The 72089-nt window shown below is 36.6% G+C and overlaps 1 long non-coding RNA gene across 1 annotated transcript; it reads left to right on the top strand.

Moving 5' to 3' along the window:
- Positions 1-16428: 16428 nt before the first annotated feature.
- LOC131278376 (uncharacterized) lies at positions 16429-36661 on the top strand. Its single transcript, XR_009185693.2, has 2 exons — positions 16429-16486; positions 36476-36661. It is a non-coding gene; the product is annotated as an uncharacterized lncRNA (long non-coding RNA).
- Positions 36662-72089: the final 35428 nt, after the last annotated feature.

Below are 72089 nucleotides of genomic sequence, written 5' to 3'. Positions count from 1 at the left end.
AAGCTATGAGTAGTCACTTGAGGGCTATAATGTAGAACAGACCATCTAATACAATATTTTGGATCAATTTGAGCATCTGTTTTCAGGTAGAAATAGAACATACAAGACTGGGACAAAGCTGAACCTATTAATATAATTGCTATAATAAAGGAGGGTACACTTTCTATGGGTGAGTTTCCTCCAATTCTCATGCCTAAACTCTTGCATCTTGGGTACTCATGTTCAAGTATTTTTCCTATACTCAGCTTGGAAAAATGCTCACTAATAAGGGACCAACTGGCAGAATTATGAGCAGCTTATATGGTAAGCTATTAGGCCTAGTATATTATTAAATACATTCTAGATGACAATTTTTATAGACTTGTGAACAGTTTCAATATTTTCATTGCACATTTTGGAGTAGAAAAATTACAAGATTTGACTATTTGTTAACTTCATTTGTGGATAGAATTGAACAAATTTTATTTCTATTTTTAATATGAGTGAAACATAAAACTGCCAAAAAGATAGTTCTCTATGGAACTTTCAAGTGGAAGTTAGACATCTGAAATAGTAATCTGTGTACAATTATAAACAGGTTAAAGTGTTTGGGATACTGGTATTATAGGTAATATAATATGGTGCCACTGACTGTGACACAACCATCATAGTGGCCAATTGTTCCACAGGCCACAAGGTCAGTATCAATTGTGTCATCAATATGGGCTTAATTCCATAGTGGAAAAGGATACTTAGGTAGACCCTATTGACCAGTAATAACTACTTACCTGGTACCACCTGTAATAAATAGAAACTGACTTTGATGATCACCTACTCTAAATATGGACTTATAGGGAAGAGCTAACTTAGCAAAGTTTTTTATCTTGCTTTAATCAATCACATTGTACCATTACCAAATATGAAGGGAATAACATTATGTCCAATCACACCAGGGATTGGGTAAAAAATTCACATAAATCAGAGATTTTATCCAGTATCACATCTTACCAGTAATTTCATTGTTACATCAATAATGAGCCACAGACAAATCAGGAGGAGGTCTACAACCACTATCTCTGTTCTACTGGTCTTTTCTTGACATGGCAGGGTACACTTGGGCCTATATTAACAAATGAGGTTTCTGAGCCATTATGTGGTTACAGTACTTTATAGAATGGGACTTTTTCAGTCATGAAACAGCTCTACTTTATGCTTAGTTATATAACATATTTTGCAGTGAGCCCTTCCTCATAAAGCTGTAGATTATAGTTTTGTTTGCCATAATAAATTATATACAATGAAGTGTATACTGATAAATAACACACCATAGATGAGTGTGTGCCACTAACAAATACCATGAATTTGTCAAAGGTCTGACATTAGCTGCAATGAAATTTAACTAAGTGACTTTCTTTCTTAGGTGTGTACCATAGGGGAGAAGAGTGAGTGTATTTCAATTCTTCTTCTTAATCAGTAAGGGATTTTTGACAGGGATTTTATCTTAAAAATTATGGAAGGCTTTAAACAGTCTTTGGAAGGTTGTTTTCTTCACATTTTATGCTGAAGCTTGAAGTCTATAGGACAGGCATTCAGGAAGGGAAGGTGGATGTACAACAGTGAAGAGCAAGAGCAAGGTTGAAACCAGAGCAGAAGTTCAAGTCCACAGTGGTGGACTGAACCCCATGTCAGTTCTTGCTGCCTCTGACTTTGATGGATGTGTGTCCTGCAGAAGCCAGACACCTTTGCCATGAGTTAAACAAATACATGTGGCCAAGTATTTAGAGGTTGTGGAAGTAGGTGGAGCAGTTGTAGACCTGGCCTCTCTCACATGCCAATAAGGTGAACCAGCAAATAAGTGACAATATGTGTGAGCCAAAAAAATGACAGCTTGATCACTTCCGTTTTTCCAGTCTCCCATAAGAGTATCTTCTATGGCAAATTTTAACCAGAAACATACAGAAAAGGACAATAATAGGAAATATATTCAACTTAGCCAGGTTGCCACTTTTCAAAACTGCCATAGACTATCCTTTGTCAACTTGGCGTCCTAACAGCAAATTAAAACATACTCAATTTCCTAAAAAAAAGATAATAAAATCATGCTTCCATCCATACAATACAATCATCTTTCATACAACTGAATATATATGCTAGACCCTTTTGTGTTTTTTGGTGATATTTATTCATCTAACAGACTCACACTCTCCCTTTGATATCCTCTAACCCAAATACTGAGATATAATGTTAAATACTATTAATGCACCTATGTTATATGGAAGGAAATTAGAGAAAAGAAGAAAACAAAAATAACTGGTTAATATTTATACAAATATTTATATCAAAATAAGGAAAGAATACATATAACTATTACAGTCCTTATTTTTGGAACTGGTTGGTATTTATGACTATGTTCTTCCACTACCCATTCCATTTACCCTTCACTCTCAGCAAGTACCTTAGCTAGTCATGGTTTCTTGCCTGGTGAGAAGATTCAAACTTTCAATCTTGAATGGTCTGGGCCATTCTGGGCCATTCTGGGCCAAATAACTGTCCTGTCTATAAGGGTTGAAGTTTTGCAAGTACTAAGAGATATCCTAAAGTATCTCCTTCATTCCAAACATACTTCTGCTTATTCACATGGTGTAGTAGCAGCTCAATTGCCCCCTTCAAAGTCAGGATCAGCAATCCCAGGCAGTACTGTAACTCCCTTCTTTGCCTGTTGATTGAGAGGCATGAGGAGCCCCAAATGGTTGGATAGTAGTCTTAAATTCTAGTTCAGTGAACTCAGTATCCTGTCCTCTAATGGAAGCAATTCTCCCTTTAGAACTAAGTAAGACCTGAAGACTAGCAAAACCTAAAATATTAGGGACAAAATACAAAACTGTTACTAATGGATAACTAACAATAATATTGGGAAAGTTAGTCCCATTTCCATTCCTTGATTCTCAGACTGATGATTCCTACCTGGGTGGGGATGGTGGGGGTGGGGATAAACAGTATATATTCAATGCTGATTATTCCACATTCTAGAGGATGTTCCTTCACCTCTACAAGATGTTGCCTTCTACCTGGAAATGTAATAGAGTCTTCCAAAGGCCACCTAAAATGCTATCAAACCTACTGCTTCAGGAAAATAGGGAATGGTAAGACCAGTGAATCCCAAGATTATAGGCCCAACATTGAACTTCATTACTGTGAAATTAGTTCATTGGTCATATTGTTGTTGTGTAGACTATCATAATGGTGGATAAGGCACTCTGTAAGCCAATAAATAGTAGATTTGGCAAACACATTGTAGCCAGGGAAGGTAAATAATATCCAGAAGAACTACTATTCTAGTAAGAAAAAGTTTTGTCCTTTCCATAATGGAAGCAGTTTATTTTAAATCAACTTGCCATCAGGTACTTGGTTATTAATCTGAGTAATGGTGCCATGGTTAGGAACTCAGTGTTAGTCTCTGTTGTTAGCAAATTTGGTACTCAGCAGTGGCTAAAATCAGACCAGGCTTTTTGAGTAGAAGTCCAGTTCACTGAGGCCATGCATAACCTCTATTCTTGTCATGATGTCCATTTTGTTCATGAGTCTATTGGTCAGTGATGTGAGTAGCTGGGATTGAAACAAGATAATCATTATCCATAGAATAAGTCATCCTAACCATCAGGTTAATATCTTCCTCTGCTGAGGTTATTCTGGTGGTGACTATTCAAGTGGGATTCAAATGTTCATGCTCTATGCCCTACTTGTGTAGAGAGATCTATTTATCTCTTCCTTAAACTTCCTTGTTACTGATTTTCCAATCATATTCCCTCTCTTCCTGATCATCCAGTCAAGTCATTAGCCACAGTGCATAATTCCATGGGGACTCATATTTCTTTCAATATCTCTATCTCAGAAACCAGAGTCATTGCTTAAAGTCCTTTTGAGGAGATTTCCCTTCACTACTGTCCTTATCGGACATCTTGTAATGGAGCTGTAGTGCTGCAGATGTCCATTTGATGGTGTCTGCAAAACTGTCTTATTTTCTTAACACAATGAGTTAACTTAAACCTGAAACAATGAGAATTTATTGACTCATGATTTTGAACCTAGGAGAAGTCCAAAATTGAGGCATCAACAAGACAATGCTTTCTCCCCAAAGACAGTGCAATGCTAGGGCTGGCTGACAGTGATCCTTGAGTTCTTGACCTTTCTGTCACATGGAAATGCACATGATGATGTTGTTTTGGTCATCCAAAGGGGTGCTGATGCAAAATACCAGAAATTTGCAGGATTTTATAAAGAGTATTTATTTGGGGGTAGAACATTACAGTTACCAGCCCATTAAGCATAAGTTATGTCCCTCACCAAAAATCTGTTGCCATATGTTAGAGCAAGATGGTTGCTGACATCTGCATGGGTTCAGGCTTGCTGGGTTTCTCTCTTCCCAGGGTTCATTTCTCTCTGGACTCAGCTGCTCTACTGTCTCTGCAAGGCAGACTGTAGACTATCAGGCAAATGGCTCTTCTCCCTTCCCTCCGCCTCTAACCATATGTTGGAGCAAGATGTCTGCCGATGTCTGCATGGTTTCAGGCTTGCTGGGTTCCTCTCTTCCCAGGGCTCATTTCTCTTTGGTCTCAGCTGCTCTAGTGCCTCCACACAGACTGCTCTAAACTTTCAGCCAAATAGCTTGTCTCTCTTCCCTGGGCAGCTGTCTGTAATGGAGCCTTCTCTCCTTCCTCACATATCTGCTACTCTGTGTGTTTACTTCCTGGCACCCCAATATAAAAAACTCCAAACTTCCTTCTCTGTAGTGAGGGTTCTCTGTGACTGCCTGCCCACCAAGGGAGTGGGGACTCAACATCCTACTGATGGGGCCCAATCAAATCCTCAATAATTATTTAATCAAGTAAAAGTGAAAGAAACCTCTGAATCTAATATGATCTAATGTGCCCAGGGGTACAGACCAGTTTATAAACATAATCCCATATCTATTTTTGGAATTCATAAATATTGCACTGCCACAGATGTCCTCTCTTTTCTTTCTAGGATTCTATTGACTTCGGGTTTTGTTCCTCCACAGGGTTTTTTCTTTTTCAAGTTTCCAGTAATAGGATTAGGGTCAAACCTCATTCAGTTGACCCATACCTTGTCTTATTTACAATGGGTTTACATCACAGGAATGAATTAAGATTAAGAACATATTATGTTTTTGTCCCCCCTTGGATACATAATCAACCTACTTTACTGCACATTGTATATAACTATCTGTAAACCAAGTAAAGTTGTTACAAGTTGGTTTTTAGGAGTTTCACACGAAGTGACAGGAGAGAGTTGAGAAAGATAAGGTAATATATATAATAGCAATGAGCCCATGGGTATTTATTTGAGCCACTTCCACATGCAACTTATTTGTATCGTCAAGACTTGCTCAAGCCTGACCTTGTATATACTACTCCCATTTGATGAAGTGCTTCTGTATATAGCTAACTTTGTGACTTGTGCACAGATAACATTGAGTTCACAATGGGTGCTCAGGTCACCTGGCAACTTTATGGCCCTTGGTCAAGTGTTCAGTGTCTACTCCATAGACGGAATTCATGGCTCTGGAATCAAACGATGTAAATGGAGCTGATTACTCTTACTGTTTCCCCTAATGATTCATTAGCAACAGTATATTTCCTTTCCTGTGATTTTAGTTTCTGCTGGTCTAAAAGTCATAATTCCAAAGACTTAAGTGTCTTGCTTAGATTTGAATTGAAGCCTGAATGATTTCCAATCCAATGCTATTCTCTCTGTCATCAAGGTGTTCCCAAATCATCTGAGAGAATGAAGACTTAGAAGGAGAATCTGCCTTTATCTCTGATAAGGTATATTTCTTATTAAGAAGAATGGAGGGAACAATAAGGATGGCTTTGTTTTATATCCGCCTAACACATGAACTGCTCCAGAGCTATTAGAACTATAAGAATATGCCTAAATCTATTCTTGGTTTTCTAGTGCCAAAATATCAATGGCTTTCAGAATCAATAAACTTTAGCTACAGACTAAACTAAGAAGAAAAAACACTAACCATGGAATCTGGTGATGGTGATTTTAACTTCTCCAGTCCCAATGATTCTATTTATCTTGTCTTGGGTCTTGGGTGGCATCTAGACATCAGTATATTCTAGAGTTAGCAAGGTGGCTCAAGTATTTAATCTAGCTAATAAATGTTAAGAATCACTGGATGAATTGAAGACTAGAGTTCGTCTAGAAATTAATTGAATGGTAGAGAAAACATTGTTAGATGTCATGGGCCCAGCATCTAGATCAAGAGACATAATTCTCTCCACAATGGACCACCACCATTACCATGCTCCCCTCTTATATATACCTTACAACCTGAATGATTTATTTTGTTCCCTCCCCCAACTCTTATTTTCCATGCTCCTGGCAGTGAATGATATCCTAAATTCAGATTTCTAATTCCTTGCCCTTCATATTGCACTTCATATCACTCGAGATTCAAATCTCCATATTCTGAACATGACTGCTGCAAATAACAGTTTGCTTCTAGTGTAGCTCACCTAAAAATGGGCCCTTCAAGTGACAGACTTGAGTACTTTGACATATGTCCTATGTACTAGCCACATTTCTGTGACTGCACAATAGGTCCAGTAGCTCTCTTCATATATAGTAGCAACTAAACTGATTAAATATTTACTAATAATTTAATACTGAAAAACAGGTTAATTCCACAAATCAAGTTACTGACAGGTTGGTAGCCTAAAGTCTTTTCACAACATTATTCATTTCCTATAGTATTAGTGTCAGTAAAATAAATAGCTGTCTTAGATAATAAAGTCAACATAAAAGAAATCCTTTCTTTCTAAAGATTTATGTTTACTACTTTACTACTTCCCCATTTTTAAAATATTTTCCTATTTGAAATTAGTAAAATGACAAAAAAGTATTTTCTTGAACTTCAGATAAATGGTTAGTATCAAATTCCAAGAATCTTGATGAGAGTTTTAATTCTTTAACAATGAGACTCCTTTATTTAAGCAGCATGCATTCATAGATGGTAACATGATCAGAAATGTTGTTTTAGAGAGAAGAAAATTATGATCTTAGCAAGAATATTGCCTGTAGCAGTTTGATATTGTTTATGAATTCCAAAAATAGGTATTTTAATTTGTTTGCATTTAAACTCCTTGTACTACTTTTTCCTTTAGATGGCTATTGTTTTTGTTTTGATTCTGATATTCGACGAGATATTCAAGTAACCCAGGGATGCAGAGCAATATTATCCTGGCCCTTTGGCAAATTTGACTTCAATGCTACACATTTTGCCTTTGTTTCCCAGGAAATTTATTGAAAAATGCATGTTAAATTTGCTTTATGTCTTTTTTACACTTTCAATTGCTGTCAGGCATGCTTCATGTTTCAGAAGAGACTTCCCTCTAAGAGGACAAACAGCTAGTGTTGCCTAGCTACATACTTTACCATTATGTTTTAGATTACTCTCTTAGAATATAAGTAGACTAATCTGTCTAAATTTTTTAAAAAGGTATATCAGATTTCACTTTGCTCCTGATCTTTTCATAAACAATCAGATAATCTCTTATCTCACTTTGCAAAAATAAAAGAAATAAATGGATTTTTTCTTTGCACTGATATCTCCAGGTTTATCTGTTATTCTATTGCTGTATTGATCCTGTGATAGTTCTGGAACATTAACTGCCCCACTGAGGGATATTTTGTGTTTACAGATTCTCCTTAGTGATTAAATTTATCTAATTTTGGATTGGTTTAAATGTAAACTATTTCTCTTAGCAATAAAATGACTTTTAGGATGCTCTTTGCTTTTAAACTTTTATGTTTATGTGGAACTCCTCTCCACATTTTTAATGACAGAATAAAAATATATTAAATCAGGAAATATGAAGACTGGGAAAGCTAGATGTAGAGGAAAACTGAATTCATTAGCTATTTTTAAATATACTTTTCAATGCATGTTGTGTTAAAAGTCACCTCATTCTGTAACTACATACAGCTAACTGTCAAAAAAATTCTTCTTTGAATAATCTTCTGCTACCTTACTCCAAACTCTAAACATGCAGAGCTAAATCTATCACCCTGGAAAAACAGCTACTTTTTAGGTATGTATGATATATGCATGTGTGTATGTATTTTTTTTCAGACTTAGAGAGTTATTTTTGACTCATGCTTTCTTTAATCTTCAATAATCAGTCAATCGCCCTAATCATAAATCTTTTGTATTCCTTCACACTTTCTAAAATCTGTTTCTTCCTTTCCAAACTCAATTAGTCCTTGCCTTAATGACCTTATACCTAATTGAATACAGCACATTCTCATGTAATCACCAATTAAATTCACGGAACAGAATTCTGATAAATTCAATTTTTAGAAATCTTCACTACTGCCCCAAAACTATAGGATGAAGTTTAACCTGGAAAGGAAGACCCCTATTTCTCATTTTACTGCAGTTCTACTATTTCACAGTAGAAAGACACAACTCTTACCAGTACTATCTCTTCAATGTCTTTCAATCTGTTCTTCCCATATTCAAATTGTTATTTGATCCTTTTCTCCAACTATTTAAAAAATTTTAATGATTTTAATAAATTTTTATCAAAATAAAACATTAAAAAAGTTTTAAAGTCCAAAGAACATAACATGTGACAATTTACAGCTTTTTGTGAATCCCGGAAAAGAGCATGTTCTTGGAACTAATCCATTCCCCTGGGCGTGGGTCCCTTTGGCTGGAGTACTTAGTCAGATGTAACCCAGCATGGGTCTCAGCCCTCTTGCTACATTGCCTTTTATTTACGTTTTTCTAAAAAATATTTTTATTGATAATCTTTGGTGTGATGAATTGAATTGTATTGAATTAAATTGCCCGGTTTGGGCATGTTCTTGTTCTTGGACTGCACTCTGGTGAGTTTGGACCAATTATATAAGGTATCTTAAGGATGTTACCTTAGTTAAGGGATGGTCCAAGTGAATCGTGTTGGGCTTTAATCTGGATTACTGAAGTCCTGTGTAATCAGAGTGAAAGACCAGGAGAGAAGACACAGGGAGCAGCCAGAAGATGGAATTCAGCATAACTCAGAAGAGAAAGGAGAAGATGTTACCATGTACATTGTCATATAATGGAAATCCCAAGGACCAGGAATTGTTGGCATCCCCAGAATGCCAGTCTTCAGAGAGAATCACTTGCTGATGACTTGATTTGGAACTTTGCCTACCTCAAAACTGTGAGCCAATAAATTCTTGTTGTTTAAGCCAACCCACTGTAAGGTACATGTTTCAGCAGCTAAAACTGAAACACTTGGCAAAATACTTTAGACATTATCTTTGGATTTCTGAATGAAGAAGTAAACTGTGACCAGGCATCCATTTTTCATTTTTATTTTTCCTGGAGTTAATGATTTTCTTAAGTTTCATTTGACTCTTTTAGGCATCCATTTTTAACTTTTGAAAAAATTCTCTCAAAATCTGCTACCTGCCTATCTAAAATATTTTCCTAATACTCCATCTTATCAATTCCATTTCTAGAAGACTTAAATGGTTTTTCTTAAATCTGAGTATTCTGAATTATTCCATGATTTGTTTTGGTATATGTTTACTCCCTCCTCCCCCCATTGACTGCTCTAAGATTCAGTCGACTATATAGAGCCTTGTGTTATTCAGTTCTATGAAATATTCTTTTATTTTTAATAATTCCTCTTCCTCTGCCCTTAATTTTCCTTACTTTTTGCTTTATTCTGCTACTTAGTGAGATGCTGTACATCCTAAGTTATAATTTAAATGTATCATCTTTGTTTTCAATTTAAAAGAAAAACCTTTCTATTTTAGAAGATTCCCTTGATTTCTAAATAATTATGAATTGTTCCCTAAATTCTAAAATTTTCAAGAATTATTTTTTATCATCATTGTGATCTGTTAGTTACATTTTTATTATTTTGATTGTTTCAAATATATAATCTCTCTCTATATATATCTTGACAACCTGCATTATTTCCTCTGAGTTATTGTTTTTGTTTTGATCTCTCTTTTGTGTTTGAGACATATAAAAGAATTGTTTGGTGATTCTTGAATATCCATTCAAATTTACTAATTCAACAAACATTTAGTGGTTTTCTACTATGTGTGAAGCATGTCTCTTCTATATAGTAGAGGATCTCTCCTTCATAATGAAAACTGTAGTGTGTGGAGCTACCATTTGCTGACCCTGACCTCCCTCCGGAAACTGGCCATGATGGGCTCTTAGCCCCTTCTCTTTTGAACCCTTTGTGCTGTGGAAGTAATAAAATAGTCATTTGTTGAAAGTTTCTGCTGTGCCTAGGCCTGTATTCCCCAAGCATAACATATACCAACTTGCTCACCTGTATCTCTGCCATGATCAATCATTGTCTTGGAGATACTGCAAGAAGTCTATGCTCTTTACAGTCAGTGATCTGGGCAGCATAGTCTCATGGCTGTCCCAGTCCACTCTTCCTTCAGGCAGATTCACTTTTCTGCATGCTTTTGATAAGTATCTCCTCCATGGTTTCAATATATTACTCTTCTTGAGGATAAACTTGAAAGAGGGAAGGTTAGGGAGACAAAATATGGTCCCTGTCACTGTAGTTGATCTTATGCCTGTAAATTATATTCATTCCCTCCTCTACCACTAAATGTCTTTCATGCTCAGCTAAAGCCTTGGTATGTCTAGTTGGTTTATCTTCAAGCTTGAGGTGTCTAAACTTTTGGTATCCATAGCCTTCTCAATCTGAGGTTGCAGTATATGTCAGTTTGCAATTATAATTGGGCAAAGGTGTTTCAAGAGTCACAAAATTGAATCACATTTGTTCTACACATATTCTTTCCCATCCTTCTTGTGTAAAAGCAACTGTTCTGAAGCAGGCTAGATAGGGAATCAATAGACAGATCTGGAACCTGGCAAAAAGTCCACGTGGACAACAATACCCCCAAGATGACTGCTGGAAGACCCTCATGAGATTCTCCCATTTGGAACAAGATTTCCTCTGGAAACCAGGAGAAGCCTGAATATTCTCCAGAGACAGTATCGTTGGGCCCTCCTGGGGGATTGAAGGGTGGAGTAATCAATCAAAACAGCAAACAGCTAGAACTCGTCCCCTGCCGTCAGCAAAGGGGAAGAATAATTAATAGTTTAAACAGCAAGCAGGAAGGCCTTTTGCTCTCTTGCCTTCACCCTGCCTAGTGTCCGTTAATGCCTTCTTCTGGCTCCTTCCTCTCTGCCTAGCTCAATATGCAAGTAAACCCGTGGATTTATAATCTATAATGGAAAATTGTATTCCATAAATCACCTCTATTTATCATTCTTCAGTCCCTTCCTCTGTACTTGGTACCTATGATCTATTATTTCCTCCCATTTCTATTCCCTCTCTACCTTAATGAATTACTGGCCTAACTAACCTGAAGTATTCTTAAAATTCATTTCTTGTAGCATAGTCAAGAACCTAGACAAAATCCAGTAACACTGCCTCCTCTGGGTGATTAGGGTCAATTATGTCCTACCAAATGATGTCTTTCCTGCTGGTTCCTGGGTATAATAAATTCAAAATGCCCTAGTGGCAGCCTATTTTTTACATCAATAGAATCTTTGCTATGTGTCCTGGCAAGAATGCACCAACTTTAGGCAAAAGACCTCTAACCACAGAGCCCAAAATGGTCAGGATAAAAAGCACAAATTCCCCAGTGGATCACTGGTAGTGAAGATAAGAATAGCTATACTACTCTTGCTTTCATCCCTTGGGACAAGATATCATATGGAGGTTTCTGATTTAATACACTTTGAATGATAGTTCCCCATCCTTTCATCCTTTCATATTGTTGCCATTGAACTAGTGCTTCAGCTGGACCCTTAGAAAGTGGTTCTAGCGTTCTGTGAGGCCAGGTGTCCCTCATTTATTTTGTATGTGTTACAACCAGTAGTTTCCATGCTCATGGATCCACTACCACACCTCTTACATTGTGAAGTGAATGCCCTGGTAGGAATGTTATGTTATGTTATGTTATGTTATGTTATGTTATGTTATGTTATGTTATGTTATGTTATGTTATGTTATGTTATGTTATGTTCCCTGGTAGGAATGTTATGTTATGTTATGTTATGTTATGTTATGTTATGTTATGTTATGTTATGTTATGTTATGTTATGTTATGTTATGTTCCCTGGTAGGAATGTTATGTTATGTTATGTTATGTTATGTTCCCTGGTAGGAATGTTATGTTATGTTATGTTAATTCCATGCCTGTGGATCAGGCATTCCATAAAATCTTGTACTGATTGGATGACATTCTGTGGACAGGCAAGGGAAACCTGTACTGGAATAGGTATTTATTACTTTGAATATGAAATTTTGTCTTTCTGAGATGGAAAGAGCTTAATGCAGTTGAATAATTGTGACATATGCACAATGCAATATTGGTTTCTGTTGCTGACATACTGAACATTAATAGACAGGAGTAGCTAGATATGTTTTGGTTAAGAGGGAGTCCATACTGTTGGGCTTATAATAGTTATCTACCACCATGGTTCTCCATTTGTGTGTCCATCATGCCAGTTTTGGGTAGAATAAATAGGCTAGCTTATGTCAACTAATCCATGTGAATTGCTCAATGACTCTTCAATAGTGCATGTTTTCTGGTGGACATTAACATATGGTATGAAATTCTTCACTTTTTGTGACCACCTCATAGGTCCATTCAAATAATTCCACCATAGGTCTTCTTGTCTGCAACTATCTAGTCATTTCCCTTCAAAATCTCTAAACATGATCCTGTATTTATTCTCATCTCAGCCATTTCTCCTTCAACCAAAGTGGATGACTACATGTAAACCTGCAACTCTGCCAGTTGGGAAGATTTTCTCTCACCACTGTGCTTCAGGGATACTGTTGAATGTGGCTGTGATGCAGCTACTGTCCATTTTTGCCTTGCAGCCATAGACCAAACCACCTCTTCTGTAGACCAAATTTTGTCTTTTTCCTACTCTTCAACTGTTCTTATGGAAAGCAACATATGTCCTCTATGTGAATAAGATGAAGGATTTTCAGAGTGTGGTGGCCACAGTCATTAACCAATTATCCTCCTTACAGTCAAATTTCTGATAGTTACCAAAAGTAACATATTGTCACAAAAAGCTATGATAAATATGTTAGAGCTTCTCCCTGAGAAATGGATATAATGGGATATTTAGAAAATTGATAAAAGATCAATGGAAATCCCAGAACTGAAAAAGATAATGTCTAAAAGAGTTCACTGAATGATATTTATAGCTTATTGAATATAATAGAAAAAAGAATCAGTGCTCTTGAAGACATGCCAAAAGATTTCACCAAATTGAAGCATCAAGAGGAAAAAATTTCAAAAGAATTATGACTAGCCTCCATCACTTGTGTGTGAATGTCAAGAAATCTAACATACATGTATTTGGAGGCCCAGAAAGACAGGTGAGAGAATGGGGCCAAAAAATAATTTTGAAAGATATTGGCAAAATATTTTCCAAATTGTATCAAAATTACAACCTATAAAATTAGGAAGCTCAGCCAAACACAGACAGGATAAACAGGGAGAAAACTGTACATAGGCATATCATAGTCAAGTTGTTAAATTCTGAATATAAAGAAACAAATCTGAAAAAATAGCCAGAAAAAGAACACATTGCATAGAGGGTGACAATAATATAAGAATGACAACTGACTTCTCACCATATAAAGTGGAGATCAGAAAAGAGTGAGGGAAGGGGATGTGGCTCAGCTGATAGAGCATCCACGTACCATATAGGAGGTCCAGGGTTCAAACCCAGGGCCTCCTGACCCATGTGGTAAGCTGGCCCACACATAGTGCTGCCGCATGCAAGGAGTGCCATGCCATGCAGGGGTGGCCCCCACGTAGGGAAGCCCCATGTGCAAGGAGTGCACCCTGCAAGAAGAGCCGCCCCACACAGAAAAAATGCAGCCAACCTAGGAGTGGCGCCACACACACGGAGAGCTGATGCATCAAGATGACACAACAAAAAGAGACACAGATTTCCAGTGCTGCGGAGAATGCAAGTGGATATGGAAGAACACACAGCGAATGGACACAAGAGAGCAGACAAGGGAGGAGGGGGAGGGGAGAGAAATAAATAAAATAAATCTTAAAAAAAGGAAACAATGACATGATATCTTTAAAATGTCTAATGGAAACAACAACCTGTCAACTTAGAATTGTATATGGACTGAAAAGATATTTGAAAAATGAAGGTGGAATTAAAAACATTCCTAGTTAAACAAAAGCCGTGAGATTTTTTTTGCTGGCAGAAGTGTTTTTGTCTGAAGGAAAATGACACCAGAAGAAAGCTTAGATTTGCAGTAAATCAGAAAGAGCCTTGGAGAAGGTAAATATATAGGTAAAAATGAAACACTATTTTTCATTCTTTTCTTAAATTATTGAAAAACCAATTGATTTCTTAAAGAAAAATAGTAGAAATCCTTTATGGAGTTTATAATATAAGTAGAAGGAAAATAAATAACAATAACAAAAAGATTTAAATATAATTATAAATTTGTAGTTTCCTACATTGTATATGAAGTAGTATAATGTTAATTAGAAGTAGAACATGTCATGTTAAAGACGCATATTGAAATCCCTAGAGAAATTATTAAATTAATAAAACAATTTAAAATGCCAGTACAAGAGATAAAATGGAATGCTAAAATATTCAATTATCCCAAAAGGAGATGGGAAAAGATTAACAAAGAAATGAAAATAGAGGGTACAAATAGAAAACATATAGCAAGAAGGTAAAAGATCAAGTAATCTTATCAAAAGACGGATACTGGCAGAATGGTTTAAGAAAAGAAAGATACATCCATATGTTGTTTACAAAAGACACTTTATAAATTAAGACATAGACAGGTTGTTGATACTCCATGTATAAAATATACTAGATAGGTACCAACCATCATAAATCTTGTATAGTCTATTAATATCATTTACAGTAGAGTTCAAAGAAGCAGCATTGCCAGAAATAAAGGGAATAATTTCATAATGATGAAAAAGTCAATTAATGAAGATATAAATTCCTAAATGTGTACATATCTAATAACAGACATGTATGAATAGTTGGAGATTGTAGCATTCCTTTTCAAATGATTGATAAAACACCAGTAAAACTATATCAGTGAGAATCTAGAAAATTGATACAACCAAATGCATTTTGGAATCTAGAATTATTTGAAATTTTTAGAAGAACTATTTAGTACACATAATATTCAGGTCCACCATCCCCTAGCCATAATTACCTAAAAAGCTCTAAAAACCATTATTATTATTTTTTTTTTTTTTTGGTAAATTCAGAGCCATCAAAAAAGTTGAAAACTGCCCTGAAAGTAACAGAGAGAAATAGAAGAGGAGGCAGCTATCAATATCAATAGGGCAGGATGTGAGAAGACTGCATTTAAAATAAAAATGAAGTTAAAGACTTTGAAGGATTTCCTGATACCAATGAGAAGATTGAATAAAACCTTAAGAGTTCACCAAGTGTGCATCAATGAAAATGCAATGAAGTTAGATAAAGCAAACATTTGAAGAAATACTGAACATAAACAATGATGTACCAGTTGTGTATTACTACAAGGGAAAATTATGAGATGGGAAGATTACTGAAATAGTTCTTAATAAACTGAAATTAAAATATATATATATATTGCTGAAATAGTTTTTAAATAAGCAGGAGGGTAATTGTGGGGATATAATGCTGGTATTGTAAAAAAATTCTCTAGATGATATACTGAAACTATGTGATCAGTTACTTGCTGGTCATGAACAACGTGCAAGAGATAAGAGTACAACCAGGTTAATGGCTCAGAGGACAGTGAAAGAAAGCTTTAAAAGGCTATGTCATATTTCATCTCTGGAGAATTCTTTCTTGTCCATGTCCTCAGATTCCAATCCAGTCAGATGATAATAAGACTATTGTATGCTATTCTCCAAGATCCTTAAACAATGAGATGTAATCATCACTAATTGCTTATATAGGTCTAGCATTTTAGCATAGCTTGAATTTATAGATGCTTGAAGTTTTGTTGTTTTCATTAGAAAAAAAGCAATACAAATTATTTACAAACTATAGTTACCCCACTATTTAATTTATTAATTTATTACTATATTAAAAAACTGAAATATTTTCATAGTCTTTATCTTACTTTGGAAATTCATACAATGATTTTAGAGTGCTTCTCTGGACAGGAATTGTTATATAATAAACTATCTACACATACAATCTTTATAAGTTTCTGAGTTTTGAATTATTATAATTCTAAGACCTGTGTTATATAATATTCTTTGAAACAGAAGCCTTTAACTAATAGCTCTACAAATAGATTCACACCATTTCAAGTCATATTTTGTCAACAAATGAGTCTGTACCAAATTTTAAGAAAATTGTTTTTCAGAAATTTTGGAGTTCAGAAATGCAGAAAAGGAACTGTTGACTGCTATGTAGAACCAAGTGAGTATTATATCATTGCTACCTAATAGAAATGTTTACCATTTAAAATTTTCTAGTATACACATTTGGAAAAGGAAGAGGACTAGGTAAAATTAATTTTAATGATATTTTTGTTTGATGCAGCATATCTAAAATACTATCATTTCAACCTGTAACCAATATGTAATGAGGTATTTATATTGTTTTTTTCATATTAAGTTTTTAAAATATGGTGTGTATTTTAAAGTTACAGGACAACTCAATTTAGACTAGTTACAGTTCAAATGTTCAAAAGTTACGTGTTGCTAGTGGCTAATAGCCAGCATACTAGACCATGCAGGTCCATATAACTAGAAGAGCTTCTGATATATGCAGATATCTGCATTCATGAAAAACCTCAAGTTCTATAAAATCACACAGTAAAATTAAGAAGGCTAATGGAAAATATAGGAATAGGACAGATCACTAAAAAACCCATGCAACTTTGTTGAAATGAACCATAATGAACAAAGTAATTTGTATTTGGCAAAATAATAAGGAATACTCATGCAGGCTGCTCAACTTCCCAAGTACATTTTATACTGGCAATTTTTTATACAGAGCAGAATTAGTGTTATCAAGACAATGTGGATGGAGGTATACTGTATAAGTGAGAGTTCTCCAGAAAACAGAACCTACTGGAAATCTATATCTATATCTACATCTACATCTATTTATCTATCATATGTAACCATTACGAGATTTATTATAGGAATTGGTTCACAGAACTGTAGGGATGGACAAGACTGAATTCTATAGGGCAGCCCACAAGCTGAGAATTCCAACAGGTGTTTTCAATGAATTCCCCAGAAGAAGCTGGCTGGCTGAAGTAGAGATGGATATTCTTCTTTCTGACTGTGGAAATTATCAGCTCTTCTTTTAATGTCTTCAACTGATTAGATGAGACTTCTCATTGTTGAAAGCAATCTCCTTAGTTGATTGTAGATGTAATCAGTCACGAATGCAATCAGGGGGCTGATGATTAAAATCATTACAAACAATCAGGTCAGTGTTTGCTTGACCAACAACCATAATCTAGCCAAGTCAATATATGACCTTAACCATCACAGTCCCCTCTTTCCCCAGAAAAGGTGCAAGTCCTTGGGTAACATTCACTTTTCAACTTGATATCCTGTACCTTACACATTATGACATAAAGTTAACACAACTTATATGATAGGGGAAAAGGTAGGGAAAAAAACAAAGATATTTAATATTTATATGTATATAAACATATTCACAACAAAACAAGAAAGTTATATTCATAACTATTACAGTCTTCATTTCTGTAACTGGTCATGTGGTCATAGTTCATATTTATCACTACCTTCTTCCATTGCCCATTCCAAATTCCCTTTACCCTCTAAACAAGCACCTCAGCTGGCTAGGTCCTTTGTCAGGTTGAGTGAGCCAAACCCTCATTCCTGAAGTTTCTGGGCTATAAGTATTCTTGCCTAGATTGAGTTGTTGAGTTTTCCATTGACTCTAATCACAAGGTATAGTAGGATTAAGAGATTTGCTAAGGGATCTTTTGTATTCCAGGCAAACTCTACCTCCATTTTGTAGCAGAGTTCTATTTCTCCATGATAATCTGGAGCACTCACCTCAGCCAGTACAGTAATTCCTTTTTGGCCTGTTGATTCAGAGACATGAGGATCCCAGAGTGACCAGGTGGCAGTTCAATGTAATCATTGTTGTGCCTTCTGGTGGAAGCACTCCTCCATTTGGAACTAAGACCGGTAGATCAGCTGTGCATAAGACTGTGAGGACAAGAAACAAAAAATTTTCTAGTGGATCACTAGCAGTAATAGTAAGTGATGCCATTCATATTTCTACCCTTGTTTCCTGGGCATGTGAATCCTGACTATGGGAGAAACAGCACCATGTGGTTGACAATGGTTTAGAGAATATACAACCTGCTGGAGAATATTTCCCCAGGCCTCCAAGGTATTGTTACACAATTGGTGCTGTAACTGAGATTTCAAAAGGCCTTTCCACAGTTTTATCAATGCAGCTGTTTCAGGATGACTGGGAACATGGTAAGACCAGCGAATTCTATGAACATGCGCCCATTCCTATACTGCATTTGCAATGAAGTAGTTTTCTTGGTTAGAAGCATTCCTGTGAGGAATAAAACAACAGTGGACAAGGCATTCTGTAAGTCCACGGATGGTAGTTTTGGCAGAAGCATTGCTTGCAGAGAAGACAAACCCATATTTAGAGTATGTGTTTATTTCATTTAGAACAAAATGCTGCCCCTTCTGTGACAGAAATTGTCCAGTGTAGTCAGTCTGCCACGAGGTGGTCCAAAGCTGATCACCTCAGGGCATTTTGACCTCAGGAATTGTCAGCCACCTTTTGGTCCTTGTTTAGGCCAGCCACCAGAACAAACTGTTAGAACCCTTTTTAACCCCTTGAACTACATTTACTATAGAATCTGTCCTTGGTGGGTCCATGTAAATAAGTTCACCTGATCCAACTTTATATTCCTCCCACCATTATCCCACGAAGTTAAAATCCATTCCCATACCTATTCCTCTGATCTGTCTAATAAAATGGAAAACTCATGCAGTTCTTTTGGAGTATAATGTACTTCCTCATGAGTCACATTTTGTACCTCACCTTTTGGGACCTGTTGGTACTTTAGTCTGGTTATAATTCTGGAAGAAAGGAGGGGTAGAGAAGCTGGGTTATGAGGAAGATTAGAAGTTTCTTGCAAGCCAGTTACCTCAGGGCACAAGTCCAAATTCCATAGGGCAGGCTCCAAGCTGGGAAGTCCTATGAAGGTTTTCAATGAATTCTTCAGTATAAGTTGTCTGGCTGAAATAGAGATGAAATTCTCTCTTCTGACTGCTGAAATCATCACTTCTCTTTTTAAAGGCATCAACTGATTGGATGAGACGTCACTCATTGCTGACTCTAATCTTCTCAGCTGATTGTAGATGTAATAAGCCACAGGCGTAATCAATTTACTGATGATTTAAGTCCATGCAAGGTCCATGGAGTAACAATTAGGCTGGTGCTTGCTTGACAAAACAACTGGGCACCATTGCCTGGCCAAGGTGACACGTGAACCTAACCATCACATTGATGAAAACCGATAGCAATATAATTTTTTTCCTCTCTAAGATTCTCTGGGTTTTGTTCTTTATTTTTTCCCCATCTTAAGACTTTTTTTTTTAAGTAATTATGAAGTTTTGGTAGATGGCTTAAGTTAATTTTATTTATGTATTCAGGTATTACCTATTCCTACCATTTATTACAATGAAAGATTTATAAGGATAGGGATTATTCTTTCACTGTTATATCCTCAGCACTGAGAAAAATATATGGCACATAGTAGACATTTACTAAAAATTGGCTAGTGAATAATAAATGAAATGAAATGAAATGAAATGAAATTAGAGGTAATCCATCTAACTCTTTACAGATATAGTCTTAAATTTAAATCTGCTATAGATAGTAAGTTAGCCAATTCCTTATTTGCGTACCCTAGGCTGCAATGTAAGCAAATAAGTGGTTAATCAAGTATATACATCTCATTTATTGAACTAAATAGATATTTTGAAAGTATCCCAGTGTTCTGATTGGTTTTAACCTAGGATATAGTTATTTCTTGACAATCTTGACTATATGAGACCAAATTAGATTTGGTTGTCCATTATAATGTTTCATTGTTAAGTCTCACTCCATAGTGCACTGATATATAAGTACTTTTACAATGTTACAAACATAAATAATCCTGACATTCAATGATGAAATAGTTTACAAAAATAATTATTCTGTAAACCTTTTGAACACATGAGTCTTAGAACTTATACATACATATATATAAGTAAATACACATATATACAGATATATATATATAAATGTATATCATTTCCCACCTTTCCCCAAGGGGACCTACAGACTTTTGGAAAAAAGGAAACAATGGAATTTTGGGGGACTATGGGACATTATCTCTGAAGTGGCATTAATTCCTAGAGATGCAAAATGTCACTGTACAAAATGTCGATGTCACAACCTTTTGGAAATAAGGGAACAATGGAACTTTTGGGGGACTAGGGGACTTTATCTCTGAAGTGGCATAAATTCCTAGAGATGCAAAATGTCACTGTGGTCTACCAGTCAGAGTAGGGTCTTATGTAGGTGAGGTGATGAATAGAATTTTAGCTCAAGTCTATCTAACAGTGGGTCCAGTGGGTCCTTGAATCCAATGTTTTTTCCCTCAGTTCTGTAATGCATAATTGAAATACAAATACTTAGCAACTGGTAGAATCATCACACTGGTTCTCTGACCTGCAGAGAAAAGGCTATTACAGGAGGAAAGGCCAAGTGGAAGCTACTACAACTGTCTCCATCTAGCAAAACAGTGTACAAAGGTCTGAAGTAGAGATATACCTTTGAGTGTCATCACCCAAATGGGTGTTTGTCATTATAGATAAATAAATAGTATTTAAATAAATTATAGATTATAATTTATTCATAGATAAATAGTATTTAAAGCTACAACATGAATGAGGTCATTTGGAAAGTGCTGATGATACAGAAGAGACCTTCAGAAGTCTGACAGATGAGATACAACTTGGACAGGGGACAGGAAAGAACAATCAGTGGTATAGGAAGAAACTAGGAGGGAGATCCTTGGAGCCAAAAGAAAAAGGAGTTTCAAAAAGAAGGGTGTGATTAACTGTGTTAAATACCACTGAGAAGTCATGAAAGATGACTGAGAATGGGCCTTTGAATTTTTCAATGTAGAGAAAGAGAGTGCAGGAGGAGAGAAATGGGAGATGGCCAATATAGACAACTTTTTTACAGGCTTTTTGCTTTTTTGCTTGAAAATAGTTTATTATAAGAATAAGAGTACACACTAGGAGCTAGGATTTAAATTCTGGCTCTACTACTTACTAGCTGTGTGACACTGGAAAATGAGTCATTCTATCTATACCTTAGTTTTCTCATCCATAAAATGGACACTTCTTCTAAGATTAATAGGAAAACAGCTGAATTAAAAGAGCTAAAATATATAACCACCTTTGAGCAGTATCTGACAAATAATAGTGCTAAGTAATTTTCAACTGTCTTTATTAGTAGTAGTAGTATCATTATTCAAAAGGAGGAAAGAAAGGTAGCAAGAGATGAAGAAAGATGTGGGAAACATGAAAGGATATTAAAATTCTATTTGAGAGCTGGGAGAAATAACGAAACAAGGAAAAACTGATGCTGCAAGAGAGAGGAAAGAGTTACTGGAGTTATATCCTTGAGTAGACTGGAGAGAATAGCATCTCATACTTAACTGAAGGGTTTGGCTTATCTCAAATACAAAAATTTCATCTATTGTACCAGAAGGGGAGGCAGAGGTGCAGGAACATTGGATATAGGTGGACATTTGAGTGGAGGAAAATTGTGGAGATCCTCTTCTTATTGTTTCTATTCTCTCAAGATATATAGGAAGCAAAGACATTACCTGCTGATATAGAGGAAGTGTTGGAATGCTTTCTTTCATGTTTGCATCACTGTGATTACTGAACTTCAGAATTAATGAAAGCTTATAAATAGATCAAGATATATTTCCTCCTTCAGCCAAACGATCAAAGTTTGGTTTGTAAAAGAAATAGCAAATTTCTCCTTGTTTCCTTGCAGTCCTAATTAGAAGACAACTCAGACCAATTAATAAAGTGAAAACGACAAGGACAAAATCAAAATCCTCCAACTGTGCCAAAGATCGATTTTGCCACCTTAGCATGACTTTCACTTCCTTCAGTTGTTTACTGATGATTATTTTCATGATGCATTTCCTTCTTTATAAAAGTCTCTACTTTTTTCCCTTTTATCTTGCTTTATTTTGGTTTATCTTTTATTCCATTTAAAAATTCAGAATGGACACAAATATTGATTCAATTATTCTAAACACATATATGTTTGAAAGAGAACAGTCAAAATGAGAAATCTAAATTATTTGTTTAAAGGTTGGATCCCATTTAATACAGTACAGAATTTTCATTTTAAAGGAAATAAATTAAAGAATAAGTCCTTGTTAGAAAGTTGGAATTTCACTAAGTAGGTTAACCTGTGGAAGGTTTTTGTGTTTTGAGGAATTTTTTTTTTGTCAGTTAATCTTAGTTTTTCAAAAATAGTATGACGTTTTTTCAAGCTGACAGATTGGTTTTAATGCTATTGAATCATTTTTATGGCCTCAATCTGCAAGTATTTTTACTGTAATTCTTACTAATTTTTAAATCATTAATAGAAATTTGAATGGAGAGAGTTAACCTCTGATATACAATACTTTTTTATTGTTAATTAAATGAGACATCTTACACATTAAAAATTGGAATCAAATGAAGAAATTAAAATGAACCATAGAAAACAAAGATTTCTCTTTCTGACCATTACCTTTAAGTGTGTATGAAATATAAGAAAGATATGCAGTTATGAACTAAATGCTTTGATAACCTGTGGACAACTATTTCATTCTGCTTAGCCTAGGGATATTAGGAAAAGTTTCAAAGAAGAGGCTGAATTTACTAAATGTTCTTAATTAGAGTTTCAATCATTAACTACCAAGAAAATTATGACATGGTCCTTTTCCTTAACAATCTGATACTTTAGGTGGTAGAAAACCTAAACACCATAAAATAATTAGAACACATTATGAAAACAAAACATATACTTATGATTAATTATGTGGAATATAATAATAAAAGTCTAGAGAAGGTTGGCTATGACTTAGGTAGCCAGGTAGCTCCGTGGAAGGCATGGTTCTCACAGAACACCTGGACAGATGTTCAGAAGCCAATTCATTCATCCACAACATTTTCTGGATATTCATTAGAGATGGTAATAGCGTAGAGCTATAAATGAACAAGAAATAAACCTTACCCTGGGAAAACTCTTAGTGTATTTGTGCAGATAAATCTGTACCCAAATAAAAAATTTGGAAGTAAATAGGGTCACAACTCTTTTATGTCAATCACTTTATGTATCATAGGCCCTTAAAATGAAATTCAATATTTCCTTTTATTTAGACTTTTACTGCAAAAAAGAAACCAGTCCAAGAACTCCAGGGACTTCTTTAGTTCAAAGGAGAAAATTGTGCTTCCTGAAGAAGCAGACAGTCTGATCAGTGTCCTAGCACCAGAAGGGAGCCTCCAGGTTTCCCTTCTGAAGTTTGTTTCTGCCACACTGTGGGACATGGTTACTTCTGTGATGTTCTTTTTCACTTGGATTGTGGTTGGATTCAGAAGAACCTCCAGCCTCAGCTACAGCTGCTTTGTGAGTCAAGTACACTCTGCCTTCTTTGCTAGTGAGTTTACCTTCTAGGGCTCTCAATGCCTTTTCTGGCTGTCGACTAATTCATGTTATCCTCGCTGATCTTGAAAGTTGCCCCAACTTTGAATCTCAGCAAGTGTAGTTCTGGACTTCTTAACTCCTTATACACATTGGTCTACTCCCTTTTCTCAGCTCTTCTCATTTCAAGGAGTGTCAGAAAAGAACAATTTTCATCAAGGCACAAAGGTCCTGTTTCACACTTCCACAAGAAATTGGGTAATGAGCCACCTTATATTTGCTGAATTAAGATAACTCTTTTAACAGTTTTATCTCTTAAATTATCAGAAGCAAAGAATGAAGGAGCAGCTGGGAAAATATTTAAAATCCAATCTCACTGGTCAACTGATTGAATGAATAATTGCCTCATAGTGCACTGCATGTTGTAACAGGTTAAATACACACTGTTCCAGATTAGAAGAAAGAGTGCCTATATTTGCTGTGGGTTGGGGGAAAATGACTCAGAGAAGAGTAGTTCAGGAAAGTCCTCATGAAGGAGATATTTGAGCTAAATATAAGTTAAGAAATCGCTGAGTAGAATCTATAATTTTGAGTAGAAATATGCAGACAAGTTGAAACAGCCTTCCTGAAAGACATATGATCCTTATTTGCCTCCACTTGTTTTCCTCCAACGTTTCCTGAATTTCTTTTCCAGTTTAGCGTTCATATTCAACACAGAGCCAATCTGTCTTTGAACATCCAAATCCAAAACACATTTCTTTATAGGTCATTCTTCCAACTTTATTATGGTAAGTTTTCTGCATAATATATCATCTCTGTCCATTGATTTTTTTATAGCTTCAATCTTCCCTTAAAGTTCAGTCATTGCTGATTTTTACTAATTTCCATGACTTTTTGTCTGGTGCCTTTTCTTATCCTCTTTTTACTTGAAATTTCTTGGTTAAGTTAAAGACTGCTTCCTTTTTATCAATATGCAAAGTAATCACAAATTCACAAACACATTTTTTTCAAAAAGTCTCAAAAGTTCCTTCTCTGGTCATGAACCCTCTCACCTGGCTTCCTGCTATCATGTGAAACTGAAGATGCCTAAATAAAAATTCTTAACATTTCCACTTTCTCCTTTTCTATTGATTTAAAATTTTGGTTGTGTGTTTGTTTTCTTTGTGGAAAGAGCAAGTTGAACACCTGGTTTCTAGAGCAAATTCTATTTTTAAAATATGAAGATCTTCAGTTTGAGTTTTTAGATTTTCTTTCCAGTTATTTTATTTTTATGTTTAGAAACTTTTTGTTTAGAAATACGTGAGATTATCGTGGTTAATTCAATAGTTTCTTTATTTTATTTTTTTATTCCCCCTACTTGTGGTTTTGTTTTTTTTTTTTTGCTTGCTGTCTGCTTTCTATGTCCATTCTCTATGCATTTTTCTATGTCTATATTTATTTGTTATTTATTTATCCCCCTTCCCCCTTGTGGCTTGCTTGCTGTCTGCTCTCTGTGCCCATTCACTGCATGGTCTTCTGCATTTTTGCTTGTCCCCCTTTTTGTTGTGTCACCTTGATGAGTCGGCTTTCCGTGGCACTTGCAGGCCCGAGACACTCTGTGGCACTTGTGGGTCAGTGGCACTCTGTGGTGCCCCGGCCAGTGGCTTTCTGCAGCGTGTGGGAGAGGCTGCCTTCACAAGGAGGTCCTGGGTTTGTGACCCATATGGTAGACAGGAGCCCAACTAATTGAGCCACAGCTGCTTCCCCAATTTAATAGGTTTTTAATCACAATATTAATAGCAAACTTTAATATTAAATATTGAAGTTGGGAGTGGGCAGCTGCTCCAAGGTATCCAATCAAATTCTGACTCAAAGAATTTAGTGCGAAGAACAGATGATCTCATGGAAACCAAAAACAAAGGTTTAAGTGAAGTCCTTATTCTGGACTTAAGACAAATTTTCACTCTTAGTGTTCCTCAGTTCCCTGTTATTTCTGCTTGAACTGCAGAGCTTCCTCTTCTTCTATTGCACATTTTTCTCTCAACATAGTTTCTTTCTCTTGTATTTCATATAGCCATTAACTCTTTTGTTTTTGTTTTTTTTTTTAAACAGGAGGTAGCAGGGATCCTTGTTCATTGGAAGCAGGCTCTGAACTATTTGAGTTATATCTGCTTCCCAGTCATAAACTCTTGTAACTTGAATTAAAAACTCTCGTAAATTGGGACTAACTCATGAATTCTCATAAACTGAGGTGACTCATGAACTCTTATAGAGTCTACTTAATGGACTGGTTGTGAATTTTTCCATCTTCAAATATTTCTTCCATCTGCCCAGATCTCTCCAACTTTCTCCTGCTTAATTTGGAATCTGAGTATTTGACTGGCCACCCTGGAATAGTTGCTCACTCCTACTTTAATTAACTATGCTTCAGAGAACTATGGCTCCTTAGGGCTTAGCTGAGGCAGGGAACATGATGTCTTATACACTGTGGAAACATATTTAGGGTAAAATGTTTTAGACAGTCTTCTGATGATGGATAGTACCTGAGGTCAAGTGTAAATTAAGGTAAGGGAATTGTAACCGATTTTAAAATAAATAACAGATATTGTACCTTAAATTTAAATATATAGAATAGTGTAAACTACATGAAAATGATTTAAGATAAACACCACAATATATTTAAGAATACCTTCATCAATTTCCCATCTTCTCAAAAATTTCAATATTCCATTTTGTCTATCTTTCCCTTCCTACCCTTGGTTAATTAACACTTTCTGTGATTCTTTGCATACTGTCAAACATTAAAAGATAGTCATAAAATATTCATTTTTTTCTCACATTCTCTCCTTTCTTACCACCTTTACCAGCAAATATTAGCTTCATAGAACACTAAAATGCTTTATTTTTGAATTGCTGAGCTAGTAGAAATTATTCTTAAATAATACATAGAGAAAATATATGGCAAATTCAGAATTGAGAGAGTATTCCCATAGCCAAATGCCATAAATTATTGTAAACCTGATGAATCATCTTGATATGTGGTACCATCGTTATTTGAAATTTTGGTGGCAGAGTGGAAGTACTCAACCCCCAAAGTCATAACATCTAGGCTCTACTGACATCTGAATATTTTAGAAAATCTGTGTAAGCAGACAAAGCCCAATAATTTTTATTTAATTTCTACAGAAGACCTTGTATGTCATCACAACACTGGGCATGTATTTAGATTTGGGGCTCTGACCCCCTGGAAAAGTTTGGGCTAGTGTTTTAGTCTGCTGGGCTGCCAAAAGCAATATACCAGAAATGGGTTTCTTTAATAATGGGGATTTATTAGCTTACAAACTTACAATTTTGAGGCCATAAAAATTTAAAAATCAAGGCATCATCAGGCAATGCTATGTCGCCAAAGACTGGCTACCTGCAATCCTGGACTCCTCTGGCACATGGCAAGGAACATGGTGGCATCTGCTGGTCACTCCCTTCTATTCCAGATTTTGTTATTTCAGCTTCTGGCTTCTGTGTCTTTCCATTCTTTCTCTGTATTTATCCTATCTATAAAAGATTCCAGTAAGAGGATTAAGACCCACCCTGGGCAACACGTAAACTGAAGTAACCTAATAAAAGGCCCTACTTACAATAGATTTATACCCACAGCAATAGATAACTTTAATAACATACTCTTCTGGGATCTATATAACCTCAACCATTACAGCTAGGAATGGCAGCCACCCTCACCACAGTCCAGGCCTCCCAGCAGCATTGGAGCACTAAAAGCCTAGACCAGAGTGATGAAATGAATTCAAGTTTTCTTTGGGCATGGTTTGCACATTTTGCTACTAGAACACTTCTCAATAGCTCATGCCTCTTCAGCACCCCCAAATATTTTCCTGAAGAACTTTCCTTTATGTTATAATTGGCTTGCGCTGACAATTGCAATATGCTACCAGATTTTGGGGGTGTTCTGCTCACTGCAGGACATTTCAGCTGCTAAGGTAGTTTCTCCAGTTCCATGAATATATTGGAGGAGTTTTCAACTGTGAACCTGAAAGTGTGCCACCAAATGCTCTTTGTTCTTAAAGCATTGACCCAGAGATCCAGCTTCTGTTTATCTTCTCTTATTTCTACAATTTTGCAATTCCAAATGTTCATAAGAGGTATATATAACATCTTCTGGTAAGAAACCTGTAAATTTTGTTTTGTTTTATTTGGATTAAAGAAAGAGACCTCTCCCACCACATATTACCACATACTAAATTGTACTCTAAAATTGCAATGATTAAATAGGGATTATATAGATCTCTGATCGATGGAAAGAATGGAAAACCCTGATGTAAAACAAAGGGTATACATACATACTAATCAGTAATGACGTAAGGTAAATGACATTGTGGAAACATTTAACATTTTGTGGGAGAAAATATTAGATCCCTATTTGACTCATATAAATATATTTCCAACAAATATAAGGTTTAAATGCAAAAAGAAACATAATAAGAGTACTAAAAGGATATACAGATGATGTACTTTAAAGAATAAAACTACTTTCAAAGCATATGTGGAAACTATAAAGGAAAAAAATCCAATAGATTCTTAATGCTGGAAATATTTTTGCTTTAGAACAACATAAATAAAGTAGAAAATCAATACATAAATATATATTTCTGGAGAAAATCATAGCAAAATATCAATAGTTATCATCTCTGAAGGATGGAATTACATTTTTTCCCCTTTTGACTTATTTCTATTTTCTATTTTCTACAAATAATACATCTTGTTTGGTAATTAAAATTGATGAGAAAAATTGGCTGATAGCATGGATTACTGGGTTAGCTTATAATATCTTTGAAAGATCTTTCCAGAAAATTGGAGAAAAAAAGGATTGTCTGTGGCTTCATACTTAAATTATCTCTCAGGCATGTGTTTTCTTAGAGTTTTATCAGTCACCTCAGTGTTGTTTTCCAGTTTTAGTCCATGGAAATTTTCCACTGTTGCCAATTCTTAATAATTTTACTAATATTAATAAGATATTATTTTAATTATTACTATGACTAAAATAATATCTAAAAGTATTAATATCCATGGTATTTTTTTGTAAATTTCATTGTCTACATACTAATTTTAAATAATTCTAATTGAGGCTTTATATCCATCACTCAGTTTAGCTTTATATAGAGATAAGAGCCCTCCAAATGATTTGATAAATTGCAGTATCATTTTATCTTGACTCTTTCAAATTATTTTCCCATAAAGGCTTCCCATTCTTTGTGCCAGCATTTGGCACAAAAGGTAGTAATTCGATAGACTCTCAATTAAATTGTGCATGCAATTTTCTGTCTAAAGCCTGATACCCCTGTAATCTGGTACTGAAATTCTTTCTACTTTATATTTTTGCCTTAAGAACTTTTATATTAAGAGTTACGATATTACGACAACCAGGAAATCTGGTAAGTTTATGATCAAATGATTAATTATGGATCATAAGTTAATCAGTAATTGAAGTAGGAGAAACTTTAGTTTTAATATTTTTGTTACTCCACTGACTCCAGGGATGATTTCAATCTTGCTGACTTGAACATACAAACATTGTTGGTATCTTTACGTATCAGTTTTTCTTTTGGTCGAACCACATGCATCATATGATACCTTAGTCTCACTTTTTTTCTCTTCTGTTAGAACAAAATGTCAAGGTCTTTCATAAAATGTGATTTGGTAGATTAAAAGATAATAGTTTAACAGGATGATTTTCCTGTACGCCTACATATTGTAGTAGAGTTTTAATTTTCTTTACTTTGGAAAAAAAATCAGAGTGATTATTTGTTTTAGAGACCCCTATAATATTCTCAGGTTTTCAGAATTTGTCATGAGTGAATTTGAAAAGAATCTAAATTATGTCTCTTTTGATTTTTAAAAATTTAATTCCAAACATTACCCTCCAGCTTCTAGTGTTCAAAAGCATTGCTATGGAATTCGCATTTCAAAATGAACCCCCTCCAAGAAAACAATTTTATCTCATAAACATTCCTTCCTTTCTCCTGCAGAGAATTCTAAGTAGTGTTTAATATGCTAACTTGATTGCATCCAGATTTTTCCTTCTCCTTCAACGTTTACATGCTTGTGCTTGTCTGCAATCTTCTGCGTAAAATACCATTTTTGCTTTCTGCCTCATGGCTTTCATTTACTTATAAAATACTAAGTGTGGTGACCACTGTGTTTTTTTATGGCTAGTAGTTTCACAATCTCAATGTTTTCTTAATATATATTTATTGATGAAACTTAAGATGTTTGGCTCCAGAAAATACTGTTTCCCTCCTGGCGTATTTCCTCCAGTGGAGACAATTGCAGACTTGGAATTCTCTGAATGGCAAAGTCTTTCTAATGCAAGATCTGGAAATGGAAAAGATTTTTAAAAATAATTTTAGAATATAGTTCATCAATCGATGGAATGTGAATAACAGAAAATATGCCTAAGTGGCTTTATTAAGTGTAGTTTACTTTTCACCTATAACAAAACATCTAGAAGCAGATTTTCCAGCAGCTCGATAAAGAAATAAAGGATTGGACTGTTGAGAGAAAGCCAAAAGGTTTAATTAGCATTCAGTGTAACATCTAATTTAGCAGAAAGTTCCTGCTTATCAATTACCCATCTCATTCCACTTTCAGCACCAGGTCTGTACCTCTCCAAGGTTATCAGAGCAAAAGCTGTATGTTATATTGTCATGCTTTATTTATTCTCAAAGCATATTCATTAGAAGCCGAGTAGTAGGATTATAATTATTATTTGCTCACCTAATTCATCTTGCTTGAGAGACAACTTTTAATGATCCTAGCAGCTAAATCATTCTAGTCATCAAATCAGCAATGCTGTCTCATGATGACATTTTTTGTTCATAAGCAATTCACACGGATTAACACCTAAACGAATATATTCTTGTAAATGGTTTGTGTGCATGTGTGTGTTTTAATATCTGATTTGTTTTTAGGGTACATTTTCAGAAGTAGAAGGGTTCAAATGGTATGAAATTTATTTTGGGTTCCTCAAGGGTGTTGCCACATTGCTATGCAAAAGGGATCGCCTCCAGAGATACACATAAATTCCCCATGTATTCTTTAGCATTGCACTCCACCATTTTTAAAAGCAAACTTTCCTTGGAGTGGACTTTCTGTATTTTACCTTAGTTGAACCAAAGCAATGGTTGCATGCTAAATGTCTTCAGTTAGGAAGGGCAGCTGCATCCTTATTATTGGGCATCCCGCAATTAAGAGATTTCTTTCTCAAGGTCCTAGTTAAATGCTGATTTGTTGATCTCTAACATATTCACATAATAGTGGCTGTTACCTGAGAGGGTATTTCTTAGTGACTAACATTTCATAGTTATGTTTTTCTTTCAGAATTTGATGTAAGTTTCTTAGAATAATGGACATATTCACATGCACATACACACACACACAATTCCATATAACTGCAGGAAGTTCATGGGTTATCTTAAGTTCATCTAGTTTAACAACCTTGACCAAAGATGATGAGCTATGAATAAGTTAAGAGTGAAGGAGAAGATAAAAAAAAATGTATGTACCACTGGGATGTCTAGGGAGAACAAAGCCAAGTGGGGCTCAGCAGAGGAAATATTGTGTCTGATAAGCCAATCTGAGGGTTTTGTAGAATTCCTAAATGTTTTATTTTCATCCTTTATGAATATGTTTTTAAAACTCAGACTTTTATTTGATTAAATGATAAAGAAATAAAGGACTCAGACTCCATGCGTCTTTCTGCTCCACTATTGTCAACATGTTGACTTTAAACCCCATGGTTACAAAATGACTGCTGCATATATAGGTATAATATTCATAAGCAGGGCAGGAATAAATGGGCAGAGTGGGAAAGAAAATTTACAAATATGGCATTTTTCTCTATTTGGACATGGAAACCCCACCTGCAGATTTCTAATTATGTGTCAGAGGCTAGAAATGGATTGTGCTCCTACTCTTAGACTAATCAGTGGACAATGAGAAAAAGATAATAAGCTCTTCTGTTAAAGCCAAGTGTTTGTTAAGGTGTAGCTTGTCATTGATAAAATAATTGATGTTGGTGATATCTCATTTCTAGAACTATCAGAGTACAATGAGAGGAGAAAGTATCAAATGTGGGCTGCTTTCATTTGAAGAGTATTTCACAATTACATGAAAATAGTATGAACTCCCTTGAGAAATGCATGGCACATATCCATGTGAGAATAACAGGTTTATGATACCCACAGCTCCAAGAGTCTTGTCAAACAAATAGCAATTTTGTCAATTTTTCTATAAAGACATTGTATTAACTGTAGAGAAGGTTACAGTTTAGCTATACACACTGCAGGTAGCTGTATAATGATTTTTAAAGGGCAATCTAAACTGGAGATCTATGCAAAATTAAAAATAAAACAGCTGTTTCAAAACTTCTTTTAGTTATCACTGAAAACATAACTCTTCAAGGCTTTTTAGCACAATCTCTGAACATGGAAGTCAAAAAGGTGACCTGAAAAGCAGTGCCAAATACTGTGTGATGTTTACTTCTTATGCTCTCCTCAGTCAGTGCCATATGGACACTTACTACTAGTACCAGTTCAATATGGTTAGGAATTCCAAAAATAGATATTGGATTATGTTTGTAATCTGGTCTATACCTGGGTGTGATTAAGTTATGATTAGGGCTTTGATTGGGCCACATCATTAGGGCATTGAGTCCCCACTCCTTGGTGGGTAGGGGCTCACAGATAAAAGGCATGGCAAAGAACAGAGTTGAGGGTTTTCTCATGTTGGAGTTTTGATGCTGGAGTTTGATGCTGAAACCCTAAGCTGGAACCCCAGAGAGTAATCTCACAAAGGAAACAGAAGCAAGCCCCAGGAAGAGACCAACTCTGAGCACAGGAAGAAGCAAGCCATGGCAAGAAAGGAACTCTGAACCCAGAGAGAAGCAAGACCCTGGAAGGGAGGAACCCAGGACACCTAAACCCTCACAGACGTCAGCAGCCATCCTACTCCAAAAAGTGAAAATAGACTTTGGTGAGGGAAGTAACTTATGTTTATGGCTGGTATCTGTAAGCTCCTACCCCAAATAAATACTCTTTGTAAAAACAACCAATTTCTGGTATTTTGCATCAGCACCCTTTTGGCTGACTAACTCACTAATGTATAACTGTAATAATATTTTCTATCTGTTCCTTCAGTCCAAAGTAAATTAGCAGCAAACATAAGGGAACCTAAATAGCTCTAATAGAATAAGCAACAATCACATCAAAGTGACATCCAAAAATCTGACAAAGGCAGAGGCAAAAGAAAAAATAAAAAGCTGAACAGGATGCTAAATAGAACAAATTATGATGGCTTAACTGATCATGTGACATCAAGAGAATGTTTTCAGCATATGCATTTTGAGAATGAATAAAAGGGTATGAAGCATTTTAGAACTATTTTTATTCATAATAGATAAATTACAAAAATTGGAGGCACTAGGATGCCTAACATTTGGGAAAATGTGACTTTTCTTGAATACTTCAGAATTCTATATTGATGAAATACTGTTGTATTTAAAAATAAAGTTTTCTGATTTAAAAACAAAACTTAAGATTGGAGAATGATTAGCTAAATCATATTTTAGTCTCTCTAGTAAATTAATAGAATATAAAATTGACATTACAATTTGTGGTGGCGGACTTAGCCCAGTGGTTAAGGCGTCCGTCTACCACATGGGAGGTCCGCGGTTCAAAACCTGGGCCTCCTTGACCCATGTGGAGCTGGCCCATGCGCAGTGCTGATGCGCGCAAGGAGTGCCGTGCCACACAGGGGTGTCCCCCATGTAGGGGAGCCCCACGCGCAAGGAGTGCACCCCGTAAGGAGAGCCGCCCAGCATGAGAAAAAGTGCAGCCTGCCTAGGAATGGTGCTACACACATGGAGAACTGACACAGCAAGATGATGCAACAAAAAGAAACAAATTTCAGTGCCGCTGATAACAACAGAAGCGGACAAAGAAAACACAGCAAATAGACACAGAGAACAGACAATTGGGGTGGGGGGGGAAGGGAGAGAGAGAGAGAAAGAAAGAAAAAGAAAGAAAGAAAACCAATATAATTTGTGCCTGTGAAGCAGAATGGTAAATATATTTTACTACCTATAGAATGTTCACTATAATTACAGCTAAAATAATGTAATGTGTGCTTGTGTGTACTTCGGTATTACAGTTATTAATGAATAAATATTACTTTAAAATGGCCATTTAGACATTACAGTAGATATTAGATATTCATCACTAATAACATTCACAACTTGTAATGCAGAGGGTATTTTAATTCATTTATTAATTCTCTTATCCAATTATTACACAAAATTTCTGAAATCTTCTACATAATTGCTTCAATTTTATTAAAATGCACCAAAAAGTAAAAGGTATCCTAATGCCTTAAGAATTATCAAAGTTATTGCAATTACTGCCATTTCATTAAGAAAAGACTTTATTATGTGGTAGAATTGAGACAACAGTATGAGGGAGGTTAGACAAAACACCAAATAAGAACTCTCCATTGACATCAGTTTCTCACTATTGGTGATTCTGGGTCTGACCTTAGCCCAATTCTATTTATGAAAATTTTTATCAATATTCACTGAAAATCAATCTCCAAATCTGTTTAACTATGCAGAATATAATTGAATAAGTTATACTAGCAAACTATGAAAAAAATTGCTTTGTGCATCCAACCATAGAATAATTCACTGACAAATCAAATATATGTCAATTAGAAAAATTATTTTATGTCCTGTCCAAAGTAGGACCCCAAATAGCTGGGGTGTCTTTAGTTGTCCATTTCTGAGAGAAGCACATTAACCAAATATTTAAGAATTTAAGAGTTTTTAATGCCACCACTAATCTACTCTCCATGAAAATTTCTCATCTCATTACCAACTTCTGTCTATAAAGGTAGCTCCAAGTTAATAAAGGATAAATAACCATCCATAGATATATAAAACTAGATGAGTGGTGAACTTTTGGAGAAAGGAAGAGAAGCACAATTTAGAATCATGACTAAAATGTTTAATATTTTAATTTAATCATGATTTATTTCAAAGATAGAAAATATATATAAATTTATGCAAAATATCCATATATCTACCAATCCTCATAACTGAAGAGACATTAACATTTTCCCTATTTGTTTCATATCAACAAATTTTATTTGAAAATAAAACATTAAAGAAATAGCCAGTGCTACTTGTTTCCATGTTTCAGCCTCTTGCTTGATCCACAGATAACTAGTTGCATGAGGTTAATGGCTGTCATTCATATGTGTTTCCTTATGTTTTACATCCATTCCCAATATAGGCTATCATTTTAGGTTTCTACAATGTAATAAATAGCATCATACAAAAATATTTTGTGGCATTCATTTTTGTTTTATTCAACAATATTCTTTGGAGATTTATACACTTTGATATAATTAGATAATATGTGTTGATTTTAATTACATATAGTATTTCATTGCAGAAATACAGAGCTTACATCCCAACTCCACATGTTTACAACAATGCTGCAATGGTATCTTCAGTGTCTTTACAAGAGTTATCTGAATAGGGACAAGAGTGTCTTAAATATAAATAATATTTTGCAAGTGATCGTTGAAACTGATAAGGAGGTAGATAAACAATGAGGAAGCCCAAAATACTGGGTCTCTTGTCCCATTCTAGTGATTGAGCTTGACTCTAGGTAGGAAGTGGAGGGGGCGCAGCAGACAGGAAATAAGCAGGTTGGAAATGTAAGAGGCTTTATGCACTCAGTCCACTATTTTCAGGACCATTGTGGTAAGGGGAGCAGAACTGAGGAAAGGTGAACTCTTCCTCTTTATTTGTGGAACCTAGCTTCTGAGCGCAGTGACTACTGAAAGGATGGTTGCAGTACTTGGTAGGTTTTGCAGCTTTGAGAAAACCAAATTCTAGTCAGAGAAATAGATTGTCTTCCTAAGAAACTGCGGCAGTGCCTAGAGTGATCTATTTCCTCTACTGCACCCAAATATTCACCCCTCCCTGATTCCAAGCACCGCCCTCCCTCCCTTTTTTTTTTTTTTTGCATAGTACTTAGGCTTATATTGAGATATAATGAACATACAGTGAACTGTATAGATTTTAATTCAGTGAGATTTGACAAATGAATATTCCCAAGATTCAGAACGCTTCTTTCCCCCAGAAAGTTCTCTTGGCCTCTTCCTGATCAGTCTCACTACAACCCCCCAAAGAACCACTGATCTGCTTTTGATCACAGGAAAGTAGATTAAATCTGCCTCTTCTCTCCAACACAGCACATTACATTTTTGTACATACAGACACATACATACACACATATGCACACAGGCATGTGCAAAAGGGTCATTATAGTGATTTCTGGGTAGCAGAAATATTTTTTTTGTTTTGTTTTGTTTTTGCTTGTCTTTATTTTCTAATTTTCTATAGTGCTTCAGTATTTCTTCTGTAATAAGGAACAATTTTAAAATAACAATCCAAGTCTTTTTAAACATATTTTGCAGGTGTATTTTATTTGCCCAGTTGTAGATATTAGGCTTAGCCATACGGTTTACTGTGGTCAATACAATATTAGTAGATGGGTTGCAAGCAGTAGCTTGAAATGTACTTGTGCAATTGACCTAATCCTTTTGTATTTGTTTCATGGTCATGAGAAGAATGTGCCCTGGTCTACCTACTGGTCCCAAAAGAATGAGAAGCTCGTGGTGCGGTCTCAGGAGATGAAGAGGCGTGTGGAGCAAACTCAAATGGCAATAACACATTCCAGCCACCATAGCCTGAAGCAAAGCCTCCTTAACAAACCAGCAGATCTGTGACAATAACATTTTGTGTTTTCTTGGAAACTCTGAAATTTGGAATTGTTTGTTACTTAGCATTTTTGTGCCTATAGTTATTTTATTCTGTCCATGGGTTGAAAGACTTAATGGTGTAAAGATGTCAGTTTTCTCCAAATTTTATCTCTAGATTCAATGCAATTCCAGTGAGGGTCCTAACACTGATTTTTGCATGGATATTGGGAAACTGATGCAAAAATTCATAAGTATGTTAAGAGACAAGAATACTCAAGGTAATTTGAAAAAGAGCACAGTGCAATTAGGACTTATACTACCAGTTACATGACCTTTTATAAAGCTATAGTAACTAAAATAGCAAGGTATTAGTGCAAAGATAGACAAAATAGACTAACAGGACAAAAATGAGCTCAGAAATAGACCCACACAAGTATTGCAACATGAGTTATGACAAGGTATCAGTGAAGATGATGCAACTGGAAAATGACCTTATACGGAAGGTTCAATGTGGATCAGCAGAATATCCCTGTCTACATAAAATAACATGACTTTAAAATGCTGTTTGACCTAAAGTAAGGGGGAAATGGAAAAGAGAAATATGTTTATATGGCTACGAGTTTCTAAAAAAGAGTCTGGAGGCTGGCAGAAGGATTGCCCTCATGCACAACTGAGCAGAGTCAGAGAGACAGATAAAGCAGATACAACCCCCAGATATCAGTTCCTTCGAGGGCTAAAGAGACCCATGGGAGTTATGGTCATGGCCGATGGGGTTAACTACCAGGTCAGATGGCCCCTTTTTGGAACTGATGTTTATGTGTGATGAATCTGGACTCAGATGGGATCTTCCTTCATAAGACTTTCATGCTAAGGTGATGGAGGTGCAGTTAATGTTGGGGTTTAAGATATATTTAGCGGATTTGAATCTCTGGACTGACAATGTGATAGCCAGGTCCTGAGCCTCAACAGACTCCAGCACCTACAATATGATTTATTGGACTTATCACACTCAGCTAAGATGGAGTTGAAGAAGGACAACCACCACACCATGGAGCCTAGAGTGATTACAACTGAAAGTGGGAGGATTGCATCCAACATCCATGTGGAATCTGAGCCTCCTCTTGACATAGAGGTGCAATGGACACAACCAATCCAATGTCCACATAGAAGAGGTGGCATTGGATTGGGAAAAGTGGACATGGTGGCTGATGGGTATGGGGAAAGGCAGGAAGAGATGAGAGGTGGAGGCGTCTTTGGGACATGGAGCTGCCCTGGATGGTGCTTCAGAGGCAATCACCGGACATTGTAAATCCTCACAGGGCCCGCTGGATGGAATGGAGGAGAGTATGGGCCATGATGTGGACCATTGACTATGAGGTGCAGAGATGACCAAAGATGTACTTACCAAATGCAATGGATGTGTCATGATGATGGGAACGAGTGTTGCTGGGGGGGGGGGGGGGGGAGAGGTGGGGTGCGGGGGTGGGGTTGAATGGGACCTCACATATATATTTTTAATGTAATATTATTACAAAATCAATAAAAAAAATGTAAAAAAAAAAAAAAAAGAATATGTTTAAAACAGGTAGTTGGCATTTGACAATTGGAAGTCATTAAAATTATTTTTATTTAGTGACAAATTAAAGTGGAAATAATAAAGGAAGAATTAATTAGTTAAATAATTAAAAAAAAAAAAAAGGTATCAGTGAAGTGTAAAGGGGAAAGGACAATTTTTTTGACAAAAGTACTGGTATCATTAGATCCCTATATGGAAAACACTTAATCTTGAGTCCTACTTTACCCTACACACAAAACAAACAAACAAAAAATAGATTCCAGAATGATTGCAGATTTAGGTGGGAACTACAAACAAATTAAAAAACATTTTAGAGGAAAAGATTGAAGTGACTTTTCATGACCATAAGTAAGGTTTTTTTAAGCAAGAGACAAAAAGCACCAATAATCCAAGAACAGAATGATAAATTTTATGACATTAAAATTAAGAACTTTTGATCAGTAACAGACACATTCATCAAAAGGCAACTCATAGTGTATGAGAAAACATTTTAAAAACATCTGTCCCACAAAGGACATGCATCCAGAAAATACAAAGAAATCATTCAAGACAGTACAGAAAAGAAACCCAAACCAACAGAAAAATGGCAAAAGACTTGAGCATATTTAGGATTAAAAAAAAGATGTCTAAATAGCCATAAACATAAGTAAAAGTGAAAATAACCAATAAGCACATGAAAAATACCTAGTAAAAGAGAAATTAAAACCACCAATGTGATTTCAGTACACACAAGAATGGTTCAATGAAAGTAACTGACATTAACTGTTAGAGATGATACAGTGCAGCTCAATTCCTTGTAATTGTTTGAGAAGTATGAATGATAAAGTCATTTTTGACAGGTTGTTTCTTAAAAGTTAAACATATATCTACTCTGTATCCCATTATTTCCTTTCTAGAATATGTTCTAGAATATATTGGATATCTTGGGTAAGTAAAAATGCATGTACAAAAATGACTGCTACATCCATAGCAGCTTTATTCTTAATAGCCCAAAATTGGAAAACCCAAGTGAACATCATAGGAGGAAGGATAAAGAAATTGTGGTACACTTTTATTATGGAATACTTCTCAGCCTTATCAGCTACTCACTGCACTGTCCTCTTCAGCAGCAAACTATCAGGCAAATGGCTCATCTCTTTTCCTGGGGCCACAGGATCAAAGTTCTCTTCTCTTGCCGTGTCTACGGCATGCTTTCTCTCTTCTGTGTATCTTCTTGTGTTTTTGCCCACCAAGGGGGCCGGGACCCAACCCTGAGTCATGCATTACTAACATGGTCAAATCAAAGCTCTAATCTTAACAGGGCTTCTAATCTGTACATGCCAGCTGAATCTAATGTATTCACAGGCGGTCACACCCAGAGGATAATACCAGTTTACAAACATAATCTCTCTTTTGGGGATTCATAAATAATCTCAAACTGCCACAAAACCAGAAAATCTATTAAGTACAGCAACAGAGATGAATTGCAAAACAAGTTTTTTTAGAACGAATCTTTGGTGATAAAAATAATATAGGAATTGCCTCTAAGGCTTTAATTAGGGAATTTTCTGTAGTGATGAAAATGTGAATCTTTATAGTGGAGTGAGTTACATAAGCATTTGTCAAAATGTACTATACCTAAGTCCCATACACTTCACTGTATATAAATTATACCTCAACAAAAGACAAAGAAATATCATCCCAAACAAACATATAATCATTGTTATTACATGTTAAGAGTTTTAGTTTTTAAATACTGGTGAAGTTTCAGCATATTATAAGTAATAGTCAATGAAATATATTAAAGGTTTTACTGAGTGACCACCGTGTTCTTGGTTTTATGCTTAGGCAGCTATAAAGAATCATAACACTTAATAAAATTAGATATTAAAGCATAGTTAGATGGGCTTTAATACCACTGAGAAAATTTAGAGAACAAAATAATATTAGTACTAAATGTGCCATGCAAAGTGATATAGAAGTCGTTAAGAGAAGCATTCACCCAAGATGTGGCATATTCTTTGTGCTTTGAAGAAAACTAGTTTGCAGATGGATGGGGAGGGGGTAGAGTAGATTATACAGGATGTTATAAGTTGGTACCAGAGCAGATGCAAAAAGATGGAAGCAGAATTTCATTCCTCAGAATTTAACCCTTGGAAATAACTAATGAAAATTGAATTATTTTTAAATAAATTCATAAGATTATCCTCCATATGTTATACATTTTTAAACTCAAGGGGCAAATGAAATAACTCTTCAAAACTGTTTGAGTAATTTATTTCATTTTCTCAGGACTTTGTTAGATTTGATACAGAAGCTTTGGCTGCTTCCATAATATTTACATTTAAAATATCTTGACATACATAAGTTGAATTTGCAATTAAGCTGGTAATTTTCAGCTGAAATTCTTTTAGTTAAATAAATACACTTTTTCTTTGTTTATATTATGTCAATTATCCAGATGAAATGTTAAACATTAATTTAGACATACCCAGTGTGTAGGTAGTGAGTTAAAACAAGAGAAAGAATTCAGAATGGAAAAAAAGGAAAAAGGATTTTGAAAAGATAGTCAAGAGTGGGCAATAAGAAAGCAGGCAGATCTCTGAGGAAAAAAAAACACCATGAGGGATGGATTCTTTGAGAGAATGTTTAATGTTCAACTTTAAATTATTTCTTGTACTTTATTGTGCTTTAATCAATGTAAGCAATTTTCAAAAATTCAGTAAAAAGTCTTATATACTTTAAAACAAAAAGCCTTGTACTAATAAAGAAAATGTCCTCTAGCAACTGAACATGTCTTTGGAGCAAGAAAAGACCAGGAGAAATACAATACATTCCCACCCCATCAAGCATCCTTGAAAATACTAAGAAGGTATGGGGAGCAACCACAGTACTTAGTGTTTATAAACTCAGGCATGTTTATTATAATATAATATAGTTTAATTTGTAATTTAAATAATCCCCTGAAACCTGGATTATTTAAAAATTTTCAGGAGATGAATACTTGGGTTAAACCAATAAAACAGTTGGAATTGCAACTTATATTTTTATCTAAATGGCTTCACAAATGGACTATGTACAGGCTAAGGATTTTCAATAACCTCAGTCACTCCCCAATGTCCTTCTGAAAATCTCTGAAATGAATGAACATTTTGAGTTCATGGGTCAAAGCTCTAATGATTCATTGTTGGTCACAAATGCACTCTTAATAGATGTAATCTATTTATTATTGAATAAGTTGGATTTTTTAAGGTTTCAAACAAAAATATTTCTTTTCTTATGTGAAAACATCTTTGGCTCCATGTTCACAGAAAGGAGAAGCATGAACAGCACTCATCCCCTTAAAATTCCCTTTAAATTGTCTCTATTTCTGGTCTCTTCTCGCTGAGGGATGTTCATTGTCTGATTGATTTTTAGACTTAATCACCCCTCCACACTAGTGTCTATTAAAGTATCTGAATCTCACCTGCTCTCCAACAAGATGGTTCATACTGCTTTCTATCAAAGCATCCCCTTACCACAATTATGAGGCTGCTGGTTTCCTTTTAATTATCATAATCATGGAAAGATTCTGATGTTCTCCCTCACTGAAAATTGGAGCATTCTCCAATACTCTTTTTCTTAACCAGCCATGGTGATATTTCTGTTTCTATGAAGGAAACTGGACATTTCTCAAGGCCACCTATTCCCTGGGCTCCAGAAGTCTATTCTTAAATACCCAACTTTATTTCCTTTTCCTTGGGGCTAAGCACAGTTAATCAGATAATAGGTCTATTGGGCCCTTCTTAGAAACATTCACAAGCATCTAATCCTCCTAGGTTGATTTTTTTTTTCAATTTTACTCCCTTTCTTCCACACTGTAGGACCTCTCTCTCTCTCTCCCTCCCTCCCTCCCTTCCTCCACCCCTCTCTCTCTCTCCCTGTGCATGTGTGTCTCTTTCTCTTTCTAGTGGGAAGAAGAAATTTTCCATTTGTCCCAAATCTTTCTGTCTTATCTGTCTTAAATGTGGACTTAAATGTATTTTAAATGCAAAGAATTGGCTGACTGGTTTACTATATCATTCTTGATAACTCTGTATTGCGTCAATGGCAACCTCTTATCTATAATTTTAAACGTTGGTGTAGAGCTAAACAAAAGGTAAAGTTATGAGAGAAGTGGAAAGGGGAACATATTTCACATCCATTTATACCTAATGATAGTATTCTGCTTTATTCTGAAAAAAGTGATATCACCAAAGGAAAATGCATATATTACAAAGGATTTTATTTTGAAATGGAGTATCTTCTTTGGTACATGTTAAAGTATCATGAAACATTAAAACGAAATGTAAGAAACATTTTGATACAGAATTGATTCTTCTTCCCTAATGAAGAGACTCACCAGAGATTCATTTCTTTTTCCTCGAATGAACATTTTTCTTTTTCTCATTAGTAATCTGAAAACAAACACAACTTAAGAACAAAATTTAATTCCACTTGCTATAAAACTAAGTTAACTAAATTAAATTAACAGCTTGATTCACATAGCTCCAGTGAATAAAACTCCCGGCAGAATTTACAAGCCTGTTGACTGACTTGCCAATTCACTTTTGATTCACTAATCAAATTGACTGCTCCTCCATTTTATACTTATTTTTCAACTCAAAAAATCATATTTTCCTTCTGCATATATGTTATCTCCATTCTGATTATTCAAATAGAATGTTATTAGATGTATAGTCATATCAGAAAAAGGAATTCAGCTTAAAACTACACAAGCCATTTACAAGTTTTTAAAGATATGAATGATCTCTTGAAATATTTAAGGAACAGTGAATTTAGATGGTGATCAGAACATAACAAGGTCTTAACTTCCCTAGGGATAATAGAAACTTTTTCCCCATAATTTTCCTGTGATATGAAGTCCAATAATTGCAGTATTCACTAATCCCCATTCCCTCTCGCCTACACAAGGATATCCCTCCAGAAATTCTCTCCTGTCTCACCTGCAACATTTCCTTTTCTGTCTTTCCAGAATCATTCCCATCAGAAAATAGCATGGTATCATTTCTCTTAAAAATAAAATTTATAGTCCTATATCATTCTCTAGCTACTAGACTATTTCCCTGATCCCTTTTATAAAGTGCTCCTTGGAAACATTGTTTATATTTTATATCTACAATCTCTCTGCTGTTCCCTCTATACCCCATTCTAATTAGCCTTTTGTTTCCACCATCCAATTAGACTGCTTTTGTCAAGACCAGCAATGGAGAAATCCACATGGAGAAATCCATTAGCCAGCTCTCAGTTTTCATCTTACTTGATGTCTCAAAACCATTTTTCTAAACATACCACTCCCTCCTCCTTGTAACACTTTTGTTTAATTGGTTTCCAGACTCATATCCTCTTGGTTTTCCTACTCCTCCGTGGCTACTCCTTGGTCTATTGAGTGTTCCTCTTCACCACTCAACCCGTAAATTTTCAGTGCCTCAGGGCTCAATTTTGGAAGTCTTCTACTTTCATTCATTAAGACAGTAGCTTTCAAACTTTATCTGTGTTAGTATCACTTGAAGGACTTTCAAAAGTAGATTCCTGGACCCCAACATTGTAGTTTCTCATTCAGTGGTTTTGGGAGAGGGCGTTAGAATTTACATATCTAACAAGTTCCCAGGTGATGCTGAGGCTGCTGGTAATGGGACCACATTTTGAGGAATACTACTCTAGGTGATTTCATCTAGGTCATTCTTTTAAATACCAGTTACGTGCTCTGGTCCCTTTAATATACATCTGAAGACCAGATCCTTCTCCCGAAGCCTAGACTGATGTATCAAACTGCCTAATTGACTCCTCCACTTGAATGTCTAGCTTTCATCTCAAGCCTAATATGCTCTAAACTGAACTCTTGATATTCTGCCCAAACTAATTCCACTAGAATTTTTTTTGTCATCTTAGTAAATGGTAATTCAGTTTTTCTAGGGCTCAGACCCAAAGCTTGGAGATGTATTTCACTCTCTTCTTTCCCTTACATGCCATGTTTAATATAGTTGCAATTTTTTTTTCAGTTATTTCTTAAATCTACATCCAGAACTCCATGTTTTCTCACCACTCCTGGTGCTATCGTTTATGTCCAAAGTGCCATAATCACTCACCTTGATTAGTACAATTGCTTTCAACCAGTTTTCTTGCATTAGCTCTTGTTGGTCCTTGTCTCACCCTAGTCTATCCAGAAAAGCCAGAGGGATATTTTAAAAACATAAGTAAAATTATGTCACTCTTCTGCCTTCAACCTTCAATTTCTTCCTGTTTCATTCAGAGTCGAAGTTTTTACAATGGCCTAGAACCCACACAATATTACCCCTGACATCTTCTGCAACTGGAATTCTTTCATTGACTCATTCCAGCCACACTGAGCCTTCCTTATTGTCTTTTGACTTCGCCAGTCTGTTTTCCCCTGATACTTGCTTTTCCCCCCAGCACTTATCACTTGAAACATCAAGTCTTTTACTAATTGACTAACTTTTGTCTTTCTGCTCTAAATGCTTCATAAGGAAGGGGGTCTTTTTAGTCTAATTTTGACCATTTTCTAGCCATAGATTTCAGAAAGGTACTATATATAGTAGACCTGAAGTACATTATTTGTTGAATTAAAAAACTCATATAATGTACAAGTTTAAAAAGGTAACGGCAGAGGTGACAAAAAGAATTGGAATTTTCCTTCCCTCTTTAAAAAGCATTGCAGTATGCTCCAGTCCGGCGGGGGCGAGTCCAGGGACCTGTGGGAAGAAGCAGGGTGGGGCAGGAGTCGAGAGAAGAATGGAGACAAGACAGGATTCTGATCAAGTCTCATTTATTGGGGGTAAAACACCGGGATATATAGAGAGGGAAGGGAACGTGTACATAGGTGATAGGCTAGACTTGTGGGTGGCAGACGTCCAAGGAGGGGATTGGCTGACAGTTCCCACCGGGTCTGCGGAGTTTCGCGCCTTGCGCATGCGTATTGCTGTGGTCACCTGAGTAGTGGCGGGAGGGAGAGAACAAAGAAGCAGGGAGGAGAAGAATAAGGAAATGACAGGGCAGATTTGTGAACTCCGCCATGTTGTGAGATCCGCCATGTTGTGGGAGGCTGTAGATAGGTCTCACAGCGGGTGGCTCCCTACAGGTCCCCCTTTTCTGTTTAATGAATTATGAATTGAAGAAAGGAACAGCTGGCAACGGCTCATGATAGAGCAGAGCTTATTTTCAGTAGTGGCATGCGGCTGCAAGGTGCTCCCGTGCTGAAAGGGGGGCTGTGCCTGTCTTAGGTCGGGGCTGCACCTGGTAAGCGATTCGTCTTACCCGGCATGCGATTAATCTTACCCATCATTGGGAATCATGGCAGCAAAAGGCTACGTCCCTGTCTTAGGTTGACTGATGGGTCAGCCCAGTTGCCCGTTTTTGGCTAACCAGTCCAGCACCTCAGCAACAGATGGCTTGCAATTACAGCAAGCTATAATGGGGAGCCCTCATAAACCGTGTATGACAAGCATGATGTACTGAGATTGGTGGGTGTGGCCACACCCGCCCGGTCTTGTCAGGCCAGGACGCCCATTGCTCGTTCAAGCCGCTGGATCTTTGCTGAAGCCGTTCAGTGATATAGGTTAAACAGAGAAGGTTAAGCCGTGATAAGGGAGGTGGTGACTGTAAGGGGGAAACAGGCAAAGAAATGCTATTAGGGTACAGGATAGCAAATGAAACAACATAAGAAATTTGCATTTTCAAAGGTTGGTTGTTCGTTCTTCGGTCTGGAGAGGTTGGTACTGACGAACAGTGGCAAGATACATCATGTGGGCTGAGATTTGCTTCATCCTTTCTTGGAGAAATTTAAGGAGGTAAGGTGCAAATGCACAGATTAATAGGAGAGCAATTAGGGGGCTGAGGAGGGGACCTAGCCAGGTCACGAGAGGGGAAGTGAGCCAGGTGGATAAGGAGGAGGTAGATTGGAAGGGCAGTATCCCTTCCCTCAATTCTCGTAGAATCTTAACATTTTGCTCAACAATACCAGATTCATTTATGTAGTAGCAGCATTCCTCCTGAAGGAAAAGGCAGGTTCCCCTTTTTTCCGCTATAAGTAAATTAAGGGCCCTGCGGTTTTGAGGGGTTACTTGGGCAAGGGAAATAAGCTGCCTCTGAAGGGACTCAAGGAATTCGGCAGTGGATTGTAGGTTAATCTGCCGTAATGTTTCAAAATGTTGTCCCTGCAGGACAGAGTGTGCCAATCCACTGGAGCTAAACCCGAGGGCAGTGACTGCGCCCGCAAGAGCCGTTCCGATTAGGATTGGGAGTAAAATGTCTCTGGGCTGTTGGGGGGCTAAAAGACTGTGCAATTCCCCCTGCGTATAGTAGGTTAAGAGGGGGGTAAGAAGAACCGGAATGCAGGGAACAAGGATAGAATCGTTGATGCAGCGAGAGACGGTACCGTTACACTAGTAGAGGAGTGGAGGAGGGGCACAGGTAGTGTTGCTAGTTAGATTGAGAGTACATTTAAATGAGGGGGCAGAGCGAACTGTCGTGTTGAGAAGAATACAGGTGAGATTGTCCTGAGGTGGGGCAAGGGGGAAAATTTTGGCGGTGTCATCTGCGGCGAGAGAGCTGTTGAACGAGGGGGTAGCGCTTAGAGGGATTGGGGTAGCAATTAGCAAGGATTGTTGAAAGGAAGCACAGAGAAAGCAGCTGGTGAGATTTAGCCAATTGGTGTTATTAAGAATGTCTAGAGTGGTTTGAATAATCTCTGGCCATGTAAGTAAGGGTGAGCTAGCAAGGCTTGTTTTTAAGCTTAACTCTTGTTGCTTTATATCTTCTGCGAGGACTGAAATGTCCCAGGTAGTATTGTACTTAGAGAGGGTATGGAAGACAGAGATAAAGACTGTGGGTTTGGGATGGCCCACGGTTTCAGGATAGAAAGCCCCTGTGACTCTCGCATTCCACTTTTCATGGTTGGGGTTCTGAATATGGAGCCAGGTAGTACCGTTGTGGTGGTGGTGGTAGATACACCATTTGTTGGCGATGCCTCTGCAAGATTGTGGGTGGTCCATGGTACATTGCCAGTAGGGGCACTCACCATATGTCTTGTTATAACCACGTTGGGTGCAGTAGCGAGGGTTTGGTGGTGGGGCCAGCACATGTATGCACCAAGAGCTTTACCCATCCCTCCCGCTTTGAGCAGGGTTGCCCTATTGATTAGAATGTCGAGGGGACCTTCGCACCTGGTTGGACCGCAGTATGCCATTCCTAGAGGTCCAGAATTTTTCTGGACTTGTGGGTTAGTATATGAGTAACGCACTGAAAAGGTAACAGCATAGTGATCTTTTTTGACCTTACTTATTGATGTCTGTGGAGGAGGGAATGAGAGAATTAGAGCAAGGGTGAGAGAAAACACAAGGGAGTGCATTGTGTGTAGGTGGGCTACAGATAACAGGCGATAGCGAGAAGAAGGCAAATATACGTTATGAAGAAGAAAATTAGCAGAACTTTCTCTAGCGTGGTCCAGTCTTTAGGTACTCCGGCATAGAGCAGGAGGGCTTCTATGATGATGCTTCCACAAATGAGAATTCCAGGAATGGTGCACGCCTGCATGAAGGTTGGCGATTACTTGTGGATGAAAAGAAAACTAATCTCAGGGAGACTCCTCTACCCTGGATAGGTTGTTATTATCCACTTGTTTGACTAATCGCTCTGGCAGCCACCTGGCTGCATCTAGTTCTTTAGAGTAGACGCAGACTGATCCTCTGCCCCATATTAGGATAGGGTCTGGTCCATGCCAGGTGTTATCCATTGGGTCTTTCCATAGGACTGTGGCATGCTTTGTGCTAGTATTAGGATGCCAGAAGCAGTCAGCCGCAGAATGTCCTTTTTGATCTAAGCTTAGAAAATTTAAAATAAAGAGAGAGTGGGATAATAGGTTTTTGGGAGATCCTTTGATGGGGTACCATACCCCCTTCTTTATTTTTTCAGTAGTATGTTTTAAAGACAAATGTGCCCTCTCAACGATGCCTTGTCCTTGGGGGTTGTATGGAATACCCATGATGAGTTTTAGGTTTAAGTGTTTGCAAAATGTGGTGAATACACGGCTAGTATATCCGAGTTTATTGTTTGTTTTTATTTGTAGTGGGGCTTCCAACACTGACATGGCAGTCAACACATGTGTAATAATGTTTTTTCCAGCTTCCCCTGTTTGTGGGGTGGCAAAAATAAAGCCACTAAAGGTATTAACAGTAACATGTACATATTTTAGATTGCTAAATTTAGGAACATGAGTTACATCCATTTGCCAGAGGGCATTGGGTATTAGACTACGGGGGTTGACTTCTATATGAGGCGTAGGCAAAAGGGCTATGCAAGAAGGGCATTCTTTAACAATCTGATGAGCTTGTTCCCTGGTAATTTTGAACATAAGCCGCAAGGTATGTGCATTAATATGATGTAGTTGGTGGGCTTTAACAGCTTTGTCAAGGTTATCCGAATCGTGATGAGTGCCCTGAGTAACATAGCACAGTAGCCGAGTGGCTTGGTTAGCTAACTGATTTCCTAGGGCTAGGGGACCTGGGAGATTGGAGTGGGCTCGGAGGTGACCAATAAAGAAGGGGTGACTCCTTTTACGAATAAGGGATTGTAGTTGAGTAAACAAAATGGTTGCCTCTGAGACATTTTTTACTTGAGCAGCTGTTTCAAGCAAAGGGACTGATTGAGCTATATAGGCGCTATCTGTGAAGAGGTTAAAAGAGGCACTTTGGAAAGCAGAAACACAGCTATGACAGCTTGTGATTCTGTAAACTGTGCAGATTTAGAATGAGTTTGAAACCGGACAGTTTTGTCATCATAGACCTAAGCAGCTATTCCCGAGGAGAAGCCGTCAGTGAATACTGACAGGGCTCCAGAAATGGGCTGGGAAGAGGTAGTTAAAGGAAAAATGAAATCGTGTGTGCTTATAAACTGCAGTAACTTATCATTAGGGTAGTGATTGTTTATTTGTCCAGCATAAGATGCACAAGCAATAGGCCAGCAGTCAGTGGTTTGTAATAGCTAACTGACTTGTGCTTTAGTATATGGTTGAATAATAGTATCAGCTTCTTTGCCAAAATAGCGCTTGCTTTGTTCTCTTCCTAGGCAGACGATGTCTGCAATGGCTTGATAGTAGGGATAAATTACCTTAGTGGGCAACGCAGGTAAGTGCACCCACATTATAGGGGAAGTTTGCCAGAATATTGCTGTGGGAGTAAGAGAGGTTTTGCATATAACAAAAAGTAAGGGTTGGTTATAGTCTATAGTAGTGACGAAATGCGACTGCATAGCTTGTTCAACGGTTTTAAGGGCTTGGTGTCCTTCTGGAGTAAGACTCCTAGGAGAATTAGGATTAGAGTCTCCTTGTAAAATGTTAAATAGGGGTTTTAAATCTCCTGTGGTTAGTGTAAGGTAAGGGTGTAACCAGTTTATGTTTCCCAGGAGTTTTTGAAAGTCATTTAGGGTTTTCAATGTGTCTAGTCTAAGGTTGGCTTTTCTTGTAGTGATTTTGTTGCCAGTTATATGAAAACCGAGATAAGTATAACGGTTTTGTAACTGGATTTTATCAGGGGCAATTTGAAGCCTGTGGTTTTGTAAGGCCTTTTGTAAATCTCCATAACAATTAAGGACATCTTGGTGATTGGCACCTGCAATTAAGATATCATCCATATAATGGATGATATACAGGGTTTCCCACATAGTTTTAGTGCCATTTATAGCGGAGGCAACGAATTTTTGACACAAGGTGGGGCTGTTGGCCATGCCTTGGGGTAAAACCTTCCACTGGTATCTATTCATGGGCTCTTTGAAATTTGTAGAGGGGAGGCTAAATGTGAAACATTCTTGGTCAGCCGGGTGTAGGGGAATAGTGAAGAAACAGTCTTTTAAATCTACAATAATTTTGTAATATCCAAGAAGAATGGCAACAGATGTTGGGAGACCAGGCTGCAAGGTTCCCATGGGCACCATAGTTTTATTTACTGCTCTTAAGTCTTGCAATAATTGCCATTTTCCTGATTTCTTTTTGATGACAAAAATAGGAGTGTTTCAAGGAGAATTACTTTCAGTAATGTGTCTTGCTGCAAGCTGTTTCTGTACTAACTGCTGGGCAGTGCTTAATTTTTCCGAGGACAGGGGCCACTGATCGACCCACACAGGTTCGCTGGAGACTCAGGTGATTTTATCTGCGTGGGGTACAGGAAGATTAATGGTCCCTAGGAAAAATACCCCAGGCCTGCACGGTTTGTTTGGCCGGCGGCGGGGATGGGTTCAACCCTGCCTGTTTCTGATTTACTTAGGCCTTTGCCGGGTTTAAAACCCTGGTTTAACATCTGTGCAGTAACTATATTATTTGGACTTCCAATGATCATTCCCATTTGGGAGAGGAGGTTTTACAACGTTGGGCGCCACTTGCTCCGGTCCGGTGGGGGCGAGTCCAGGGACCTGTGGGAAGAAGCAGGGTGGGGCAGGAGTCGAGAGAAGAATGGAGACAAGACAGAATTCTGATCAAGTCTCGTTTATCGGGGGTAAAACACGGGGATATATAGAAAGGGAAGGGAATGTGTACATAGGTGATAGGCTAGTCTTGTGGGTGGCAGACATCCAAGGAGGGGATTGGCCGACAATTCGCACCAGGTCTGTGGAGTTTCGCGCCTTGCGCATGCGTATTGCTGTGGTCACCTGAGTAGTGGCGGGAGGGGGAGGACAAAGAAGCAGGGAGGAGAAGAATAAGGAAATGACAGGGCAGATTTGTGAACTCCGCCATGTTGTGAGATCCGCCATGTTGTGGGAGGTTGTAGATAGGTTTCACAGCAGGTGGCTCCCTACAGCAGTAAATGGTTAAAAGCACAGACTATGGGTTTGCATCCTGCATTTGACCTTGGATAAGCTACTTATTGGCTCTGGTCCACTATAGACTCATCAATAAAATGGAGACAATAATAATACCTACCTCACAAAGCCATGATTAGTATAAATGAATTAATATATGTAATATAATTTATATTAATATTAACTGCTTTGTTAAATGAGTTCCTGAAATTAAGTTTCATGTAAAGATTATTGCCTTAAGAGCAATAATGCTGGATCATAATCATTAAATGGAGGTTTTGCCCTTTCCCAGATAGAAAATAGGGTGATCACAAAGGGTCACAAAGCACATCTTTATTCCAATAGTAATAACACCCCAGAAAATGGCAAATATTCCTTTGCTCAATACCAGCGAACATAGGCTCTAAGAGTAGGAGGATGAGAGCTTTGCTAATTGATGCAATATTCATTTTCTTTGTACATATTTACCCTATGTACTCACTGTAAAGTTTACTTTCTCTTCTTGGGAAATATAGTAAATGTAATAAAGGAAGACCTAGAAATCAGCAGGGGGATGGCTTTTATGGAAATGGAGTGGATAGTGGCAGTGTAAAGAAACCTCAATCTTATGCCCTATTCCAGTAGGAAACCACTGCCATCAAGTAAAATGTTTCTCAAATCTAGTTATATGATACTTAGGAATCATAGGGGAAGCCTTAAAAAATATCCAAGACCAATCAAGTAAAATTATTGGTAGGGGAGGCACAGGAATGTTTTAAAAGTCCTCCAGGTAATTCTAATATAGAGCAAGGTTTGAGAAACACTGACCATGGCACAGAAGTTAACCGCTGACTTTTGTCTTTATGTTGGAGTGGAGGAGAGTGAGGGAAAGAATTTAGAAAGACATCCTCTCACTTAAATATAAGTGCAATTGTCCTTTATTACAGGACCTAGGGCAGGTCATGGCATTTTGAATGGGACCAGTTGAAAAATACACGTGAATGGGGTTACTTGATTGGCTAAGGGTAGGAGACAGGATATTTGAACCTATAGATTGGAATAAGGAAATGCCTATTGAGCACCCCTCTCCTTGAAAATAGTCTTTTGAAACCCTCAGGAACGTTCAAGTAGCTGAATATTTAACAAATTCCCTCCTACATGTCCTCGCCCTTTGAAATCATCCTATTTCTTCAATCAGTAATGTATATGTGCCTACAGAATCTGTGTTAATCCTGACAAGGAAAGAATGAATTGCTTAATCCTAATCCACTTCTAGCTCCAGGAATGCATGGACAATGTCCTGAAACTTTTTGTGGTTATCCAGAAAACCACAAGTCCTTGTAAAAGACCCTAAAGCTTCGAGACCCTTCCTTCTTGAGAAAGAGGAAAAATAGGAAAGAAGTAATAGAAGAAGTCTGTCTGTTAATCTAGTCTAGATTGCAGATGTTGTCTTTTGGAATACTGAAGGAGAGGGTACTTTAAATACAGGAGTTGCCTTTTAAGATTTTTTCAAATGCTTCTGTCCATCAAACTAAAAAATAACATATCAGATATTAATTTTACAATAATACTAATAAGTCATAAAAGGCATGAGTCCCATGAACTTTCCTTATCTGGTTTGTTGATACATTTTCTTACTTTTAATAAAGAAGTAAACAGGTACCATTAATACTATGTCATCATAATGAATGAAATACATTGTTTATAGTAACATGTTTTTTAAATTTTAAATTTTAATTTAAAAAAAATCAATTTTATTGATACATATTAATAAAGCATAAATCCATCCAAAGAGGATAATCAGTGATATTGGGTATAATCACATAGTTGTACATTCACAACTTCAATCATTATTAGAGCATTTTCATTATTCCAATAATAATAATAGCAATAAACAAGAAACAGACAAACAAAATAAAAATTCATCATCTCTCAATCTCTTTATGCTTCCCCTGCAACACATAGCTGCTAGTCTGCTTTACCTCTCTAGTTTATTTGTATTTCTATTTTGTAAAACAGTCTTACATACATAATACTACCCATATTCATACTTCCCATTAGATTTCACTATGGTATACAGTCTCATGTTTTATTTTCTTCTAGTATGCTACTTCTAGTAATATACATGTCCTTAAACCTTCCCTTTTTAACCATGGTTGTATCCATATAACAGCTCTGATAGTTATAAACACTATGATGTGTTTTCACCATTTCTATTCATTTCCAAAGATTTACAAACAAACTTTTTTACCAATTCTGCACAGATTAACCCTCAGCTTTCCATTTTCTGCTCTCCAATTTTCTTGTGACCTATATTCTAATTATTAACTCCATGAGTTTAAAGAATATATTTAGTTTGTAATAGTGCAATCATACAGTATTTGTCCTTTTGTGTCTGACTTGCTTCACTCAATATAATGTTCTCCAGGTTCATCCATGTTGTCACGCGCTTCACAATTTCATTTCGTCTTACAGCTGCATAATATTCTATCAAGTGTACATACCACAATTTGTTTATCCAATCATTGGTTGATGGACACTTGGGCTGTTTTCATCTTTTGACAATTGTGAATAATGCCACTATGAATATCAGTGTGAAGATGTCTGTTCATGTCACTGCTCTCAGTTCTTCTAAGTATATATCTAGTAGTGGTATTGCTGGGTAACATGGCAAGTCTACATTCAACTTCCTTAGGAACTGCTAAATAGACCTCAACAGTGGCTGTACCATTCTACATTCCCACCAAGAGTGAATAAGTATTCCTATCTCTCCATATCCTTTCCAACTCTTGTAATTTTCCAACTTTTTAAAAGTGGCCATTCTAATAGGTGTGAAATGATATAGAATTGCATTTGTATTTCCCTAATTGCTAGTGATGTTGATCATTTTCTCATGTGTTTCTTTGTCCTTTGTATTTCTTCTTAAGATAATTGCCTATTCAAGATTTAGCCCATTTTTGAATGATATAGTTTGCCTTTATATTGTTGAGTTGTAATATCTCTTTATATATCACAGATATTAAACTCTTATCAGGTACATGATTGTCAAATATTTTCTCCCATTGAGTCAACTGCCTTTTTACTCTTTTGGTTAAAGTCCTTTTATGTGGAAAAGTGTGTAATTTTGAGGAGGTCCCATTTATCTGTTTTTTCTTTTGTCGCTCATACTTTGGGTGTAAGGTGCAAGAAAACACATACCACAAGATCTTGAAGATGTTTTCCTACATTTTCACTTGGGAATTTTATTGTTATAGCTTTAATATTTAGGTCCTTGATCCATTTTGAGTTAATTTGTGTGTAAGGTGTGAGATAGGGGTCCTTTTTTTTTTAATATGGATTTCCAGTACTCCCAGCACCATTTGTTGACTAGATTGTTCTGGCCCAGCTTGACAGTCTTGTCAAAATCACTTGAGTATAGATATGCAGGTCTATTTCTGGGTTCTCAATTCAGTTCCAATTGTCAATGTGTCTGTCTTTATGCCATTACCGTGCTGTTTATTGCACTGTAGCTAAGTAGTATGCTATAAAATCAGGAAGTGAGAGTCCTCCAACTTCATTTTTCATTTTAAAGGCATTTTTGGCTATTTGGGTCTCCTTACCCTTTCAAATAAATTTGATAATTGGCTTTTCCATTTCTGCAAAAAAAAGGCTGTTGGGATTGCATTGAGTCTGTAAATCAGTTTGAGTAGACTGACATCTTAATGATATTTAGTCTTCCAATCCATGAACACAGAATGTCCTTCCATTTAAGACTTCTTCCATTTCTTTTAGCAATGCTTTTTAGTTTTGTAAATACAGGTCCTTAATGTCTTTGGTCATCTGAGTGTAGGTGGCTCAGAGTAGGTCTATTGAATGTACTCTCTTTGGGGTGTATTGACCTTCTTGGATATTTATATTTATGTCTTTCATAAAGATTTGAAAGTTTTCAGTCATTATTTCCTCAAATATTCTTTCTGCCCCCTTTCCATTTCTCTTCTTCTGGGACACAAATAATATGTGTGTTTATGTGTTTCACATTGTCATTCAATTCCCTGAGACCCTGTTTTCATTTTTTCCATTCTTTTCTCCTTTTGTTCTCCTGTCTTTTTCAGTTCAGATGTTCTGTCCTTGAAATCACTGGTTCTGTCTTTTAGCAATCAAATTTGCTGTTATGTGTTTTTAATGTATTTTAATATCATGCTTTCATTACCATAAGTTCTGTTACTTTTCTTTGCAGACTCTTCTAAATTGTTCTTTATTCTCACCAAGTGTCTTCTCAATATCCTTTATACCTTTAGTCATATTTTCTTTCAATTCTTTGGATAAATTTAGGAGATTTTTGTGATTATCAGTGATATGTTGCTTAAATCCTGTATCTTATAATGATACATTTCCTTTGGTTTTGCCATCTCTTCCTGTTTCCTAGTATGGTTTGTAATTCTTTGCTGATGTAGGCATCTGCATATATTGGTATATTTACTATGATGGTCAATTTCTCTCTCTTGTCCAGTTTTTTTCCCCCCACATCTCTTGTTTGCTTTTTGGTTCCACTTATTCTGTCTTAAAAATTGTCCAGCTTAAGTTATCAAAATCAGGTCAGCAACTCACTAATGTGGCACAGATTTTCTACCAGTGTTGGGCTAATAAGTGACCTAAATGCAATTTTTCTCCTTACAATTCTCCAGCATGCCAGCAGATGGCGCTCATTGACAAACCTTCCACCAAGGTGTTTCTTTCAATCTCCACTTTCCTGTGTTTCTGGTCTGGTGAGAGCCAAGATTCAAAGCAGGCTCTGTTGGCTGAATTCTCTGAAGAGAAACCCTCTGATGCACCTTCCCTCTTCCCTTGTAATAGTTGACAGGGAGGAAGACATCTCTTCCCCTCTCAGTCAGTTGCAGTGAGCCAGGGGTTTTATCCAGGCTTAATGTCTTGAGGGTGAGGGATGGGAGCCCTTCCTGGCCACCATGGGAGTTTAGTAATTCACATTTTTTGTTTCAGATTCTTCATGTCTCTGTCCCTTACTCTCCTGGGCGTTGCACAGCATGGTCCTGGTCTGCTGACCCCTAAAGTAGTTTCCTTGGACAACTTTTGATCCTTTCTTCATTGCTCTTTGGGAGAGAGTTGAGCCCTGCCTGCTTCCTCCAATGCCATCTTCCTGGAACCCCCAAAATGTTTCTTTAATAATGTCTTTTTTAATGATTCTGAAAGTACATGTCTAGATTGGGCAAAGAACAGGCCCTTCACCATTCTCCTTTTTATCCTCCCTTCTTTCTGTAAGAAATATGGATCAGAGTTAATTTAAAAAATAACATTTTTTCTGTGAGAGAACATTAAAGGAGACATATCTAGTGATTAAAATACACTTAAAGTGTACCTATAGTTTGTAAGCTAAAATTCCCTCACTGAACATGTATAACTGCATAACTGAACATACCTTATCTTTATCATTGACAAAATTATGTCCACATATATCCCTAAGGCATCTTAAAAACACCTTTTTCCTTGACACAGAAAGATACTTTTTTTCATTACTGTTTTTTATCATTAATCTAACTAAAGCTGTGAAAATATTCAATAAATATTAAAGTTTTTCATGATGGCTTTCAAGACCATCCATCAAGTTACAGTTTGGAAGAAGTTATTTTTCTCTTTAATGATCTTCCATTGTACTCAGTTATTTTAATTTATTAGAAACAAATGTATAGACTCGCCTTGAAAGCAAGCGGGCAGTCTCTTTAGTGACAAATGGTTCCCTGGTGCAAGCATTCATGGGAGCGTTCCTACAGCAACAAGGAGGTTATTAATAGTGCCTTGCAATCCCTCTCCCATAGTCATGGTAACCATCTTAGCATTCCACTCCTGGACAGAGAAGATTACTATGTGAATATAAAACCACAGTTTGTTTCTAGAAGAAGGCTAACTCTAGACATCAGTTTATCACTCACTTGTCAATCTTTATGTGATGTTCACTCAGGGTTTCCATTTCTGATAGAAACTTTATCTCTTCCTTTCTTTCTTTGGCAAACACTCTTCATATTTTTACATTGGTTTAAAATGTCACCCTTATCACTAATATTTGAATGTGTGTTTTATTAAGCTTTCATGAACTTTCATTTTTAATGTTATTGGAGATGCTCTAGGATCTGTAACATATGAGTTTCATCTAGAGAAAATAAAATTTTAGTAATCCTTCTGTGAAATTTATAGGGATTCTAAAGCCAACATTGGCTTAGAGAGATTAACAGCTTTTCACCCTCCTCCACCTCAGAGAGGTTAAGATTAACTGATGTTCCTTTGCTTATAGCTCAGTATGTGCAAAAAGTTTCTGAATTTATCTCTGAATCATAGTAAAGGCACTTTAACAGCTCTACATATGAAAATAAATCCTCCAATGGTGCTGACAATTTTACTACTTGTGATTAAGTCCACAGGCCATTCCCTTTCTAAGGCATGCTTTTTCAATGACTTGATTTATAATGGGTGGGAAGCAAATGAAAATTTAACTTCTTAGTGAGCATATGTTTGACTAGATATTATTCCTTGGTAACTTGAGAGATCTGAGACTGAAAGATTCTTTGAGGCTCTAGAAAAGGAATTGAGATCAAAAAAGAAATACTATGAATTTAGCATACACACTTCCTCTATATTAAAATGTCGTCAAAAATTGGCCATTTTCTTGGTCACAGTTTCTTTCTCACAGGTTGTTAAAATACCTTCCAGGAAACAAAATTGTCATAATTGTTTTCCAGGATTAGTGCAAACATAGTCTTTTGGGAAAAAATGACCTGGAGTCTGTAGAATGTACAGGGTGACAGGAGGGAAAAAAACAAACAAACAGCAACAAATTTACTGCCTAGTGGCAAATCAAGTGAGCCCTTACTCTTCATGAAATAAATAGGTTTAAGCAAGGCACATTAGGCTTGGGCCCACTTTTACTGCTTTGGTACAATGCATAACAATTATCATTTTTAAGGCATATTTTAAGATTTATATTGGCATGTTTCATATATAAAAATATAGCTAATAAAGGAATACAGCACATACATACTTGGCAGGCTCAAATTCACCTTGATGTAATCAAATTTCAATCTTGCTTTTATTTGAGATGAAATTCTTTATTTTAACTCTTCTCAGAGAGATTAATCTGTATCTCATGCAGTATAGTGTGAGAGTCTTATTGTGGTACCTAAGATTCCATTTGACAAAAATATTGCTCCAGGATAGTGAATGGAGAATTAAAAGAGAAATTGAAAAAAAGAAAGAAGAAAGCAACAGCCAATAGTAGATATACAGGCTGAGGAAATGATGATTAAACATGAAGTAGCAATGGTCATAGTGAAGTGGTGACCTTATCACACCAAAGGAGAGATCTAACTACTATAAGGAGACAGACTAAAAATACAGTCCCATAATCTGAAAGGCAAAAGAGCATCTTTCCCATGGAAATTCCAAGGGAATGACCACACCAAGCAAATATAATATAAATTTGGGGTATTTAGGCAATGCAAAATTGAGGCTATTAAAAGAAAACGTTCAAAACCTTACCAATTTTTTCTATTTCAATAAATGAAAGTAAAAGGGTAGAACTCTTTTAATACTTCACTGTGATGACAACCTGTGAACATCACTTGGGAGTGTGCTGATGAGTTCACAGAGTAGGGTAGGCAGGCATTCATGCCAGTGAATTGATACGTTAAATGGTAATGCAAAAATTCAGAATTTTCACAGTGTATCATGTGATTCCAGTATTTCATTTTGGGAGTGGTTGTGATCCATGGTCAAATATATGGGAAATGCTGGATAGTTTCTTTTCCTTTTAAAGATCAAAATCTGATTAAAGAAGAAAAAGGAAATTTATAAACAATCTGGAACACTAGGAACAGCAGAAGCACCATCAGAGGGTTTTTAATTTATACTAAAATTTAAGTATATAACACATAACTAGGGTAAATTCAGCTCTTTTACATACTGTTACAAATTTTGAGTTTTAAAAACTTAAATGAGTTTTAAATGATACTGTTCATGTAAAATTCTTATCACTGTTCCTATTATATGAATTAGGTAAACATCAATAACCAGAATACCATCCTCACATAATCAATATATCAATCATCTATTTAAGCAAATGTATACCATTTAATTAATAGCAGTAAAATGAAAAGAGAAAAAAATCAAGATAACATTAGTGGAGAAAGAAAAAATACCTGCTATGGTTCTAGCTATTCAGAATTAGGAAAGATCAACAGGAAGATTGTCTTCTATTTGCTGACTGTGTGTACTGAAAATCGAACTATAGAGACACTTCTCATCAGCAGTAAGGTTGCTATGAAACAATGGTGTTCCTTGGTAGACAGGATTCCTAGGGAGGCTTGTCCTTGTTTACCGGAAGAGGAGAAAGCACAGCATTCCTCATCTCATGGACTGCACCCTGGAATCTCTACTAAGATATGATCCATGAGGAGAAGATGAAGACCAGAGCCTGGACCCATGATTCCCCATTTAGGTGGGATGATTCCATTAAAAGGAAGGCCCAGAGATCTTCTAGTGCAAAGAAAACTAGGATAAGCTCTATGTTTCCCTTGTGGAGTTGCTGGTGAATCAAGATGGAGTTGGTCTAATGGAGGAATCCTTCTCCTAGGGTCTTGACTCCATGGGGTGATACCAGATCCTGGATCATCACCATCATAGCCAGATGCTCCTCCTACCTTAGAAATCTGTTCATCCAGGGATTCCCTGGTGATCCTCTCAGGTCTCTGCCAAGTGTTGCATTTGAAACATATGGGGCATAAAGTACATTTTGAAACGTTCACATTTAAATTTTTCCTCAATCAATATTTGTCTTAAGATTGCATTATTTTTCTTAAATTATTGAGGTTTCTCTCGACTGTCACCACTCTCAGCCTCTTATTGTTGAGCTTTTCTCTTGTGGGAAACAAGTTAGCATTGGTAATTGCTTGTGATTATTTCCAATTTTTTGGAAAAATTATTGACTTATATTTTTAGGTGGCCAACTCTGCACATTCTTGGCTGATTTATTTCATTTGCTTTAGACGAACTTTCTTGTTATTTGGGTAAATTTGTTAAAAAATTAATATTTAGTGAAAATTCTTTTCTTTTATTTATGTATCTCTGAAAGGTCTTGAAGTTTCTGCTAGAGCCTTTGCCGCTTCTCAGTTTACAGACTTCTAAAGTGCCTCAAGTATTTTATATTTTTCCACTAATGTAGTGTACATTTGGTTCCTTTCTTCAAATTTTTTAAAAAACTCTATTAGCTTCCTAATGCTATTATAGCAAACTACCATTATTTTCAGTATCTTAAAACAACACAAATTTATTATCTTGCAGTTCTGGATTCCGGATGTAAGCAATCAGTTTCACTTGGTTAAATCAAGGTGTCAGCAGAGCTGTGTTCCCTCCCGAGGTTCTAGGTAAGAATCCATTCCTTGTCTTTGTCAGCTTCTGGAGGCTGCCAGCCTTCCTCAGCTGGTAACCTCATCCCTCTGACCTTTGCTTCTGTAGTAACACTTCCTACTTTGACTCTGACTCTTTCCCTCCTCTTTAAGAACCCTGGTGATTACAGTGTGCCCACTTGAAAATCCAGCATATTTGTTCCATCTAAAACATTTTCAAAGTTCTTTTGACCATATAAGGTAATATTGGCACAGATTCTGGGGATAGGATGTGTACCTCTTTGGACGGCCATTGTTCTTCGGTCTACCACAGTAAGTAAGATCAATCGGTTTCTTCCAGTCTTCTTCTAAGAGGTCTCCATTTTCTGATGCATTTGTTCGATCAGATTCCAAGTTCTCATTATCCATGTTGTCTTCTCCAAGAACAACAGCTGGATAGCTCATCTTTAGTGTGTGTGCATCCAGAGACTTGATCTGACCAAATATTTTAGAGCATGTTATATCACTTAAAGTTCACTCACTCTTGTCTTCTGTACTTCTGTTTCTTATGAAAGCAGTTTTATCTTTCCCTGAAGATCAAAATTTTCATCCAAAGTATTTTTTAGTGCTATCCTAAATTGTTCTTCATTCTTCTGATGTATTTTTAAGGCTGTTTTGGCCACAGGTACTTGAAAATGGAAGTGCTTTGATGTATCTTTTAAAGACAGAATGCTTCTCAATAGGTTTACCATCAGCACAATGGTTCTAAACATCTAAATTTCTCTTCTTTGGTTCTCTTCTAAAGTTTCTACTGAAGTCCAGGGAAAGATCTTTCTGGCTCCTTATCCATGGGCTCCAGTTTTTGTATTCCTGATAATGTGCTTTTCGGTCTGGCTTTGATTACCATTGACTAAAGGCCTGCAAATCTTTTTTTTTCCCCTCAAATCAGTCTAAGCATATCAAATATGTAATGTCTTTCTTTCAGAAGAGCAGAACTTTCAGTGGCCAGTTCTTTGTCTCTAAATGCATAAAGTAACACTCTAATGATTAAAAAATATATATATTCCACTATAACTAAAAATACCACCATCTCCCACAGCAAGATATGGAGTCCTCAGGCTGGTCCAAGGCTGCCATCACTTGACTCAGTGTCTCCAGAACCAGAGTAATGCAGAACATTATGTCCATCAGTGGACTCTCCATGGAACCAGAGACCATGTATGAGCTGCATCAGGTTATCAGCACCCTGCCTGCTGCTATATGCTGTAGAGAAATCTTGTGAGCATTCTGCCCTATACCACACCAGTGTCTGGCTATCAGGGAAGACTTCAGTGGAATTGAGATATAGGGCAGTAGAACAGAGCCTCACAACTTCGCATGTTGACAAAAATAGACAGATAATATCACAGGATCCTCAGAGATGTGGATTAATCACCATTGACTTGAGAGGGTGGCCTACAGCTCTGGCCACCCAAACCCTACCATGTTGTGTCACACCTGTAACTTATTTAGGAGTTACCAGTTGAGAAGCTGCACAATGGAAGATTTTCAGGCTCCAACCCTGATCAATGTTCCATGTTTTCTTCAATCACTTTTCATTCTGTGACCTGAGGCCTTATACAATCCATAAACCTCACAGAAAACTTGCAACTCTACATACTCCTCCTTAGTTTGTTTTTGGTCAACCTTGAATGTGCATGTGGAAGTATGCAGGAAGAGAGGGCCTCTACAAGAGGTTTCAACTAGTGGTGTGCTGGAGCAGGCCTGTACCAAATGGTGATAGCTCATTGTGTACTTCTTTTCCCAATTCAGTTGGAGCTCTTATAGATGACTTGAAATCATTCAAATACTGGGCAAATAATACCAGTCAAAATTGTTTTTCCTGAAAATCTCATTGTTAACCACTTACTAGCATATTATTTCCTCAGAACTTCCAGGTCTCAGTTATATCTGACCCTAGGCTTAGACTACCCACCCTCATGCCTTTGTTCTATTCACTTTTTTTTTTTTAAAGATTTATTTATTTATTTAATTTCTCCCCCTCCCCTGGTTGTCTGTTCTTGGTGTCTATTTGCTGCGTCTTGTTTCTTTGTCCGCTTCTGTTGTCGTCAGCGGCACGGGAAGTGTGGGTGGCGCCATTCCTGGGAAGGCTGCACTTTCTTTCACGCTGGGCGACTTTCCTCACGGGCGCACTCCTTGCGCGTGGGGCTCCCCCACGCGGGGGACACCCTTGCATGGCACGGCACTCCTTGCGCGCATCAGCACTGCGCATGGCCAGCTCCACACGGGTCTTTTTATTATTATATTGCAAGACATTTATCGTAAATGTCATGAACATATTCAAAATGTAAAATTGGTTTAAAAAGCAGAGAGAACAAGAGAGCAAGTCAGAGAAAGAGAAAAGCCATGGCTTGAATATTATGCTTAAAACACAGGAAGATGCTGTTTTATGATTGAGCCATATTAAATACATTCTTAAAATAGTTCTAGTGCATTTCATTTTCAGAAAAGGGAAATACCCACAGCAGCCCCAGAAAAGGTTCCTATAACACCAACCAGGTTGTGTGACTATTCTAATGTGACCATCTGTCTGCTAACAAACCCCAAATGAGGAACAATTAGACACCTTGTGCTGTAGGCTGTCACCCACCAACCACTAATGGTGAATCTGGTAAAAATGAAGCATTTTGCCTTTGAAATTTAGAAAGTAAATTGCATCATAAAGCCATAGGCTATTTGAGCAATTTTTCTTGTTCCTGCTGAGACTTGAAGCAAAATAACAGTCAAACTTCAATCTAATCATTTTGGTACTAAAAATAAATTAAACATTTATGTTTTCATCTAAAAACATATATTAAACCATTTCTTAATGCATTAAAAACAGTGAGGTAGGGAAAAGGACTTGGCCCAGTGGTTAGGGCGTCTGTCTACCACATGGGAGGTCCGCGGTTCAAACCCTGGGCCTCCTTGACCCATGTGGAGCTGGCCCATGCGCAGTGCTGATGCGCGCAAGGAGAGGCCTGCCACGGAGGGATGTCCCCCGCGTAGGGGAGCCCCACACGCAAGGAGTGCGCCCGTAAGGAGAGCTGCCCAGGCGAAAGAAAGTGAAGCCTGCCCAGGAATGGCACTGCCCACACTTCCCATGCCGCTGACGACAACAGAAGCAGACAAAGAAACAAGACGGAGCAAATAGACACAGAGAACAGACAACCGGGGGAGGGAGGGAAATAAATAAATAAATAAATCTTTAAAAAAAACAAAAAAACAAACAAACAGTGAGATAGGCACAGAATAAATATGTGGTTTGATTTTTTTTCTTTCTTCTGCAGCTACAGACTGGGATAAAATTGTTATCACACTTCTAGATTTAAACATAAATTAAACCTTCATCTGAGTCTGTCGTCATGGTCACCCCAAGGTAAACCCACTGGTTTTTGTTTCTCAGCTTCTTTTCTTATCTCCTACAGGGAACACTACAGAAGTTCTGACACTGCCACACAGACCTAAGGGAAACTAGGTGGTATTGTCCCTTGCCCTTTCTCTGCCTGAACATGCAATATTTATTTCTATTCAGCTGGAGTTTTCATATCTACCGCCTCCCCCAGCACATGAGCTTGTCTCCTCTCAGAATTCAAAATAGAAAGCAAAACAGAAGAACTTCTTGCTTTTATGTAGCTTTTATGTAGCTTTTATATTTCTTTCTCTTGGGTTTCCAGTCCTTTTTTTCTTTCAGTCTTGTATTTAATCCAAATGGTGGGGAAAATAATGTTACCTACCCACTCATCCCCACACATGTGCCCTTATACTGTATGTCTTGTCATTTGCCCTTTTGTTTTCTCTGTATTTCTTTCTGTAGACTCTACCTTCGAAACCACAGGAAGCCTTCTCCTTTTGTTTGTATGGCTTGGGTTACTCTATGTCATGTGTCTTTACCTTTCTTCATCTCTCCTTATATATAATCTCAATGTGCTGAGTCAACCTGTTATAATCTTAATATATAAGAAGAGTTTTTTAAATTTATAAAAATGCATAGTATGGACAGAAGAGAATTTTGAGACTCCAAGCTCCTCAGTCAAAGCAGCTATTGGCCTCTCTTTCCCTAAGATGAGAAGTTGTAGTAGTTTGACCTTATTAATGAATTCCAAAAATAGATATTGGATTATGTTTGTAAACTAGTTTGTTCCTCTGACATATTAGAATATATTGGATTCAGCGGTTTCACTTTCACTTGATTAAATAATGATTCAGGCTTTGATTGGTCCACATCAATAGAATGTAGAGTCCTCACCACCAAGAGTAACCATACTGCAGAGAAAGGAGGTTGGAATTTTGTTATTGGAACCCCAGGAATTAAACACACAGGAGAAGAACACAGAGGGAGAAGGCTCATTAGACACAACAGGAGCCCAAAGAAGAGAGACAAGTCATTTGCCTAATAGTTGAACGCTAACCTTCTGGAGAAAGCAGAGCAGTTGAGCCCAAAGAGAAATGAGCCCTGGAAGAGAGATGAGACTTATCCCAGCCGACAGCTGATATTGGAAGAAGCTGGGACCACAGAGTCTTAAGAGGAAGAGGAACTTTCACAGACATCGCCCGCCATCTTGCATCAACACATGGCAACAGACTTTGGTGAAGAAATTAACTTGCACTTTATGGCATGGTAACTGTAAGCTTCTACCCCAAATAAATACCCTTTATAAAAGCCAACAGATTTCTGGTATTTTGCATCAGCACCCCTTTTGGCTGATAAATACAGAATCATGGTCTAGTCTTAATGGTAGAAGGATGGAAGACAAACCAATTTTAGAGGTTGGCTTAATATTTTGGAAATATTTTCTCTGTTGTGGTTGTATTATAACCTTTATGAAAAATAGAAATAACTTATAGAATATTCTATCTCAATACCAGAAACATATATGAATTTTATATATTTTGACGAAGAGCTAATATCCCTTATTTACATATTCCTATGGTTGTTTCTAAACTTTTAAATTTAAAATTATGCAATGAGTCCTGATTGTCACAGAAATGTCAAAATGATATAAAATATAGATAAAATTGTCCATTTGTAAAAGTAACCAACTGTGCGTGGAAAATATTTTCTCTAGTAAAATAATCAAGAAATATATTATAATGTAAATACTGTTCACAAGGGGTGTAAATTTTAATATTGTAATTAATGTAGCATGGTTAAATAAAAGCCCAAAAGTGACTAAAACCTGTTCATTAAGTCATGATTAAAAATTTTACACATGAAAGAAAAATTGATAAGCTAGAAGTAATGCAAGTAATTATATTCTGATAATTACATTGGAAATAGCCAGTTTTCCCCCAACATCTTCCAGCCAGGCCAATCAATGAGAGGAATATCAGAATATTTTTCACTCCAATTTGACTTCTGTAATGCCTTCAGAATAATATTTCCAAAACATTCTTAAGATTATGCCATCATGCCTTTGAAATTACTATGGCATTTAAAAGTCTCTTTATGATCACCCCAAACCCTGCAACCCCATTTTCATCTATTAAACGCTTGTCTATGCATCCTCTAATCCAGATACTTGAATTAGTTCTTAGATAAGTAATAATGGTGAGCTTTTTAGTTGCTTATTTGTTTAGGTTTTTTTTTTTTTTTTGAGTAAGAAATCTACTTTTATTGTGTTAAGCCACTGAAATTTGGGGATCATTAGAGTAATTCATCCACCCTAGCTAATGCAGACATTTTGAAAATGGGAATAACATCAATATCAATGGGTTTTCTCCAGCATAAATAAGATACTTGTTCAGAAAATGCTCAGTAAATGTTCCTTCCCTTCCTCTTTAACAAACTAAGAATCTCAGTTAACAATGATGATCACAGCACATGCAAATCACTCTGAAATGTGCTATCCAGGAATGCCATATCGACCCTTAATTCAACATCCAGTCTTTTGACGACACTGCATAGAAGACAATGACCCTGCTTTATTAAATGAAATTTGAGGAGTGCAAGACTCAGGAAGCATGAGCCCAGGTTGGGCTGGGGTAGGAGGAAGTGATATGGGCTGCACTGTAGAGTTGACCATGCCTCAATTGCTCTCTGCAACTGTGGAGTCCTGGAAAAGTCACTAAGCCTCTCTGAGTTCAATGACGTCATCTGTGATATCTCTGCTCTTCTTCCACGTGATGCTTTTTTCTCTCTAACCTGCCTTCCACCTGTACTTCAGCAGGGCTTTCAGAGACAAAGTAATAATAATTATACTAAATCAAAAACAATTTATTGGATTTCAGAAATAATCTCCTAGGTTATTTTTTTGAAATAAGTCATGTAGTCTTAGAAACCCATTGTAAAATGATTACCCTATTTTGGAGGTATTTTATAAACTTTCAGTTAATTCAGTTCAGAACTGCAGAACTTTTTCATTGGGTGTAGGGTTTTAATTACAGAATTTTTTTTCTTCCTGAGTAAATTGGAAAAAGAAATGTATTTTGGATTATTCTGTTAAGTCAAAACCAATGAGAGCAGAAAGAAAATGTGTGGGAGTTATAGGCATTAGCATAAACACTTTCAATATCTGTGACCATAAGCAGAAATATAGCTTCCTTATGTAGAAATCAAAAATAAAACTGGCAGCATGAAATAGTCTAGGTAAGGGAAATAGCCATATGTATCCAATACAGCAAAAAACAATTTCTATCATATCTATCAAATCTATCATTTATATCTTGAGAAAAATGATATAAGTAATGATGTAAATAATGATCAGTTAAATTTATATTCAATGAAATGTTTGAGTGAAAAAAAATCGAGTTTTGGTTCCACATGTATTTCAGATTGCATATAGTTATGGCAGAACAATTTTTCCATGTAGTCTCCTTCAAGTATTCAGAACTGATGCCCAGACCATTCATCATCAATAAATTTTACACACAAATTACTACATGCATTTTGCTTATGCCTTAGAAAAATTAAGGAGAAATAAATGGGCAAATAGGATTTTACATATGCTTTCTCTTTGCTCTACTTTTACTGGGAATATGGTGATGATTTGAGACTTGCACACTGAAGTTTTTAATAAGTACTTTAGAAAGAGTAAGATACAAAATAGTTAACATAGGGTTTGTCGTATTAGTTCTGTCATTGACTTTCTCTGTGAGAGGAGTCACAGAAACATTTTTAACTATTTATTGTGGTAACATATGTACAACTCATAATTTCCCATTTTAACCACATTCATGTGTTCAATATAGTGGTATTCATTACATTCACAATGTTGTGATCCCTATCACCAATATCCACTATCCAAATTTTTCATTACCCCCAACAGAAACTCTGTATCTGTTAAGCAATAACTCCCCATTCCTCTCCCCCTATGCAACCCCAGTCTTTGGTAACCTGTAGTCTACCTTCGGTCTCTATGAATTTGCTTATTATAGGTATTTCTTATAAGTGGGATCTTACAATATTTTTCTTTCTGTTTATGGCTTATTTCACTCAACATGATATCTTCCAGGTTCACCTATGTTGTAGTATGTATCAGAACTCCATTCCTTTCCATGGCTGTATAATTTTCCATTGTGGGTATATGTACATACATATATCATATTTTGTTTTATCCATTCTTCATCAATGGAGGCTTGGCTTGCCTCTACCAATTTTGTCTTTTGTGAATAGTGCTGCCATGAACATTGGTGTACAAATATCTGTTTGAGTCCCTGTTTTCAATTCTTCTCCATATGTACCTGGAACTGGGATATGGGTCATATGGTAACTCTGTGTTCAACTTTCTGAAGAGCCACCAAACCGTTTTCATAGTCAATAAACCATTTTACAATCCTACCAACAATGTGTAAAGGTTTCAATTTCTCTGTGTAGTCACCAACGTTTGTTATTTTCTGTTTTTTTATTTTATTTTATAAATAATAGTTTTCTAGTGGGTATCATTTCATATCTCACTGTGGTTTGGATTTGCATTTCCCCAGTGATCAGTGATTTTGAGCAATTTTTCATGTGCTTTTTGATTATTTGCATATTTTCTTTGGAGAAATGTTTATTCAAGTCCTGCCAATTTTCACATTAGATTGTTTGGAATTTTGTTGTGGAGTTGAAGCAGTTCTTCATATATTCTGAATATTAAACTCTGACCAAACATATGATTTTTAAAATAATGTCCTTTGATAGACAAAAATTTTAATTATTATTACATCCACTTTACCTATTTTTTTCTCTTGTTGCTTTGTGCTTCTGGTGTTATAGCTCTGGGTCATAGGATTTCCGTACAAGAATTGAGATAATTTTTCTGCCTTGCATCAAGGGCTCTTATAAAATTGAAAAGACATAGTGTTAGAGAAGAGTGCTTCGAACATAACTATTTTTTATCTATTGTGCATGGGATTGGGAGTGGGTACATTTCCCAGTTTCTTTCCTTCATGAAACTCCTCAGGAACCTATAAAGAAAAAGAGCAAGGGACTCACACCTCATATAAGAAATCACCTATTCATCAAGAGACAAAAATACCTCTTCAAACACAATGTGTTGAAAAGCTCTTTTCAAAATCTCTATTTAGAATACCATCTGGTCCCAACATGCTCCATAAAACAAGGAGAGGATGATGGGATTTGGCACATCTACAATCTTCTCCCCAAATGAAGGGATGTTTGCCATAATACTCGCTAATGGACAGCAAAATGTTGAACAGCAAGTGGGAGCTAGTCCATTAGGCAATACCACCCAAATATAAAAAGTCATGATAAGCAGCATATCAAAGACTAAGCATGTTGACGAACATCAGCATGCAGACAACATGCCAAGTATCTGCTAATGAGAGTCTGAAATAATAGATTCTAAGAAAACTGGCAGTACTGGAAGAGTGAACAGATTGCTGGGCTTAACCAGTATGGAGAGAGCCAAAAGTATAATGCCAAAGTTCATGGAACTGTCAACTCTGTTGTGTTACCTGAGTTAACACAGTGATGATGCCAATATTCCCAAGTACACTTTTGGAATTGGAATGACATTTTGGTTAGCAATAATTTTTTAAAAAATAGGTAAGACTGATTACCCTAAGGAATCGTGTTAGCTGAATCCTCTTTTAAGGGAAAACATGCTGTAGGATAATATATCATTTATTTATTCAACTGTATTGAGATTTGTCTCACTGCTCAAAACCCTTCAAGTAGGCAAAGTCTATTATCACAGGAGTCTCAAGTTGTTTTTTCTGATATGCATCTCCTCTCTTTCTGTACCAAATGTAATTTCACTTCTTAATGACACGAGACCCTAGATTTCTAACCACAAAATCATTGGGATGATCTTGTTTTTCCACTCACTGTCATACCCAGGCCCAATGTACAGAACTTATGTAGGAGCTCATATTTGTCCATATGCACACATGCACATACACTAACAGTATATCTCAGAACAAATTAAAACAAACCCTATAGGCTGACATTGTGCATCTCTAGGGATGGATTGTTAGTTTCTAAGCCACAGGCGGCAGAATCATTTACTGTCCAAACATACTATTTTTCATTTATCCATTCTATAAATAAAAGCAACAGGAGAGAGCTAATGAAAATCAGAATTCTTGGTGGAATACGAGATGCAGCACTCTGGGGAAGGGGTGGGAAAAGGGAGAATGTAGCAATGATAAATATTGCCATTTGCAGGAAAAAGTCACAGAGCAATGATTTTCAGGTAGAAGGAATACAGTGATTTATACTTTTTGTTGACAATGTGCGAGTGAACAAAGGAATGTAAACTATGAGAGCGTTTAAATGTGTCTCACAGCTACCTCATTAGACCTGTACAAGGAACTTTCTAACAACCATGACAAGTTATTTCTTCACAGAGTTGGAAAGGTCAAGGAGGAAAAATATATTCAAGTTTATATGACTATAAAGAATGTGAAATAAGCCAGACACAAAAGGATAAATTTTCAATGATCTTTCTAATATGATCTAAATATAATAAGCAAAGTCACTGAGTTCTTAGCTAAAAGACTGGTCACCAGAAGATAGAATGCAGGTAGAGAATGGGTATCAGTCGCTTAATTTGTGCAAAATTGGTAATAAGGTTGATTGTAAATGCTTGAAATTGGACAGAAGTGATGACAGCACATTAGAATGGATGTAATTAGCAGCACCAATATGGGGGTGTTATTGTGGTGGAAAGGGAAAATTTAGGGTTGTGTATGTCAATAGAAATAAAGCTTAAGGATGAAACCTGCGACTGTATAGCATATTGAACCCTATTGCAGATGATGAGTGTGATTAACAATACAAATTTAAGACTGTTCTTCAACAAAGCAGAGCAAGTGTACATTAATATTATAAGATATAGGATAGTATCTAAGCTAAAATGCACCTAAAGCAAGTTATGGGCTCTTGTGAATAGTAATATATTAATATTTTTCATCAACGTAAAAAAGGGAGAATTATTATAAATGACAGAAACCAGACACAAAGTAGAGCATATTGTTTGACTCCATTTATATAAAATATAAATAAAATTAAAAGAATAGGGATGGAATTATAACAGCAGGTATGTATGGTAGGAGATGGACAGAATGATTGAATGGTAACTGCAACAAGGTGAAGAGCTTTTCTTTTAGGGTAATGAAAATGGTTGTCATGATGAGTACACAACTCTGTGATTATATCTAGACCCATTGAGGGAAGCAGATTTGACTCAACTGATAGACCATTCACCTGCCAGTTGGGAGGCCCAGGGTTCAAACCCAGGGCCTCCTGACCCATGTGGTGAGCTGGCCCACACACAGTGCTGATGCACACAAGGAGTGCTGTGCCACACAGGGGTGGCCCCCCTGCATAGGGGAGCCCAACACCCAAGGAGTGCACCCCTGCAAGCAGAGCTGCCCTGCATGAAAAAAATGCAGTCTGCCCAGGAGTGGAGCCACACACACACAGAGTTGACACAGAAAGATGACGCAACAAAAAGAGACACAGATTTTTGGTACTGTTGACAAGAATGCAAGTGGACACAGAAGAACACACAGCGAATGGACCCAGAGAGTAGACAACAGGGTGTACGGAAGGAGAGAAAAATAAATAAAAAATAAATCTTAAAAAAGAAAAAACCACTGAATATACAATTGTAGATGAATTGTTTGGCATATGAATATATGTCAATAAAATTGCTAAAAAAAGAATGTGATAGATATTTACAGTTTACATTGTCTTGAGAGTTTCACTAGCATCTCATATAGGCTCATCTCTATCCATTCTTCCTTTCCTCTCCTTTTTTTCAACCCTATTTTATAGATGCTCACCTTAAAGAATAAAGTAATTAAGTGACAGGTATTGTTTTAGGTCCAAGAGAACACTCTGAATGCTATCCAGTCAGGTTAGGGTAGGTTATGCTGCAATGACAATCTCCAACACTCAATGGCTCAACACCTCAACTTTATTTATTTGTTTATTATTTATTTATTTGTTTGTTTATTACTTATTTGTTTATTACTTGTTCCTACTAAGTCAGCTAAAGCTCTGGGCATCTTCAGGACAATAATCCACATGCAGTATCTCAAGATCTTCTACCTTTTAAACATGATTTCTCCACAACTACTACCACAACAGGAGAAGCGAGAGATTAGAGAGTTTTGCATGAGCTCTTTGCTGCTTCACCCCAGAAATGACAAACATAAGATCTGCACCCATTTCATGGGCAAGAATTAGTCATAAATCCTCATCTATGTGCTCGAGGGCTAAGAAGTACTGTCTTTTTTGTGCATG

This window comes from Dasypus novemcinctus, chromosome 4 (genome assembly GCF_030445035.2).
Source record: "Dasypus novemcinctus isolate mDasNov1 chromosome 4, mDasNov1.1.hap2, whole genome shotgun sequence".
Taxonomy (NCBI): domain Eukaryota; kingdom Metazoa; phylum Chordata; class Mammalia; order Cingulata; family Dasypodidae; genus Dasypus; species Dasypus novemcinctus.
This window is presented reverse-complemented; position numbering and strand designations above follow the sequence as displayed.